Source organism: Propithecus coquereli, unplaced genomic scaffold (assembly GCF_000956105.1).
Source record: "Propithecus coquereli isolate 6110/MARCELLA unplaced genomic scaffold, Pcoq_1.0 Scaffold117, whole genome shotgun sequence".
NCBI lineage: Eukaryota > Metazoa > Chordata > Mammalia > Primates > Indriidae > Propithecus > Propithecus coquereli.
Genome location: NW_012135747.1, coordinates 41,447 through 111,614, shown reverse-complemented (window position 1 = coordinate 111,614; position 70,168 = coordinate 41,447). Strand labels below are relative to the sequence as shown.

Sequence of the window (70,168 nt, the reverse complement as noted above, 5' to 3'; positions counted from 1 at the left end):
CGAGAGGCTGAGCTCCTCGCACTTCCAGAGGGCAGGGCCAGGGCAGAGCTGCGGCTGAGTTTTCCCCACAGCAGGAGGCCCGAGTAAATAAAACGGGATGCCTAGCCCTGCTCCAGGCCCCACAGGCCCCACACCCCTCGCTGGCCAGGCTCTGTCAGAGCCCCCTCTCCACCCGACTCCCAGAGCCTACGGGCCCTCCCTTCCTCTGAGCTCCACAGCCCTGGGTGTCATGTAAGGCACCCAGAGGGTGCGGCGGGGCACAGCTGGGCCTGAGGCGTGGAGCGCAGAGAGCTCCTACGAGCTGGCCTTGAACACCCCGCTGGAGAGCCCAGGAAGGCATGTCAGGCAGGAGAAGCCGGAGGGTGCAAAGCGAGTTTAGGGCAGTTCAGGTGGTTTGATGCCCACCAGTCTTGTCAGTTGTCAGAGATGAGTTTGGGTGGGTAGGTCGGCTCTCCTCCCTTGGCAGTGGGAGGGAAGGCTCCTGTGGTTGGAGCTGTTTAGAGGTGGTTGCTCTGGCTGTTTTAATGAGAAGGGAGGAAGCAGAGCCAGTGGAGGACTCTCACCTGCTCCCCACGTAGCCACCTACCCCCATTCCAGAGGCCAGGGTGACGCCGTCCTCAGTGGTAGGAGGATGGGGGTCCTTGAGCCCATCCCAGGGCCTCTGGAGGGGCAGGGGCAAGATGCAGAGCCATTCCCCAGTATGGCCACCAGGTGGCCTCAGTGAGCTGAGTGGGAAACCTGTGGTCTTGAGGCCTTTATTGAAAGGATTTGTTCCATCCAATTCAGCAAAGTCACAGCAGCTTGCTCTGGGCCGGGCAGCCCCTGGGAGATCTGAGCAGACTCCTCCATGGGCTCCCCTGGCTCCATGCTGGGGATGGAATTGAGGGGACAGACTGGGGAGGCTGGGAGGCCTGTCCTGTGGCTGTGGCATTAGACCTGCTCGGTTGGGGGAAGGGGAGAAGAGTGCTCTCCACCCATCACCCTCTGAGGGTCTCCCATGGCTGGGGCACCAGCCAGCACCCCAGTCCTCCTGCGACCCCCAGCCCTAGGCCTAGAGGACGGGAGGACCCCACTGCCGAGACTTTGTCGGTGCTGGTAAGCTACCACCTCTGCAGCCACCGTCGTCGTCACGGTGACTGTTGTCAACATGTTTGCAGTCACCTCGTCCAGGACACAGGCACAGTTGCAGGTAACTGAGTGTGGGGATTCTACCTGGTCGAAACGCCGTGTGTGTTTTTCGGTTGGGCGCTCGCACTTGGCGCTCAGGTCTTACTCAAGGGGTCCCATGGGGTGGGGGCTTTGGCACCTCCAGCACTGCCCTGCCCCCCTCAGTCGCCTAATAAAGGCTGGGCGGGGGTGGGAGGGTGGTCAGGTCTGATTCTCCTGGGGGGCCCCTGACCGCACACAGCCACGCAGCCGGAGCCCTCCTCCAGCAGCCCCTCCCCCTCCCCCATCCACAGCCCTGCCAGGGCCCCGGACAGACCTGTGGTCAGAGCCTGGCCCCGCAGACAGGGCCCGCCTGCAGGGTGAGCCCCCCTGCCCCACTTCCCCGAGTCCACACATTCCTCTTTCGGGCTTCCCGAGAGTGCCTTTTTAGGGAAGTCGAGTTGTGGTGGGTGCACATGGGAAGGTTTATTCAGCAAGAAAGAAGTGATTCACTTTTGAACCAGGCTGGGAGTTTGTGGTCCACGTAGTCATTGTTTTTTTCTCAGTCCCCTGGGGCTGGGGGTCTTTGGGACCAGAGCCCCCTGAAGGGCCACCATGGGCAAGAGGCTTTAAGATCTAAGCGGGGGTTCGTTTCCGTGGCCCCAGGTTTGGGTCTCAGCCAAGGCTGCCTCAAGGGTGAAGTTCCCCTTGCGGGGCAGGCAGGGCCGGCCACAGGGAAGCCCCGGTTTCCTCCTCCAGCCCAGCCTCAGGTCGGGGAGGAAGTCAGTCTGTCGGCCCTGTCCCTTCTGGCTTTGTCCCTTCTGCTGCCACTGTGGTTTACTCTCGCGCCCTGGGCTGTCTCAGCCTCGGGGCATGAGGGAGACCTGGCCTTGGGGTAGGACAATCGGGGCCCCTTTTTGGAGGCTGTCACATAATGCTTGTGCCATCCCTTGAAAGGAGGGAGCAGAATTCTGTTTCATGGCTCTGGGCGTAAGATTTTTGAGCAGTCTGCGATCTCAGAGGGCATCACGCCATGGCCTCCAGGAAGTGGTGTTAGAGAACAAAGGACGATCTAGAAGGGACCTTAATCCAAGTCGCTGGGATTTCACAGACCAGTTTTAAAAAGGGAAGGACCTTTCTAGGGTTGCCAACGTGTAATTTTGTTAAATGTGTCCATTTTAAAGAAAGGAAGGAAGGAAAGAAACAAAAATCTAAAAATCTAACTACCATCTAATGTGGTTGGCATTTCATAAAAGAAAGGTTATTTTAATACCAGAAAAATAGAAGGGATATCATCTCAGGATAGAGGAGGGTCCTTGGAAAGATTCGTATCTCTACATTCCTGTGGGCCTGCAGACCCACGGGCCTGGGTTTGGGAATCACAGTTTTCACAACCAGGCTACTGTTCCTTTGGCTAGAAAAGCAGAAAGCCTCCTCCAAGGTCACCTTGTGCATCCTGGTCCGCCAGGCCTGGACCAGTGTCCTGCCTGAGGTCAGGGTGGTCTGAGCTGTCCCAGCTGCCCTCAGATTAGATGAGGCCCCTGGCCAGCTCTGCAGGTGCATGTGTGTGCACAGGAGATTCTGTTCAGCATCTCCGAAATGTGCAAAATCGCAGTTTCTCTGCATCGTGCGACACGTGATTGGATGGACGTTGGAATGGGCTCTATTATGTTCCACACGGCCCAGTACCGAACCTGTGCCGATGGGAAGGAGCCTACTGCTCAAGGAACACGGATGTGGGAGCTGGACAGAGCATCTTCTGCCTCTCTGACTGCCTGCGTCCCCTCCTGCCAGCTGGACTCAGGCCCCTGGCAGGGCAGTGTGTGGGAAGCGCACGGGGGAGGTGTGAACAGGGCTCGACTGACACACAGTAAGTGCTTGAGAAATGGGAGGGCTCTGAGGATCCACGGTGGGCCAGCGTGTCCTGTGCCACTCCCGGCTTCAGAACGTCCCTGTAGACCCTCAGATTCCAGTGCTAAAGGGCCTTAGGGAGCATCTGAGCTCCCTGTAGGTGAGCAGTGGGGCCTGCAGTGGGAGAGTGGGCTGCCCAGCGTCCACGTGAGCCGGTGGCAGAGCAGGGATGAGAGGCAGATTCTCACTCCAGCCCCCCTCCCCTCCTGGACCATGTTGCCCTTGACCCGAGGGTCTCCTCTCTGTTGCCCTAGCGGGCTGCAGGGGCTTGCTGAGCCTCTAGAAAGGCAGCTGTTTCCCCCACCCCTTCGCTTCAACAGACTGGCTCCTGGAAATTGGCAGCCATGTCTCACTGTGGTACCATCTGTTTAGTTAAACCTCTGCCCTCTGGTTTCACGCCAGAGTCCCCAGGTGACCTGCAGTGGGGTCTGCAGTTTTCTGCTCCAAGGAGGCCTGGGTGCTGTGTGTGCAGGGGCTGCTCCTCGGTCTGGTCGGACCCCCCAGAGCCTCTGGGTGGACGGGGACTTGAGCCCAGGCTCGGGCAGGGATTTTCCGCCTCCACTGGCTCCATTTGCCCGGGAACATTCTGAGTCTGGTCCCCATTTTGCCCATCTGAAGCTTTCCTCCCAGGAGTCCACAGCCATCCTGAAACTCTAAACAGCACGTGGCTACTCACCTGGCTACTCAGCTTCCTGCCCCTCACCCCCCAGACAATGAATTTCCCCTTCCTGGCTCCTTGCCAGCACCAGCAGTCAACTTATGCTTCGATAATAAGCAATTAAGAGCATGGCTCCTGGAATTTGGCGTTTGTGCTTGGTCCAGCAATAAAGCTATTCCAGGCCCTCAGTGGGGAAGGGTGGAAGAATTTGGAGGTCACTCTGTTATGGATCAGAAAGGGGGGCTCAGCACGAGTGTGCATCTCCATCTGCGTGATGAGGTTGCACAGCGAGGGTGAGGACTGCTGTGGCTTGTTTGTTGTCATAAAGACAATGTTACAGCATTACTGAAGGCTTACATGGTCCAGGGAGAGCAAAGCCTCTCAGAATCCTGCCAATGCAGCAGTGGTTTCATTTTTGCCATTTTCTCTGGTCTTTGTGCACATGCATGCACCTTCTCTCAAAGGTGTGCTTGCGGTGGGCCCCCGGAAGTCTTGCCTGCCCCACTTGGATGATCCTGCATCTAAATGTGCTCAGCCAGCACGTGCTGACGTGGTGGCGTCCTGTGCTAGACCTGTGCTAACACTGAGGATAGACCAGTGATCAAAGCTGCACTGAGCTTATATTCTAGTCGGCCAAAGAAGGCAAAGGAGTATTAGTTTCAGCTCATGGGCATTTTATCACGTTTGCTGAGAAGCTCTCACGTCAGTCATCACATTCAGTGTTCGCCTGACACGCACCCGAGTGCAAGTGCCGGTTTTACGTGCTGTTCTTGCATAGACGTGGACCTGCAGGTTGCTTCGTGCCGCTCTCCGGGACGGGTGGTGATGTGGCTGTCAGAGTGCGTGTTTGCTCTTTCACCCGTGTGGATTATTTCTGTAGACTGAATCTTAGAAGAAGAAGTATTGAATGAGTTGAAAGGTAGGAACTTATTTTTTTTTTTTTAATTATTTTGGAAAGTTTCAAACAGAAAAATTCAAAGTCGAGAGAATAATTTCCTGAGCCTTGTGGGCCCACCTCCCAGCCCACGGAATTTCGTCTCCGGCCTCCAGCCTCTGCGCACAATTGTTCTAGAGCATGTCCCAGGCCTCCTGTTTCCTCTGTGAATATTTCAGCACATACCTTTAAAGAAGGGGGATTTTTTGGAAAAGGTAACCATACCGCCATTATCAGACCTTTAACAGTCATTTCTTATCATGAGATATCTAGTTATTATCCAGATTTTCTCACTGGTCTCATAAAAGTCTTTCTGCAGTTGGCCATTAAGTCTCTCAAACAGTCCTCCTTCCCTCCGAAAGCTATTTGTTTCCGTAACCTGGTTGTCTGCCTAGGCTTCCCGAAGCTACCTCTGCTAGTGGCGTCCCTGGGTTTGGGGTGGCCTGTGCCTCCTGTAAACCGTCAGAGCCAGAGGCGCGATGAGATTCTGGCTCAGTGTGGCTGGAATGGTTACGAGGGGTGCCGTGTGCTACCATCGGGGCCTGGAAGGTCCTCCTGTCCCTTGCTGTGACCGGCACACGCCAGCGCGCGTTACCTGGGCTTCTTATTTCATTCGGAATTTGCAGAATGATGACCTGTTGATTCCCTCATTCCTTCTGCGTTAACTCACTGCAGTACTTCCAGAGAGCCCCCGGGGGCACAGCGGGACAGACCAGCGGGTTCTGTGTGCGCCTTCTCCCCGAGTTCCCGTCTTCAGAAGATGGGTTGGTTTGGAAGGTGCTTGTCTGAAAATAAGGGTGACGATGTTGCATTCAGCGAGGCCTAACATTCCTCTAGACTCGGATGGGCTAGGGGTCTGTGGGGAGGGTGTGGGTGACTGGGCTGGGGGTGGGCGGGGAGGAGAACCAGGAAGGGGCTGATGGGGTTGGGGGGAGGCCGGGAGTCGAGTGCTGGAGCCCAGGGCCCCGCATGCCCTGACAGCTCCTTGGCCCACTCGGACCTAGCCCGCCAGGAGCCCACACCAGGCTGACATACATTTTCACAACCACAGCGGGGCCCGGTCCTCACCCTGTGCCTGTGTATGATGAAGGGCGGGTTTTAATGTTAGTTCCATTTTTACATTTGAGGAAGGAGGCACTGGGCTTGCCCGGGAACATGTAGCTGGCAGATGGCAGGGGGAAGCCAAGACGCCGGACCCCGACTCCCAGATCGGGCCCCTCCGCCATGCCATGCTGCCTCCCAAGAAGGAGGGGGCACAGTGTCACCTCTCCTTGCCCACCTCAGCCCCACTGTGGGGGAAGTAAGACCTGGAGGCCATGGCCCTCGCCCTTGAGGCGATACCACTCTGAGTAGGAGAGAGAAGGCCAGCGGACAGGAGACATCCCAGACACAGGTCGTGGTGGGAGGTGGTGGGACCAGACATTTTCCAGTGGGACAGACCTGCCCTGGTCGAACAGTCTCGGCCCCTGTCGGCCCAGGCCTGTCCCCCGCGCCCAGCCTCGGGGCTGCAGCCCACAGCGCGGCCGCCTCCGTTGTCCAGACCGCCTGTGAGGTTGGGCCGAGACCTGTCGCCCTGTGCGTGTGAGAGGGCCAGGATGCTCAGGGCATTTAGGAACCACCTCAAGAGGAAGGACAGAAAACTGTTTGAACTACGCCACCGCGTGAGACGTGCGAAGGCCGCGGCTGGCTGCCGGCGGTGGCACCGCCTGGTGAGCTAGCTGTTTCCTCTTGGGCTTGGGAAGGGAAAGTATCTGTGACAGAAACCAAGGTCAGGGCTCCTGGAGGAAGCTCTGCTAGAATCATTAATGCCAGCGGCTCTTTTCCTTGGCTTTGGCTGGTGACATTCATTCTTACTGTTCCGTATTTAAAATAGTCTACTGTGTCTCCCAACTTCCCTTCAGAAAAAGTTTGAAGAAAATCTGAGGTGAAGGTACCCACATAAGGGAGAAGTAAAATGTCTTTTGGTCTCAAGTGAAAATTTATGTTATAAAGACTGTAATGCTTTAACTCTGAGCAGTGCTTTTTAAATTTTCTAAGAGCTCACCTAATGGGATTTTATTAGACCCATTTTACCGAGGAAGAAACTGAGGCCTATTGAAGTTTTGTGGCTGACTGGAGGCAGGACCAGGCCTGGTTCCCAGCTCCTCGGTCTGCATTCCTTTCCCTTCTGCTGTGGCAGCCACGACCCAGGGGGCATTTGTGGTGGCCCCGTAAAGGAGCTGCCGAGAGGTCAGGGAGATCGGCTCGGTGCCCCAAGGACTAAGGTCATTTATATTTTAAGAAAAATATAAAGCAAGACAGCTTTGGCTCTGAGTCCCAGGGGGGGTCTCTCTCAGCCTCTCTGAGACCCTGGTGTGGCCAGAGTTGTTCCCAGAAGACGTCATTCCAATAGGTAATGAGTCTCCAGGGCAGGACCTCTGCCGTGACAGCAGCCCTGGAATGCTGTGAGCTGTCACATAAAATACGACCCAAGGAAAGGGCTGCTTCCCACACGTGTGCGCGTGCGCGTGTGTGTGTGTGTGTGTGTGTAGGGCACACGTCCTTGGTAGCCAAGACCTCTCTCGTCTCCCTTCCTTCCCATTGTAAGCTAAGCTGGAACCGTTTCCGCCCTGCAGGGGGACTTTCCTGATTTATTCAACAATAGACATCCCTTGAGCGCCTATGGTGTGCCAGACACGGTCTCTAAGTGTGCACCATTGAGCCTGGACTTTTCAGTGGTTTGGGAGGGGTTTCAGTCTCAACGCCAGCGTCTCCGCACCCTCCACCCCTGCATAATCCCCTGTGCGTGCTCTCTCGGTCCGGGTTGTGGTTGTCAGCAGAGGTACTTCTTTCTGTTGCAAGGGGGCTGCCTCTGACACCCTGACTGACCCCAGAACCCTCCCTGGCACAAGTAGGGGCTCCACAGATGTCTGTCTAGTGAGTGGACGGATAGAAGGTTGAACAAATTGTTGCATAATAAATAGGAAAACCTAATTGCCACCTTCACTATACCTTTTGGTTCTTTGTCCCCGTTCTTGGCCTTCCAGGACAGGGGACCCTTCTGTAGCATGCCATAGAGCCCTGGGTCGGTGGTTGGAAACCCCGGGTTCTAGCCCTGGCTTTGCCAGGAACTCCCTGTGCAACCTTGAGCAAGTCACTTTGGCCTGCCTGGGCCCGTGTTTCTCCATCTGTCACCTGAAGTTGTTGCCTCTGCTCTGCCTGCCTTGGGGGTGGTGGTGCAGACCAGCCTGTGGCCGGTGGAGATGGGAGTGGGGCGTGTGGGGTGTGGTGGGCAGTGGCAGGCCACCAGGCAGACTCCGTGGGTTGTGTGCACGGGCAGTGGTTTTCTTGCAGGAGAGGACCGCGTCTTGTCAGTGCTGATCCCAGTGCCTGGCCTAGCCGTCTTGGGGACAGTGTTGGAGGAATGGCGTGCAGAGCAGCCCACGGTGCCAGGTCCAGTCCCTTTGTACTTTGAAAGTACCGAATGAAATATGACATTTTAGGAAATCAGTTACCTGTATGGGCTGAGGACCATTTTCTCCCTTCCAGGGGTTAGGGGCAGAAAGCTTCCTATGCTGGAGGCCCCACCGCCAGGCAGGCCCAAAGACGCAGTTTGCAGGGATTCCGTGGACACCCACCAGAAGCAGCCAGAGTCTGCCAAGGAGAGGGGTGGTGTGCGGGTGGGGTCTGAGCTCTGCAGCCCCACCCGTCAGTGACTGGCCATCTTTGAGGGCTGCCAGCTGCCTGCCCAGCCAGGGCCCCGCCTTAGCTGGAGGCAGAAGTCACCAGGCCGCGTTTGTTCCCGTTGAGTGGGTCGGGACAGCAGGGAGGCTCCAGTGATGGGGAGGGTGGTCGTCTGGTTCGCATGGACACAGACTCTGAACCTGGTCTCACTGGCCCTTCGTTCTTCTCCTCTGGGGCTCTGGTTTCCCCTGAGTCGGAGCAGCATCCAGGTTTTAAGTACACAGTCCCTACCGTCCCTAGCAAGAGTGGGCCGAAGGCCTGGGTTCCTACCTGGGCTCTGCTGCCAGCTCTCCATGTGACCCCGGGGGTTAGTGCACCTCTTTGACTTCAGCCTCACTGTCTGGAAAGCAAAGGGGTCAATGTAGGCAACCCCAGATATCCTGTGAGGCTGGGATTAATGAACGTGCAAGATGCAAGCACTAGTCATCATTGAGTCAACAGGCATTTATTACACACCTACTGAGTACCAGGCACTGTACTAGGTGCTGGAGATGCTGCACACACAAAAGATAAAAGCCCCTGCCTCCTGGGGTCTGCACTCTGGTGGGCAGACCCACGATGAACCAAGCACAGCGAGGGCTGTGGTCCGTGGGACAGTGGTGCGTCTGGGAGAAGGGGCAGGTGAGGTGGGGGGCATGCGAGGTCCTGCAGTTTTAAATAGGGGGTCAGGCAGGGACTCGGAAAGAAGGTGGCATTGCACACAGACCTGAGGGAGGTGAGGCAGGGAGCCATGCTGGGGGAAGAATGTTCCAGAAGGAAGACATGGCAAGTGCAAAGGCCCTGAGACGGAGCTGTCTGCGAGGGGAGCCAGGGCAGGCTCCTGGCAGGCACCAACGTCAGGAACAGACGACAGCGGGGGTGGGGCATGGCAGGGAGGACAGTCGGGCTGTCCCAGGGTGGCGAGAGGCGGGCAGCTTCTGGAAGTGTTTTGAAGCAGGGCCAACGGGGTTTCCTGATTGGTTGGCTGTGGGGTGGAGAAGGGGGAAGTGAAGGAGAAATCTCAGGTTTGGGCCTGAGCAGCTGGGACGAGGGACTGTCACTAAGGTGGGCAAGCTGTGGGTGCAGCGGGCCTGGGGAGCGCTCAGCAAGTCTGCCGGGCTGTGCTCTGTGGGTTTGGGGTGCCCGACCGACGTCCATGTGGAGCCCTCGAGTGGGCGCGTCTGAGTCTGGAGTCCTGGCAGCTGTCCGGAACCTAGATTCTAGATGATACTGCAGCTGTAAGACCGGGCAAGGTGACCTAGGGAGTGAGTGCTCGTTGGCCACAAGTGCCTCCTACGTACCAATTCTAGAGAAGCCCCAGCTGTGGTCTGGTGCCTGCCCCCGGGCTTATCATCGTTTGCAGAGACAGATCCTGCCTCGGTGCGCAGCTAGAAACCTCGAGATGGAACGAAATGCGATGTTTAGTTAAAAGGTGGAGACTGAGGGCAGAGGGGGCTGGAGTGCTCAGAGTGGGCCTCGCGAGAGTGGGGGCTTGTCTTGGGCCAGGCCAGGCGGAGGGGAAGGGTGTTCCAGGCAGGAGGAACAGAGTGGGAAAGGTACAGAGGCACGAGTGAGGTGGGGAGTGGCTGGGCATGACTGTGGTGAGAGGATAAGGTGGTAGGAAGAGCCTGGGTATTGGGTTCATGCCCCAGCTCAGCACTCGGTGACCTTGGGCAGTTACTTAACCTTGCCGAGCCTCACCTGCAAAATAGCGTGGATGTCCCTCCTCCTTCGTGGGGCTGCCACGGGAGTGTGTTAGAGTCTAATCATCAGATCAGAGTGTGACATGCTCGGGCTGGCACGTGGCACATAGTAGAACCTGGACACACGCCCACTCCCTGTACAGCCTGGGGAGGCTCTCCAGCCACGCCTCAGTGGGCCTCTTCCTGGTGGCCCAGTAAAGAGAACTCTGCGACAGCCACCGCAGGCAACACTGGGCCTGCCTTGATGCCAGGCACACCGGAGGTTACAGAGGCCTCAAGTGCCCAGAGCCCTCGCTGAGCGTCGTGGCCCCTTCTATTTTAGGGCTCGGTCCAGTGGACGAGGCAGCCTCATCCGGCTCCACCGCAGCTAATGACAGCCCTGCCTGCAGGCGGTTTAAAAACAGCTCTGCTATTTTTATCGACAGGAGGCGGCCAAGCCGTCCTCCTGCCCAGGCAGTGCTAACATGGGAGGGTTTTAAGAAAACCAAGGCCTTGATAGGAAGATGGGCCATTGTCTCAAATCACAGATGTGCGATCTGCAGGGTGTGCCCACAGAGCCTTCTGGGGGGGTCAGACATCACCTTCACGCAGTGGTCTGGATTTAGAGATAATTCCACCCCTGCCAGCCGGGCTCGGAAGGAATCACTGCACCTCTCCACCCCGGAGAATGTTCCTCAGACCTAATTCTTGCCTGTGTCTCTCTGTCCCAACGGGAGTGGGTCACAGAGGGGAGGGTGCTGATGTGGCCAAGTCCAGGGCTGAAGCCTGTCCACGCCCACAGGACATTGCCTCGAGCGCTTCAATGGAAAGTAGTTTAAAATGGCCCTTGCCCAGTGGAGCCCTGGGCGATTTCCTTTCCTTCTTTCTAAGGACCAGTTTGTAAATCGGCTGGAGGCTTTGGTTGGAGGCGGGGAAGGATGGCAATGGCTGAGGGATGGGGTGGTGAACGCAGGGCGGCGTGGACTGTCTGTCCTTGGAAATAGGCGGACTCGTGTTGTATTGGCCATGGTTCGTATTTATTAATAGGTAAAACTTGTTCGTTTGGTTTTTTTGCCTTCGCTTTTTAAGCAAAATTGATTTTTTTTCTTGAGCACAAGCTTAGTTAATGCTTAAAACAGCAGGCAGCCCACCTGCACCTGCCCGGGCGTTCTCCTGCCGCAACACGGGGCCGTTCCCAACCTCGCACCCACCAGGAGCCTTCACTGGCCTCCTTGCAGGTCAGGTCTTGGCTTGGCCCCCTCCGGCCCCCCCATCGCCCCTCCCCTGCTGCCACAAGCTCCTCCCCCTCTGTCTGCCAGGGCTGGGGGTGCCCTGGGGACACAGCTCATTCTTTGGCTCCTTCCTGCCTTCCGCTTGCCCTCCCACCCTCAGGCCACCTGCCCGTTCCCAGCCCACCTCACATGGCACCGCCTCTCTCAGGCCTCCCTGGTCCAGTTACTTGCCCTTCCTCCACCCCCAAATGCGGCCACTCTGGTTGCTTCCAGACGATCTTCCGCATCCCACTCCTGACCCCCAGCATCTTGGAGGCAGGGCCTGCACGGGGTTCATCTTTGCATCCCCAGTGCATGGCTTGGTGACAGGCATGGTGTGGCTGTCTCCTCGCCGTTCGATGAGTGAACGGATCGATGTGGCCCTTCACGGTTTGCAGGTGCCTTCTACAGCTTACTTGGCTGAGAAATCCCACCTCCATAGACTTGGGGGCTGACAGTTTTAACAGCAGAACCAGGACCAGAATCCAGCTCGGACTCTGTCTCCAGGGAGTCAGAGCTCTGGCCTTGGCCCCCTCGCCCCTCCCGGCACAGCCTGCTGTCCACCTTCCACCCCTGCCCCCGTCTCCAAGGTCCCCTTGCAAGCTACCCTCCACTCTGAGACCCCGGGGGCAAAGACAGCAGAGGCTCTGAAGGCAGGAGTGGGAGGTCAGGACCACAGGCCCTGTGTAGGCCACTCCAGCTCCGATTCTTGGGGCTGTGGCTGTGCCGTGTCTGGGGCGGGGGGCCCACCCCAGGGCCTCCCCACAGCAGCTGAGGGGGAGACGCACATAGACCAGCATTGTGTGCCTGGAGGGAAGGCTCCCAGCTGTGGTCCAGCTGTTGGGAGACCAGCCCTTCCTGGCTCCCCAAGGCGTGGGGCTTGCTGTGCCCTCCCACGGATGTCCGTCGCGCCTGAGTTGTCCCAGTGGCACATCCTCTTCTGGGAGCAGACAGAGCTGCCATGGGCCTGGGCAGAGGCCTGGGGGGTGGGATGAGAAGGGGGTGGGTGTGAGGTGAGCTGTGGCCTTCACTCTCCCGGGTTCCCCCTCCGCGGGCTGCAGTGGTGGGCGCTGGGTGGACGGCGCATCCATGGTGGGTAGAACAGCAAAGCTGGGCGTGGTGGCAGAGTGCCCTGCAGGAGATCCTGGCTCTGTGCATCCTGGGCCTGTGCCTGGCCTGACCCCCTGGACCCCACACTGAGTAGAGCCTTGAAAGGATCCTCTTTAAGTCTCCTTTCTACAGAGTGTGAATCTCCCATGAGTCTTCTGCTAACAGGTCACTCTCACCCCCAAATCTTCAATAGCTCCCCAGGGCTAAAGCCATGGTGCTCAACCCTGGATGCTGAGGGTCACCCAGAGAGCTTTTAACAACCCCCACGCTCAGCCCCACCCATCCTGGCAAGATTCTCATTTGATTGGTCTGGGCATCTGCATTTTAAAGTTCCTCGTGGTTCTTGTGGACAGCAAGATTGTGAACCACTGACCTGGAGGATAAACTTCCTGGCACAGGCAGGTTCCATAGTTGGGTCCCAGCTTAGTCTCCCTTCCTGTCCCTCGTCCTCCCTCCAGCCAGGCCAGCCCCTCCACAGCCCCCACACACTGGGCACCATCCTCACCCCTGTGTTGCCCCCACCAGGTAAATGGTCTTCACGGCCCAGCTGAACTCCGATGCCCTCGGGGAGATGTATCTTTAGTTGGCTTTGTGGCCATTGTCTCCCCAGCACGTGGCCTGGTGCTGATCCCCACGGCGGGTGCTGCCTGCTAAGACGATGATGCCCCAGACTCCCAGCTGCCCCCTGGCCCGGGGGCCTTTCTCGCCCTGCTGTCTGTCCCCAGCCTTGGAAAGGGCAAGGAATGGGGTCTGAGGCCATAAGCACACCCCTTCCACCTCTGATCCTGAACCTTCTGAGAAACAGGCAAGAAAGTCAGTTGGGGACCAGCTGGGCTCACAGGGCCAAGGTGGGGTTTCTCCCCTCACAGCTAGAGCTGAACTCGCCCACCTGCTGAGCCCAGGCAGAGGGAGGTGGGGAGGAGATCAGGGCTGAGAGCTTGACCGTGCTGCCCTGCTGCTACCAGCCCCTGCCAGGCACTGATCAGAGCACTTGGAGAGAGGGGAGCCAAAGTCTTTTCTCTAGTCCTGGGAGGATGGGGGCTGGGGTAAGAGACATCCCCTCTCGGGGCTGCCAGGAGTTGGCAGGAGGGACCCTCCCTAGTGGCTGGAGCTGGGCATTGGTCCCACCACCCAGGAGGGCCTCTGCACAGCTCGCGCACCATGGAGGGTGTCTGCACGGAGCCTCCCTGTGGACAGCCTGTTCTCGTCTGGCTGCCCATCAGGATGGGACAGCGGTTATGATCTCACAGTGAGGAAACGGAGGCCAGGCAGCCAGCCACGCCTCTCAGGTAGAAAGCAGGCTTCAGACTCTGGGCGCTGATGTCCTCCATTGTCTTCCCTGTGGGCTGGGCAGGGTGATGCCCTTGGCTCCGCTCAGGGCAGCAGGGTGTGTGGTGTGTGTGTTGGGGGGAAAAGAATCCCCTCTTCCCCCCACTGAGTCCACCCTGCCCTTTCCTCCAGGCAAAGGCCGCCAAAGAGGAGCAGGAAACGCGGAGGCTGCAGCTGCGGAGCCTGCAGTACCTGGAGCGCTACGTCTACCTGATTCTCTTCAACGCTTACCTCCACCTGGAGAAGGGCGACTCCTGGCAGAGGCCCTTCAGCACCTGGATGCGGGAGGTGAGAGGTGGGAGGCTCAGGCTGAGGGGGCCCACAGGGCGATGGGTCACACAGGTGGGGCTGGGTCATCCCCACCTGGTCCCTGTGCATCACCTGTGGGGACCCCGGTCACAGGCTCCCTGTTGAGTAGGAAGAGCTCTCATCTCCCTTTCTGCAGGAAGCTTCCACTGGGCCAAGATTTTGTCTCCTTCGACTCTGGGTCCCTAGCATGGTGTCTGTGCTTTGTCGGCAGTGGATAAGTTTGATGAGTGGACGAATGAATGAGGAGGGAGGGGACAGGTATGTGGGGGACAGAGTGGGGCAGTCTGCTGGGCTGGGACCCTGCTGCACAGACCACCACGGCCAACACTGTCTGGGTGCTGGCTCTGGGCCAGCCTGGGCACTTCATGCCCATTGCTATGTGCGGCCCTCGCCTACTTATGCCACGAGGGCCACAGGCAAGGCTGTGGTGGCCCTGCCCCTGCCTTCTTCCAGCTGTGACCTCGGACCAGTTAGCCACCCCCTCTAAACCTGCTGTCCTCGATACTAAAGTGCAAGTAATGTTAACACCGAGGGTACCAGCTCGGAAGGCTGTGGCGGGGATTTGATGTGATATGTGCAGTGCCATCTGCTGGGCCCCGTGCCAGGCAGGTCTGCGTTAAATAGTGTGACTGTTGCTGTCCCGTCTTGCAGAGGAGGTGACCGAGCTCAGAGAAGCTGGGTAACTTGCTCAAGGCTGGTGTTAGAGCTGTTGTTGAGGGTGGCCCAACATGGCCCTGGTGTTGGGGCCTTCCTGCTGGGGCCCATTGTCCCCGCTTATTCTGCACAGGGAGCCCTTTTGGTCTGAGTCTATGTCCCCCTGGGGCTCAGCATAGGGTGAATAACAGAGTAGAAGCTTCTAGAATGATTGCTGCGGATGTGGAGATGGAGTGCGGAATAGATAGATAAGGGATCGATCCCCCCAGAAAGGAAGCACACTCAGCTCAGGGGCATCAGCCCACCTTATTCTGACCACTGTCACCATCCACTTCCTAGATCCCTTTCTGCTTGGCCTCCCGGCTCTTCCTCCACTCGGCTGTTTTTAGAGGCAAAGCCTCAGCACCTCGAGGTCAGGGGAGAGGCCCCTTCCCTTCTCTCGAGGGGGCCCATCATTACCCCTCTGCCAGGAAGTGGGCCCCTCCTGACCTCACCAGTGGGTCTTAGCGGTTCCAACCTGGAGTGGAGTCTGGTGGCCCAGCCAGGTGGGCCTGGGAGGAGCACGGGGCTGGACAGGTGTGTAGGTGGACTCAGAGCTGCAAGGGGCAGGGTGCCCACTGCAGCGCCCCGTGGCGGGAAGGGAACTGCAGAGGACAAGCCTTGCGGGCAGGCCTCAGGACGTGAGGGTGGGCAAGTGTTTGGAATGCCCCCTGGTGCAGGCGGATGGGTGTTGAGTCAGGAGACCTGGGGGGGGCACACCAGGGCCATGTTGGGCCACCCTCTTGAGCAGGCCTAGGCTCAGCTTCCTCTTTGAGCCCCTGAGGAGGGGTGGAGGTGGGGGCTCAAGGATACCTCCTGCTTGGGTTCTCCTTGGAGAGTGGAAATGGGGGTGGGGTCGGGGGGGGCAGGGGCGGGAGGAAGCTTGATCCCCTCCCCAGCTGAATCTGGGGTGGGGGATGTCCTGGAAGGAGTGTGAGCTCCAGCCTGGGGGCCCTTAGCCCCTCCTGCGGATGAGTGGAGGGTGAGGGTTTCCCTGGGAACCAGAAGGGATGAACCCATCCCCTCAGTCTAGGTAGAGGCTGCATCCTCCCCATCCCCCAGGGTGGTGGGGGAGAGAAAGGGGCGGGTGGTCTGAGTCTGGTGCCAGGGCCTGGACCGCTGGGCAACAGGACCGAGTGTATGGGGAGGCCCCAGCTAAGCTGACTCACCTGGGGCGGAGGACTATAGCCCAGACGCACAGCTGGGGCCTCTTGTTTGCGCCTGTGTCCGTGCTGCCTTCTCCAGCCCTCCTTGCAGGCCCGGCTGTGACGCCCAGAGCCACTGGGCCTGCGTTCCTGAGTGTCCACACGGGAGCATGGGGTGCCTGACCTCCCACACCGACTCTGTGTGGAGTGCTCACTGCCTGCTGAGCGCTTTCTGTGCTGTGTAGCCCTCCTTGAGATGGGCCCGTGAGGGAGAGACGGTTTTCCCTGTTAGGAGGAAATGAAGCCCAGATAAATTACCAGAAGTCGAAGTGCAAACTTGTTCAGGTCGCCGAGCTGGCCGGAGGCAGCCCCGGGACCCACTTGCGCACGTGCTTGGAGCACAGGAGGGGAGGACAGCAGGACGAACGGCATGCTCCTTCCTCTGAAACTCTGCCCCCCACCTCTGCTGTCCTCCCCAGGTGGCGTCGAAGGCCGGTGTCTATGAGCTCCTCAACCAGCTTGGCTTCCCTGAGCTGGAAAGCGTGGAAGACCAGCCCTTCTCGAGGCTGCGCTGCAGGTGGCAAGAGCAGAGCCGCAACCCTGAGCCCTCCACCACTGGGGACTTGCTGTAGGGGCTTCCTCTCTGCCCCCTCCCACAGGGCCCTGCGCAGGCTGGGGGTGTCTGAGGTGCTCTTCACTGGGAGGCGCCCTGGGCCTTGCTGGCCTTGAGGAAACAGTTCCCCCACTTCCTGGAGAGACTGGGGTGGGGTTGGGAGCCTTTTTGGAAAGAGCTTTTTATAGGACATCGAGACAGCACAGTCATGCCTTGCAAACCGCAGAGGCGTGTGGACGGCCTCCAGGGAGGCCCGTGTGTGCACCCTGCAGACGGGCGGCATTCGGCCTCCAAGGAGCTCACGCCCCAGTTGCCAAACAGAGCTCATCGCCTCTTCTGTCCTCTTCGCCCCCTCCCAGATTGGCTGGGCAGCCCCTGGCGTGGAGCTGGCCCCCTGCCTTTCTTGCGCTGTTCCCCATGGCCTCTCCCCTTCCTGCTGCTGGAGCACTGCCTTCGCGCCCTGCCTGCCCGGAGTGGGTGGGGGCGGCGCTCTGGGTGGATTTATTACTTTAAAGGACAAACCTGCATGGCCCGGTATGGTCTGGCCGAGGCCTTTGCCTCGTCTTCCTCTCCGCTGTCCCCTTGTCCTGGGGCTGGCAGGATGGCGGCAGTTTCCCAAGGAGCTGGAACCATCAGGGAGTCCCTCTCAGCAGGAGGAGAGTTTCTAGAAGGTGGATGCAGCACAGTGGAAGAGGGCTGCTCTCTTTGCCTGGGAACCTGGGTGGGAGGTACTACAGGGGCCCAAGCCTGGGTCTGCAGGTCCCTCTGTCTGCCCGCCCAGCCCCAGCAGCCCCGGATGGCCCGGTGCCTGCCACCCTGCTGTGGCAGGAGCCCCAAGGAGTGTTGGATCAAGGATAGTTGCTGGGTGGCCTTGTGGATAGCGGAGTGTGCAAGAGTGGGCCAAGGATGAAGTGAGGGGCTCACCTGGATTCAGGCCATCCTCGGTGAGGCCCTTTGAGCTGCCTCTCGGTGGGAGCAGAAGAGGCCAGACCCTGCTGGGCTAGAGACCGCCGGCATCCACTCTGTCCACGCAGAGGAGGCTGCTTGGAAGAGGCGGCAAAGAAGTGCCAAGTTTGAGCTGAGCTTTGCAGCTCTTCCGGTCAGGGACTGGTGTTTGCTGAAACCTGGGAGCTGAACAGTGAGGAGGCTGTCTCCCTGGCCTGGCTCACGGGGGCCGGGGAAGCCTCTCCTTGGTTGGACTCGTGCACTTCCGCAGAAAAACGATGGACGTGTCACTGGTCACGATATCCGAAAAGGGGAGAAGACGATGAAGTTATTTGCATCTGCCCAGTATTGGCTGAATCCTTTTGCAGAACTACTGTATGTCTGTTCACTACATTTTCAGGTTTGTCGTCGTTTTTACTTTTATTTTTGCATGTATTAAAAGTTTTAATGTCTTTGCAGACAAGGTCTAGATGAGGAGTCAGAGGTCAGGGCTGAGCTGGGAGGGACGCTCTGTGTTCTCACGGTTAGCCCTGACTTTCAGCTGTGCTGGGACCACTGGCCGATCACCTCACCTCGCTGCCTCAGTTTCCCCATCTGTAAAATGGGAGAATAATAATTGCCTACCTACCTACCTCACAGGGGTGTTGTGAGGATTCATTCGTGATTTTTTTTTTTTTGTACAGAGCTATTATGCATTAAAACAGCTAAATGTGAGGTGCACCTGGTTGCCGATTTGTCTTCGGTGGGAGGCAGACCTTCTAGAACTGACACAACGTGCTGGGGTCCCTGCTCCTTCAGAGTAAGGGCGGGTGGGCAAAGTGAGTCGAGAGCACCTGCCCTAGCACTTCTGCTGCCTAGAGAGGGGTTTTTGCAGACATCGTGGCCTCCTTCACATCCCCAGCTGTGCCTTACCGGGTCACACTGGCTGCCGGGGCTGCCATGCTGAGCCCCTCCTGGAAGAAAGCAGCATCATCAGCTAATTCTCACTAAAATACAAAGGGCTGCTGTATCTAGGGAAAGTATGCAGCAAAGTGGAATTTGGGGCCTCTGAAGGAGGGTGGACCTCAGCCTCCACTCTCTCCTCCAGCCCCTGTGATTGATGGAACACAGTGTGTTGGGATATTGGCAAGTAAAGAGGCAGTGGGAAGGGGGAGGTTCAGAGAGCACTGACTCCAGGCCTCTCCCCAAACTCTTGCAGGATTAGGGAACCCTCTGGGTTGTAGTTCTCAGGTCAGCTGAGGGTGGTCAGAATGGAACCCAGAGCCCCCACTGCCCAGGGCAGGGGTTCTGAGCCTGGGAGAGAAGGCCTCCTGGGTCAGTTCCCAGTCCAGCAGGTGTGGAAGTTGTCTGCCCTGGTCCAAGGATGCTCCATGTGGCTCTGAACACAAGTCTAGAGCTGCGTGCACTGGGGTGTGAGTGTGTGTGTGGTGTGGGCAGCTCTGCAGTTCTATGCCTGGGATGGTCGCGCCTGGGCAGGGATGCATGGGCGAGGGGCTGTGCCCATGTGTGTGTTCCCCAGTTCCCCCAAGCCTGCTCTAGCCTGTGGGGGCATCTAGCACTTACACGAACAGTACTGACTCACATTTCGGTAGCTCCTGCCGGTCAACGGTATCTCTACCCTTCAATTGACAAGTTAATCCAGCACAGCAAAGGAAACAATCCACAGAGTGAAGAGACAGCTGACGGAATGCGGGGAGAGATTTACAAACCATGTATCTGATAAGGGGTTAACGTCCAACATATAAAAGAATCTTTAACCACTCAACAGTAAGAGAACAAATAACTCACGTTAAAAAATAGGCAAAGGACCTGAATAGACATTTCTCAAAAGAAGACATACAAATAGTCAACAGGTATATGAAAAAATGCTCAGTATTGCTAATTATCAGGGAAATGCAAATTAAAACCACAATGAGATACCACCTTACACCTCTTAGGATGGCTGTTATCAGAAAGACAAAAGGTAAGTGGTAGGGAGTGCAGAAAAGAGAACACTTGCGCGCTGTCAGTGGTATTGTAAACTAGTGCAGCCATTTTGAAAAACAGTATGGAGGTTCCTCAAAACACCAAAAATAGGGCTACCGTATGACTCAGAGATCCCACTGCTGGGTATATAGCCAGAGGATATGGAGTCAGTGTGTTGAAAAGATATCTGCACTCCGATGTTTATTGCAGCACTGTCCACAATAGCCAAGATATGGATCAACCTACGTGTACCTTAATGCACCAGTCCCCAACCTTTCTGGCACCAGGGAGCGGTTTCATGGAAGACAGTTTTTCCACGGACTGTGGGTGATATCTGAGGGGGTGGAAGGCGGAGCTCAGGCCGTGATGCCAGCAGTGGGCAGCGGCTATAAATACAGACGAAGCTTCGCTCGCTCCCCCACTGTTCACCCTCTGCTGTGTGGTCCCCGGTTCCTAACTTGCACGAAAGATGATGTTTCCACAGACTTGGAGGAGAGAGGGGTGGTGGAGCTCTGCAGCCTGGTCCCTAACAGGCCATGGACTGGTACCAGTCCTCAGCCCAGGGGTTGGGGACCACAGCATTAGTGGGTGAATGGATAAGAAAATGTGGTGTACATACAGAATGGAATACTATTCAGCCTTAAAAGGAAGGAAATCCTATCATTTGCAACATGGATGAACCTGGAGGACGTTGTTAAGTGAAATAAGCCAGGCGCAGAAAGACAAATACAACATAATCTCACTTCAATGTGGATTGGTAAAAAAAAGTTAAACTCATAGAGTAAAATGGTGGTTACGAGAGGCTGGCGGGAGTGGGGGGTGGGGATTGGGGGGGGACTGGGGAGATGTTGGTCAAGGGTCACAGAATTTCAGTTAGGAGGAAGAAATTCAAGACATCTATTGTATTAATATGTCATGTTGAGTACAATATAGTAACAATATAGTGTATGTTTGAAAATTGCTAAGAGAGTAGATTTTAAGTGTTCTCATCACAAGAAAATGGTAAGTATGCGAGGTAATGCACATATTAAGCAGTTTGATTTAGACTGGGCACAGTGGCTCACACCTGTAATCCCAGCACTTTGGGGGGACAAGGCAAGAGGATTGCTTGAGGCCAGGAGTTTGAGACAAACCTGGACAATATAGCGAGACCCTGTCTCTACAAAAAATTAAAAAGTTAGCCGGGTGTGGTGGCATGTGCCTGGAGTCTCAGCTACTCACGAGGCTGAGGCAGGAGCATCACTTGAGCCCAGGAGTTTGCGGTTGCTGTGAGCTATGATGATGCCACTGCACTCCAGCTTAGGTGACAGAGTGAGACCCTGCATCGAAAAAAAAAACAAAAACGTGATTTAGCCATTCCACAATGTATACATACATCAAGACATCATTTTGTATACCGCAAATATATACGATTTTTACTTGCCAATTAATTTTTTAAAAAGATACTTTATAATTTAGTCTGATATTTCCTCTTTGTTAATCTATATTAATGATGTTTTGATGTGTTCTTTGTTATGTCTGTTTCTTAAATACCAGTGTTTATTGCTGAATTATAGTCATAAAAAATGAATCAATATACGTCAAGACTTTAGCAGAGCGCCTAACACATAGTGCGCACACAGTTTAAGCCGGGCTTGCCTAGTCTCTCTCCCCAAGCCCTCCCCTCTGGGTGTGCAGGAGGAGTCCCCCACTGGCCTACACGTGTGGCCACTGTCATGTGGGCATTCTTGCTGCTTCCACACTTCAGACATCGCTGAGGCCTCCCCCACTTCAAGTGCCTGGGCTGTGAGGTGTCAGGTGGGACGAGCCCCTGGGTCTGTGCCCACTTGCAGCCAAGGGTCTGACTAGGTCCCCAGTTGAGCGTCTCCCTGTCTTGCTGCCCTGGTGAGCAGCATTAATGTGCCTGGTTCCCACTCCCTCAGGATGCATTCTCTCCTGGAGGCCCCCGGGTCTTCTGAGGGTCCCGCCACACCACTTTGCCCAGACCAGGCAGGTGTCAGCTGGGTCCCTGTGCAGGTAATGAGTGCCTGCAGTGTTCTGCACGTGTGCGAAGGGGAGCTATGCGCACATGGGCTGTGGGCAGTGATTCAGCAGGTCACTGCACAATGGGGCATCTAAACAGACCATGCACCGTGCTAGATGGCAGGGAGCTGTGGACAGGGATAGTGCTTCCTGGAGCCTGCGGTGTTGCTGGAACAACAGTGAACGAGTCATTCTCGTGAGATGTGGTTAGAGCTGGGATGGGGCAGGGTGGGGAGGACAGTGCCTTGAGGTAGATCAGCGATCAGAGTCTGCTGGGCCCCGCTCTCATTGCTCTCACGGAGCTCCCAGAGCAAGGAAACAGCGATGTCATGGACCTGGGAGGAAGTGGGGGGCCTGCTGTGTCTTGGGTAGGGCTACTGCACCCCAGGAAAACATACAGCGCTGATGGCCTGAGATCTTCTTGACCCTCCACCCTTTGGCCAGACATCAGAACTGGCCATACCCTGTGAAAGGGTCCTCAAAGGGCCTTTGGTTTCTCTGCTCGTTGCAAGAACTGGGTTAGGATGAGCAGGAAGAATGAAGCCACCAATCCAGGTAGTTATTGCCTGCTTGACCCTTTCCTGCAGTGTCTGGTACAGAGACCCCCCAGCTCTGTCTGCTGGATTGGCATACTCATATATTTTAATTGGTTTCATCTTACAGGAGGTTGTTCATTTTTTATTCGCACAAGTAAGGCATGATCATACGCTAGTGGAAATTCAAGCAATATCTTTATCCTCCCCCATTCCCACTCCCACTGCCCACACTCTGGTTATAAAAGCTACCGTTGTGACCTGAGCAGCCCCATGTGATGGTCGGGGTTTTCTCCTGGCCGCGCTGTCCCTGGCTGTGTGGCATCCCCTGCCTGCTTCTCTGTCCCCCTAATGCTGGTGCGATGCGCCAGTGCTGTGTGACACCCGCACTGCTCAGCCGGCCAGCGTGGTTGAGCATCCATCCATCCTTCCATCCCCTGGCATACAGTGCAGCAGCTCAAGAGAGCTTGAGGAAGGCACATCGCCTCTCTGAGTTTCCATGTCCTTCACTGTAAATGGGCCTACAATTCCTATTTGTAGGTGAGTGTCAGGATCACTGTTATGTATGTAAAGTGCCCAGTGCCAGGCCTTACACACAGAGGCTCTCGTGCAGGAATTGCCTTTGTTCTGTAGCATATGTGACTAGGAACCCTGGAGTAGATGAGTCTATCTGAGGAGTCACTGAATTAGTGATACGGAAGTCAGGTAACTCACGAGTAACGGCAGGGGCTCAGGGGCAGAAGGCACCACTGGCTCTCAGGGCTGCAAGCTCAGCCCAGGTCTCTGCTGGCCCTAGAGGAGCCAGTAAGAGGGGGACAAAGACACTCGTTAGCATCTCTTGGTGAAGCCAGGCTGCTTCTCATGGTCTGTAACCATGAGAGCGGGAGTGGGCAAGTTAGGGTTGGGGGTGACAGGCCAGGAGGAGTCGTGGGGAAGGACTAGGTGGCTTCCCACAGGGAGCCAGCAGCAGGAGTTCACCTGGGAGAGTGCAGTGGGGATTTCCATAAATGTGTTGCGATTGGATGAGGACAGACAACCTGTCTTCCAGAAAACCTGCCTGCCCTCGCATTGCCCGGGATGGAGCAGGTCAGAAAACTCCAGGGTGACTTGAGTTCTAGAGTGTGCCGGGGTCCCTGGTCTGCCACTGCCTTCCCTGGGTGGCTTCACTTCTTGTGCAATAGCAGACTGATCCTTGCTCCTCTCGCCTCTGGGTAGTCTAAGGGAGAATGAGGAAAAGCCCTCCTCCCTCTCCTCCGTGGCCTACAGGAAGGCAGGACGGGGCAGAGGCCGAGGTGTGTTGGGCACTTACTATGTGCCAGGCCCTGCACTAAATTCTTTACATGGACCATCTTACTTGTGATTGGGAGTGACTCAGGGATTGTGATATTTACAGATGAGGAAGCAAAGGCCCAAATAGAAGACGGGAGATTTGCTCAAACCAGAGGGAAGTTAGAAAACAAAGAGTTAAAGACAAAGATGAAATCATACGCAGTCACATGGCCAGGCAAAACCGTGCTTCACATCTCAGTCCATTTTCTCCTAGTTTTTCTTTGTGAATATGCATACAATATCCATGCCAGATCTTACACATGAAAATGCAATGCGTTCATGTATGCTTTGTAAAGTTAGGAGCAGAAAGTGTCATCCTCTCTTGATTTGTTAATACGTAGAATAAAGGCATTCCTTTATGCCTTTAGTCTTTGAAACATTTTAAAGGCTGTATAACATTTTATTGTGTGGATACTTAATAACTTTTAAAAATTCAATTCCTGTATTCTAGGGCATTTAGTTTGCTTTGTTTTTGCTGTTTACAATTTTTTTCTTTTGAAGTAAAATCTAGTTACCAAAAAATGCACAAATCTTCAGTGTCCCATTTGGTGAGATTTTACAAATGCATACACCTGTGTAACTCAAACTTCTATCAAGATATATAGCCTTACATTGGGGTTACGTTTTAATGTTAAAACTTACAAACAATACTTCAAAGGACGTCTTCACACACAAATCTTTGTGCAAGTAGTAATTAGCACCCTTGGTGTTGCACGTGTCAGAAAGCAGCCCCAGCCGGCTCAAGCGAAGAGGGGGGATTGTGACAAATATGGCCAGCAGAGGGACCCTTGGTGGGAAAGCAGTGGGGACTGTGCCTAGACGGCCACCCAGGGAGCCCTGGAAGCTCTCGGTGTGTCCTGCACTGGGGCGCGCTGCCCAGATCGCCCCTCAGGAGAAGCTGCTGCAGAGAGCACAGTTGACGCAGCCTCCAGCGACTGCACAGTGTTCGTGCCGAGGCCCTGCTCCCCCACCCAGCACACTCGGCCCACGGGCTTCCACGGGCTGGGTGGCACTGAGCCAGGCGGGGGTAGAGAGCCGGGCTGTTTCTGCCCCTCCATCCTGCAGGCTGGCTGCGAGCCTCCCCATCCATCTGGCCAAGAGTTGCCCAGAGCCGCCCTGCAGTGCGGGGTTCTCTCTTCCTTCCCACTCTCTTTTCACAGGTGTCAGACCCACATCTGACAAAAGCCCCTCCCACCGCCTTCTGCTTCCTCCTTTATCCTTCACGGGTGTCTCCCCAAATAATCCTCTTGCACACCTAATCCCACTGGCCCTGTGGCTCTGAGGACCTGAATGCCATCCCTCCCTTGGTCTCAGCCTCTCTGGGCACCTGCTTTGTTCTTTCTGGTGAAGGTCAGCCCTACCCTGGCACTGCTTGGTGAGAAGGACCACCCCAGTTTCCAACGTCACGTGTACGATTCCAGCAGATGCAGGTGTGTTTCTCCCTCTTGCTCTGCTGTCTCAAGGGAGGGTCCTGTCGGTGACGGTGGCCAGAGGGGCAGGGAATTATTGCTCAGCCTTCCCTTGGATGGGCAGAGGAGCGAGGAGGATGGAGAGGCTGTAGCCATCCATCTGGGTTGGTGGCTCCAGTCTGGGGATGGCACTGTAAACCTCTGGCCGTCTCCTAAATGAAGGGAATGCCCATTCTGAAGGTTTTCCACGTGCACCTTCCACTTGTCCTCCTTCAGAAATGTCCTATTTTACCATCTCGAGTAGCAGCCAGTGAGCACACTGTCCCCAGCCTTGGCCAGCACTGCCTGCAGTTTTATGACTCAAAACGGGATCTCATCCTTGTTTAATTTTATATTTCTTTTTAACTAACGGACTTTTTTTCATGTTTATTGGCCATTTATTTTTTTCTCTTTTGTTTACATCTTTTGCTGCCTTTTTTCTTTTTGGTGTTTGTCTTTTTCTTATTGATTTATTAAGATGGTAACACTTTATTATATATGTTGTATTTATTTTTGGTTTTAAAATATCATCAGATACGTGTGCTCTACCTCCGTTCCCGTGTGCCTTGGTCTACACTGGAGCTCGCCTATTCCCAGATCAGCCACCTTTGCTGACGACACCAGGCTCCGTAGTGGAGTGCGAGTGGGGTCAGGCAGTACGTCTGGCTCGTTACAGTCCCCGTGTCGTGCAGCCCTCCCACAATACCGCAACGTAAGGATTGCAATCCTGAAGGAGTGAAGGACGTGCCATCCCCAAATACGCCAGATTGGAACGTTAAATATTTCGAGTTGAGAACACTGGGGAAATTGTACTTTCAGGAAGGGCGAGCTGACCTAGCTGGCCTTCTCTTCCTGCATGCAACACCCCGTGAAGATTCCCCGGGGAGGGGGACCCTCCCCGCACCAGGGCGAGCAAATAGCCCTTATTACCAGAGACTGGGAGTTGGGGGCTGCCATGGACCTGAATAAATGCACTTAACCGACTGACCCTTACCTTCCACTAGCTTTACCCCATGTATCTCCTAGTGATCCCCCTTGAAATTTACCCCCCCTGGCCAGATCCCCTGGTCCTGTCATTTCTTCCCAAATTTACTGTTCTTTGTCTAAAAAGTATAAAACATTGTGCTTTGGCCACCTCTTTGGACTTTGTTGTTTTGTGAAGATTCATATACATGTGAAACTAATGCAATTCATATGCTTTTCTCCTGTCAATCTGCCTGGCTGCTAAGCAGGTGTCGGAGGTGATCTCCGGGTCCCCTGCAATCCCGTTTTACAGACAGAGATACGGAGGCCTGGCCAGTGCCTGATTCCAAGCCCCTTCTCTCTTCACACGTGGATGTCGGGGCCGGCTCCGGGTGTCGGAATCCTCCCTGCCATTTTCAGAGATGGGGAAGAAAGGCCCGTCCTTCTGGAAGAGTGGCTGAGCTGGGGTGCTGGAGGGGGACCGAGGGGAAAGCGGGTGCCTTTGAAAACCCTCCCTCAAGTCCTTGTGGTTGTGTGACTCGATGCTACCTAACCCCCTGTGTCCTTTCAAGAGGGTCCCCGCAACAGCCACAAGAACTGCTCGTTTCCTGTGAGTCACACGGTTGGGTTATCTGCGACGTGGGCCTTCTGAGTTTCGCTTTGCGCCCTTCTCGCTGGTTCTTTTCTCTTTCCACCTCCGCGGCCTCGCCCACCACGGAGCCTGTGTGACGATGGGCCTGTGCCACCCAATGGTGATTGTCATTGCCCCAGCTCTGTGAGAGCGCCCATCGCCCTGTGCCCACTTCAACACTGGAGGTCACTGATCTTTCCAATTTTTGCCAATTTGACAAGGAAGAAATAGTCTTTTATTTTTATCTTAATGTGATCTTCCCAGATTACTAATGAGGTTGGAAGACTCCCCCCAGTATGTTTATTGGCCATTTGGATTTACTCTCTTATGTATTTGCCCTTTTTTCCTCCATATTGGGTTGTCTTTTTTAAGTTATAGGCATACATTTTTAATATAAACTGTCTCATAGATAGATATACAGCCAGTTCTTTCTCCCAGTCTATCTCTTGTCCTGTGACCTTCAAGTGTTTTGGTCATAGAGAAGTTGTAAGTTACGATGTAGTCAGGTTTCTGCACTTTGTAGTATTGCAGAAACAGGCCTTCCCTACCCAAGGTTACACATCTCTTTCCTATGTTTCCTTTGAATACTTCTACAGTGTTGTGTTCTATGTTTAGTTCTTTAATTCATCTGGAATAAATTTTGGTGAATGATGTGAAATAGAGAATAAAGTATAGGTTTTTTTTCCAAATGGATAGCCAGTTGGCCCACATTATTTATCAAGTAGCTGCATTTCCAACTACTGGAAGTACAGCCTTCACCGTAAGTGAGGTCTGCACGTGCACGGGAGCCAGAGAGTGGACATGTGGTTGTCATTGCCCCGGCAGCCATTCGTCCTTCCGGTAGCCACCTCCGACTTCCCCATCCTCAGGAGGAACAGGGTCCAAAGCTTGAGCCCACCTGTCCATCTCATTGTCCTGGCACTGCGATTGGTTCAGGGTTGGCCATGTGACTCAGGCGGCCAATTGGGCCCAATCAGAACTTACCCTGGGCATTTGTCCGAGTGACCAGCCGAGTCCTAACTATTCCCGTGGAGCTTAAAGGGAGAGGCTAGAAGTGGCTGCAGTTGTCACACAGCCAGGAGGTGAAAAGAAATCTGAAAATGAAACTGACACACTGAGGCCAATGGACTTGAGCTGAGAGATGGTGACTTTAAGCTTCCTCATCCCATCACGCCTACAGCCGGCTACTCCCGTGTCCCTAAAACTTTTAATTAACAAACCAGTTCCCTTTGTGCTTATGTGGGTGGGATTGTGTTTTCTGTCGTTGCAAGGGAGCCATCTCCTGTATCTGGACTCTTTACTCTCGTCCACTGATGTTGTTCTTGTCTTCTCAAGTTTTCATTCTTTCTCTCTGCCTTCCTCCTCTCCCCCTCTTTCTTTTCTTCCTTTTTCTTTCTTTTATACTTCTGGAGTGTTCTAGTGTACTTTCATTTCCAAAAGGATTTTAGAATCAACATGTCAACTTTTATTTCAAAATCCCATTGGTGTTTGGATTGGGATGACATTTAATTTATTGGCTGACTGAGGGAGAATGGACACTTTTACAAGATTGAGTCTTCCCATTAAGAAATATGTTTTTCTCTATATTTATTAAGGTTTCTTTTGTATCTTGTAATAAAAGTTATTAATACTCTTCTTATAAGTCATACTTCTCATGAAGTTTATTAATGGTTTTAAAATTATTTTTTATAATTATGAATTTTTTTCTATTACAATTTCTAAATGAGTAATGCTGATATAGGGAAAATTTTTTTTTTGCTTGAATTTGACCATATTCCTGAACTCACTTAATGATTCTAATAGTCTTTTAAAAATTCTCTTGGATTTTAGAGATAGATGATCATATTATCTGAAAATAATAACTTTAGTTTCTTTCTGAAATTTATAATTAATATTTCTTTTTCTTGTCTTATTATATAGGCTAGACCTTCCTGTACAATGTTTGGAATAGTGACCACCCTTACTCCTTTCTAAATCTAATGGGAATATTTTTAATATTTCACCACTAACTGTAATTCCTGATCTAGGTTTCAAATAGACACCTTTATCATGTTAAAGACATTCTTTTTATTCCTGGTTTGCTAATTTAAAAACATCTCGAATGGATTTTTAATTTCAAAAATTGTTTTGGCATCTATTGAGATGGTTTTTTAATATGTTATTATCGAAAAGTACATTAACAGATTTTTTTCAATGTTGACTATCTTTGCATTCCTCAACAAATATTACTTGGTCATGATGCTTTATTCTTTTAATATATTGCTGAATCAAACTTCTAATGTTTTGTTTAGGATTTTTGCATCCATGTTTTTAAGTGTTTTTTTCCCTTGTGTTATCCTTAGTTTTGTTGTCAAGGTTATGGTAGCCTTGTAAATGTGTTAGGTAGCTTTCTCTCTTTTCCAACATTTTGGAACAGTTTATATAACTTGTGGATCATCTGTTGTTTGAAGGTTTCATAGAACTCTTAAAATTGGGCTGGTATTTTTTAGGTATGAATCTTTTATAAATGCTTGCGTTTCTTCTATGGTTATTAGTCTTTTTAATATTCCTTGAGTCAATTTTGGTAAAATACCAATATTTTCCCAGAATAACACACAGAAATCTGCTATCAAGATTTTCAAATGTATTAATGTAAATCTTACACAATAGCCTGTTAAATATTCAAAAGCCTCCTCTGCATCTGTAATCTTGTCCCCTTTTTCAGCTTTAATGTTTGTGACTATTTTACATATTTTCTCTTGATCACCTTTGCCTATGTTATCGTCTATTTTACTATTTTTAGTTTTAGATGAAGTGGCTTTAACACGCTGCGCTGTCCCTATTTTGCTCACTCTGCCGTGGCTGGTGGTGCATCGCTGTGCCCACCCTTTGGAAGCCTCGCCCCATATAGAGCGCTAGCCGCTTAGACTCGTGTCCCAGAAGCCGTGGCAAGTTCTCCCCGAAAAGGCGCCTCATGCAGCTGGCTGGGCGGGTGCTGTTGGCTCCCTGGGAGGTGTTTCCAGTGGGGTGGCTGCCTGTGGCCCTTTACTGGGTTTGCAAGATGGGAGTGAGCTCGGGTGTGCTTGGTTTCACATGGGGAGGTTATGTCATTGTTTTTTGGGCGAAGTTTCCTCACAAGGGTTTTGAGAGAGAATCTGAGAACGTAGGCTGAGAGTAGCCAAAGCATCTGCCTGCCTCAAGGCCCTTGGAAGGGAAGCCCTGGGTGCTGGGGGCTGTGGCCCTGTGAGATGACCGCACTGCCTTGGGGGCTGCCTGGACCCTCCCTCCCTGCCGTGCCCACTGTTGTGCTGGGACAGGCCCTCGGACTCCCCCTCAGCACACTGGCGGACGTCCTCCCTGGCTGGGCCCACTGTCTCCTAGGCTGAGGACAGGCGAGATCACAGCTTCAAAAAGAGATTTTCCAGGGAAGACTTTCTGAGGAGGAAAGTTGGCCCCAACAGGAGCAGGTTTCTTGGCGGGAAGGTGAGAACGGCAGCAGCCAGAGCATCAGTTTGCAGACGGACGTGAGTGTCCCCACGGCACCTCGCATGCTAAAGAGTATGAGTGATTCCTGAGTCCTGCACCTCTCCCAGCCGTCGTCTCTAAACGGAGTTGATGGAGCTTTCCCCAGACACCCCCTGAGCGTGGGCAGGACGTCCCCGCCATCGGTGGAGCAGAGGCCACTGCCGTGGCTCCGACAGGCATGCGTGGCTGCTGCCACATTGGGGGCTCCCACACGTGAGCACGTGTGTGCTCTCACACCTGCTGGTGGTGTGTCAGGCTGCGCGGAGGACCCGGGACTCAGAGGGAAGCCGCTTGTGCAGGTCACTCAGCGAGTAAGGGGCACGGCCCTCCACACACTTCCGGTCTGGGAAGGCTTTGGGAGTGCCGTCCCCTCCAGGTGGTGCCAATAGGGACCCTTTTGCCCAGTTTTGTTGATACAACAAAGACAACCAATAAATGCTTTTAGGAAATAGTTGGGAGACATAACTGGGGAGAAATGAACAACGTCCAAATCATTAAGCCTTTTTAAGAAAAGCCCTAACAGATACACTACAGATGGTAACAAGGAGTGACCTTTGGTATGACCCAGCCGGGGTCCTGGCAGCACCTGCTGAAAGGAAGGGACCAGGGTCACCAGGGGTTGATTACTCATGGTTTGTAAACTAATCGGTGCTTAATAAGCAAGTTTGCATGGTCTAAATGGCTTCCAAAAAGCTTGAAAGCAGTTTGGGTTCTTAAGAAAGTTATGTAAGTCCCTGCCATCTCATTTGCCCTGTCACTGGGTCGCAAAGCTTGTTTTTGTTTTGCTTGTTAAATCATAAACAGATGTTTATGTTTAGACTGTGGGCTCCAGCTTAGACACGGGCTTTGCTATTTCTCCTCTGCCCAGCCTGCTCTTCCTAAAGGTAGAGAGGGGATTCTAGAAGCTTAGAGACCTGGTCCGGGGAAAGGGGGATGTGCATCCTGCCTGTTGGGTCCTCCCTGCCAGCTGAGGGGTGGAGTGACAAGGAGGGAGGTGCCCAGCCCGGTGCCTGACACAGGGCATGCCCAGGGCATGCTCCCTGCTGTTCCCTCAAGCTCTTTGGAATTCCCAAATCCAGCCTTGCCCGCCTTCTTCTGGTCCAGGGTGTGGACTCGGCAGCCCACACTCTGCGAGGCCCCTCGCTCTGGCCCCTGAAGAGCCAAGTGCAACCTGTGGGAGTCACTTCCCAATGCCGAGGACAGTGGGGTGGATGGGGGCCAGGGTAGCTGGGAACCTCCCAGTGCAAGATAGCCCAGCATTGAGGGAGGGGCCAGAGAGAAGGGAGGGCCCTGAGCCGGGAGGAGAGGAGTGATTTAGGGCCCCTGGGCACCCCCACAGGCCCTGCAGCAGCTGAGGGGCAACGTCAAGGGAAGAACAGATGGGGGAGTGTGTGGACTGAGGGCAGGAGGGACACACACACAATGCCACTGGCTGCAGACACCCCAGGTTCAAATCCCACCCTTCCCAGCATTTAGTTACTTGGGGGCTTTTGGGCAGGTTTTCGGCTTTTTTTGGGCTTCTTTTTCTTCTTTTTTAATTTGGGGCCTTTGGGAGGTTAGATGAAATCATGAATATTTACACAGGGCCTGTCCAGCAGCAAGTACGTTAACAGTGGCAGGTAAAGGTAAACACACCCACTTCTTCCCCTTGGCGTTTGTTATAAGTTAGTGCCTCCTATGCATGTGTGCCTGGGGGCAGGGGGACCTGGCTGGCTCTGGTGGAAGTCCCTTCCTCCAAAGACGGTGGCTCCCTAAGCTGTGGGTTTTTGCGCAAGGGGGAAGAGCCGGCCTTTCTTGGCCTGGGGAAGGGCAGTGAGGAGGAGGCTGCTCCTCTTTGCTAGGGGAGCCCTGGAGGGGAGGGGGGAGGGGAGGAGCAGAGGGAGTGGGCAGGGGTGGGGCAGGGGCCAGCCCAGCTCTTCTTAGTTCTCTTCTCAGGAGCCATCTCTGAGCTCCCCTCTCTCCCCTCCCAACCCCCAGTCTCATTTCCCACAGCATCTGCCCCTCCCCCGAACAATCCGTTATCACTGATTTTAATTCACTTTGGTCCAACAAACGTTTTCTTGTCTGTGAATTCCTTTTTCAGCCCCGGTTTTGTGGGAACACTGAGATGAACGAGCCTGGGCCCTACCTTCATTGAGCTTCTGGTCCTGTGAGGCGTGGGAGGACATGGTGACATTCAACCATGCGTTCAGCACGTTTCTCCTACTGTGTGCCAGGCCTGTGCTGGGGGCTGCGGAGCCAGTGGAGAGTGAGACAAAATGAGACAGTGCAGAGGCCAGAGCAGCCTCCCCTCCCGGCCGGCCTCTGCTCTGGGGAGGGTTTAAGGGACGGCAGAGTGGGCGAGGGCTGGGCAGGCCTGGAGTGGCCACAGCCTGCCTGGGCGTGAGGGTGGAGCCCCTGGTGTGGGCAGCTGAGCTGGACCCACGTAAGAGTCCTGGTGTGACAGGTGGACGGGGGGCGCAGGAAGGCCAGGGCAGAGGCTGGCTGAGAAGCTAGGGGCAATTGTGGAAACTGTCTGGTGGTTTCGCAAAAGGTTAAACACAGAACTACTATATGGCCCAGTAATTCCACGCCTAGGCATAGATTTAAAAGAATAGAAAGCAGGGACTCAGACAGATACTTGTACGTCAGTGCTCATCGTGGTGTTACTCAGAATCACGGAACGTGGAGACAGCCCGAGTGTCCATCGATGGATGAAGGGATCCACAACGTGCGATGTGGACACACGACGGAATACTACTGAGCCACAAAAGGAATGAAATTTCAATACGTGTCACAGCACGATGGACCTTGAAAACATTACGCTACGTGAAATAAACCAGAAACTGAAGACAAATATTGCACAATTCCACTGATACGAAGTACCTAGATTAGGCAAATTCATGAGACAGAAAATAGAACAGAGGTTTCCAGAGGCTGGGGGGAGTTACTGCTCAGTGAGGGCAGAGTTTTTGTTGAGAATGATGAAAACATTTTCAGTTCAGTTAATAGGGACGTTTACAAATGCTGTGAATGCATTTAATGCCACTGAATTGCACACTTACAAATGGTTAAAATGATAAATACATTTATTTTGCCACATTAAAAATATCTCATGGCAGGGTGGTGTGGGGAGGTTGCCCCCTGAGAACACCCCCTGGGTGGGTCTTGTGTGGAAGACGTTTGTGGAGACCAGGAAGGAGAGAGGTCGAGGGGCCGTGGGTGGGGTGGCTCCGGAAGGCTGGGGACAAACATGCAGGGAGAAGCCTCAGCTTTCTGGGCTGGTTTGTTTCTAGAATGGAGCTGAGTGTATCTGCCTCCTACGGTAGTTGGGAACATTAAAGCGGCTGATATATGCACAGTCCTAAAAACAGTACAGTAAACGCTCGAGAAATGTTATTTATTTGTGTTTACTTCTGGTGTCTGTGAGAGAAAAGTACGAAAGTGAGGGGGCAGGGAGGGGGTGTGGGGTGGTCTCTCTCGATGGCTCCAGCTTGGGAAGATGCTTAATCACAGGACAGCACGGTAAGCCCCAGAGCCCACGTTACCGTGGCAGGGGGAGAGGCGTGGGCCTCGTGTGGTGGCAGGACCTTGGGCAAAGGTCCCTGTGCCTGACTGTGCTTGTCCCTGTGAATGAAGGAGCGAGACAAAGGCTTTCCTCAGGGTCAGCTCGTTTCACGACAGCTGAGTCTCACAAGGAGGTTGGGTTCCCAGGGAAAAATCCCCCATCCTGCCAGCAAGCTGACGTCACTGCTCTTTTAAGAGGAAACCGGGAACCAGCTGTTGTGGAGATTTGCCGTGAGTCCAGATGTGCAGTGGGGGCCCACGGTAAACAACAGATTTGGTTATACCCCACAAGCAACAGCAGCTGCTGGGGTTCTGGTTGGTTGGGGTTGAGTGTCTGGGCCTTTGGGAAGAGAAACGCAATAAACAGGGTCAGGGCTGCTTCCACGCGTGGGAAACGTGGTGTTCGGGGACATGCCACTGTGCAGACCGGGGAGGGTGGGGCTGTGGGGTCTACCCGGCCATGCCGCTGAGTGTCAGGGACTAGGCAGCTTGTGGGATCAGGGCCAAGACCCTCTGAGCGGGAAACCTGCGAAGAAATCACTGCTCCAGCCCCCTTGTCTATAGCTGGGGCCCTGGGGTCCGGAGGGGAGTTTTCTGTGACTGTGGTGTTCTGTGACTCGAGAGAACCGACAGAGGTTGGGAGTCTGGCCTGGCCCAAAGTCAGGACTCGCAGGACTGGTCTCTATGTCTGGGTCTGGGGTGAATGTGTGGCTGGGGTCTTCGTCATTTGTGGCTTAGGTTGGATGGCAGCCTTTGGCTGCTCCCCAGGGCACTGTGTGTGACAGGGTTATCTCTTTCTGTGCAACACTAACTCTAACCACCCCATGAGGATCTCACCTGGGATCCTGGCCTCAGCTGCACCAGCCACGCCCTCCCATCCTGAACAGTGCAGACCCAGGCACGTGCTCCCTCTGCCCCGGCCCCGGGAGTGCTGTGGCCAGCCGGCTGTGCAAGTCATGCTGGAATGGACCTCGTCAGGCCGTGGAGGGCAGGGGAAGGGATCCCAGGAGCAGGCTAAGGTGGTGACCTCACCCCTCTGGGACCAGAGCTTGCCCAGGCCAAGTGGGCACCTGCTTTGCCCAGAGAAAGAGCTGCCCCAGCTGTAAATGACTCGAGTTGGTGACGGGTCCACTGAGGAGCAAACAGTCAAGTGCCAGCCATCACCTTCCGGGAGAGGTTCTCATTTCTGTTGTCAGTAGCAGGGAAGAGGGGTGGCCCCTGGGTAGTGTGTGGCCCTTCTGTGACTCTGTCATGGAAGGAGAGAAGGGAGGCTGCTACACGGGCTGCAACCAGCCCAGGGGTCCTTCTGCCTAACCAAACTGGAGACAGAGCCGGAGATTTAAATGTGTGGACTCCCTTTGTAACATGACCGGGGCTGCGTGATATAAGGAGGTAGGTTTCCATGTAATATGAGGGCTCCTGGTTGGAACCTTCCAAATGCAGACCAGCTACTTTAGGAGGTAATGAGCTCTCTGTCTCTGGGAGAGTTCAAGCAGAGGCTAGATTCCTTGGTGAGGTTCATTCAGTCACCCATTCATCCATCTAATCATCTATCCAATATTTTTTATTCATCAAACTTATGCCGGGTGCTGGGTTAGTCGATTCAACCATAAATGAGACAGAAAAAGCCTCACAGCACTGTGACGGGGAAATACCGGGGACCGGAGCGGGGTGGGGTGAGGGGGTGGGGACATGACCTTCCCTGGCAGTCAGGGAAGGCTTCCTGGAGGACGTCACCTTTGAAGCTGAAGCCTGATTGAGGAGGTCTTAGGGTGGAGGACAAAAGTTCCAGAAAGAGGAGGCAGCCTGTGTGAAGGGCCAGAAAGAGTGTGGAGCGGAGGTCCCGGAAGTCCAGCGAGGCAGGGTGTAGAGTGGGGGCAGAGTCGGGGGAGGGCGGCAGGGGCGCCTGGGTGCCACGCGAGGGGCTTCGCACCTTACCCCAAAAGCTGCGGGGAACGGACGACGCGTAAGAGGCAGTGGCCTGGTGAGCTGTGTGTCAGCTGGCTTCCTCAGAGGCAGACCCTGAGATAGGGATCTGAGGGTAGGTGGTGTCTGGGACATGGTTCCAGAAAATACCAGCAGGGAGTGGGGAAGTGAGACAGGAAAGGGAGGCAGCCAAGAAAGTGTGTGGTCGCGCAGGTCGCCACGTGGGCAAGTGGAGCTAGCTCTTGCTGGAGCACTCTGGGCAGGCCGGGATATGTCCCTGCGTTACTCCCGGATGGGGCGGGAGCTGGGGTATTCGCACACCAACCCTCGTCAGTCATTGGTTGCAGGTTTTTCTGGGCCGTGCGGTGCATGGACACTATTTCTCCGCACTCTGGTGCCCCCATGGGGCAGGTGGAGTGGGCCTCGCAGGGGCTGGGGCGCAGGCTGTAGTAGGCAGAGTGGGAGCCGGGCCTCGGGGGCTACGGGCAGGGTGCTGTGGGGTGGAGGGCGCTAGGGGGCGTGCAGGAGCCTGCAGACCGGCAAGGAGGCCACAGGCAGAGTGATCCAAGCAGGCAGCCGGGCTGCAGAGGCTGTGGTTAGGAGAAGGGGTGGACGTCAGTGTGTGGAATGGCTTGGCGACAGCTGAGGGGGGACTGGAGTGATTGGGGAGCAAGAGGAACCTCAGCCTCTCTAAGCCGCAGCAGCTCCACCTCTCCGGGGCGGGCTCTCCCCACCCCACCCTGCCCCCTCCAGCAGGTCCTCCTCTGTTCAAACACGCCAGGGACAGCGACGCTGGGCTCACTGTCCCAGCTTGTCGATGCTCACAGAGACTCCGATGCAGCCTGAGACATGAAGGTGTGTGCACAGGGAGATGAAGGTGCCGAGGCAACCGCTTAAAAATCAAAAGCCAGGCTGCTGTCAATGCCTGCCCCTAGTCTTGGAAGAGCCTCGTAGGACTGAGCATGTGTGTGTGCGCGCATGCGCGTGTGTGTGAGAAAATGAGAGAACAGCAATTCAGCGGAGCCCCTGACAGGACGTGGCCCACAGAAGGTGCTCAGTACCAATGCGGGGAACCTGTGCGTGGTCCCTCCCTTCTATGCTTCATGCCCTCGGGGACGGGGAGCAGGCAGGTGCCGGGACATGGTGTGGAGGTTCTAAGGACCTGAGCCCAGTGGGGTGGGGCGGTAGGGTGGGGGGATGGGGTGGGGGTGTTGATGCAGGAGGGAGAGGATGGGAAGGCGTCCTGGACCAGGGATTTTAGCTGCAGGCAACAGAAGCCCAGTCTGGATGAAGAAAAAGGAGAAAAAGAATTTATTGACCAGGTATCTCACAGCGTCACCAGGATGGCAGGGCAGGCTAAGCATCCAGGAACAGTGCCCCCAAATCCTGCCAGGAACGGGCCGGTGGTGGCACTGCTGCGGAGCCTGGGGGCCCCTCCTCGCTCCTCTGACCCGGGGAGTCGTGGACACTCCCACCGGCAGCCCTGCGGCCACTGCCGCCAGAACTCCCTCCTCCTGCAATGACAGCTTGGGTTTCCCAGAGCTGGTGCTCACATCCCACTGGGGATACCATCTCGGCACACCTCCCAGCACCTGGACTCAGCCTCTGCCCCTCTTCCTGGGAGGGTTTTCTCTGGTCGCTGGACTCTGCTCTGCCTGCCCCTTTGGTGGATGGGGAGTGTGGGGAGATTAGTGTCCCCTCCAGGAGCCGTAACCAATAGCCAGTGGGAGGTGGAGTGTCAACACCCCGGTATGCCTCTGCTGGGCTGGCTCCGAGGTGTGTGTTCTCCATGGGCTCCTGGCACTCGCAGTGGGTCCAGCTCCTGTGGCCCACAGTGATGACTTCTGCAATAATACACCTTTTACTGGCCACCCTCCCTTCCTGGCTCACATCCCCACGCCCCTACTGGTGCTTGCTGGGTCACCTCCTATGTAAATTACCTGCACTTGCACCCTGGCCTCAGTGCTGGCTTCTGAAGGAGCCCCGTCCCTGGGCAGGTGCATCTGCCTGGCAGCCCCAGGCCCAAGTCTTCTCCTAGGTGCAGGGGAGGTTGGGGAAGCAAGAATCGGAGCATTCTCAGCTTCTGTGGGGGGATGGGCTCTGCTCCCCCCAGCACTCCTAAGGTGGCGCGTCACTCGGGGCCCCCTAGGAATACCCAAAGTACAATGACTTTGGGTTATTCACAAAGACCGAAGGGCTGTAGGGAGCATAAGGGACAGCAGACTCAGGATGAGCAGGGCAGGGCTTTTGCCATCCCTAGTCTGGCAGAGTGAGGGGAGGGGGCAGTTACAGGGGCCGGGCAAGAGGGAGACAAGCAGAGGCTTCCTGGAGGGGTGCAGTGACACCAGGGACACGGAGGGGAGCAGATGCCCTGATCTCCGCACTCTGCCTCTCTGGTCTCCTGCCCACCAACGGTGCTCGGACAGCTGAGCACCCCCTTCCTCCCACTGGGCCAGCTTAGGCGGGGCTGGGGGGGGAGCCAGGTGGGGACAAGACCTGGAAGGCAAAGGGCACAGTGCATCTGGCATAGTGGGGAACGTCCCAAACAAGCGTCCCAATGTCCAGGTGGCGTGGAAATACAAATGTCATGTTGGGTCTTGGGTTAGGGCTGAGGGCTCCATAGTAGCTGCCCGTTGACAACAGTGGTCAGATTCTTTCTGCTCAGTCTTTTCTCTTAGAAGCCCTCCTTTCCCAGCCCCGTCGGCCTCTCCAAAGCTGCACTCAGAGTGGAGTGCCCAGGACGCAGAGACCTGGCTCTTTCTGCCATTGACTTTTTCTCTGACCACATTAAATCCCTTCCTCTTTCCCTGTATGTAGAACCAGATGACCTTTTAGGGTTAACCAGATGACCTTTCAGGATCCCTTTGGGAGTACCAGAAAGGCTCACAGCCCCCTTCAAAACAGTCCTGAGAAGGGAGTAAAACAAAGATTGTCCTTTTGGAGAAACTGAGGCACGGGAGCAGAGGGACTTGCTGGAGGTCACTGACTGCATGGGCACTTGACCAAGACTCCCACTCTTTGCCAGGGCTGTCCCTGAGCCTGCGTGCCCTGCCTCGGGGACCCGCCTTCCTGGGAGGGCACTTCCCACACCCACGTTTGTTCCCAATCAGTGCAGCAGCCAGCAGGTGTCAATATGTCTCTTGTGCTGTCATTTGAGTATGTGACTGAGAACAGACACGTGGAAGAACAGTGATTTCAGCCAGGCTTCTAGACCGTGCTAATCCCTCCTGCCCTACCTGGGGATTTGGGGTCAGTGTAATGTCATTGCTTGGCTTTTGGGCCTATGGGTCCTGCACAAACCTCAAGGAGCTTAACTGATAGGGAGTTTCAAAGGGAGTTAGGAGGGCCGTGCCAGCTGCTCTGAGCCCTCTGGCACTGGCCCTGCACAGCCAAGGCCGGCCATGTCTGGGAAGCTGCCCCGAATCTTGTCGTCCACTCTGTGGGTCTGCGTGCTGAGGCCTGTCCCAGGCACATGAAACAAAGACCACTTCATTGTATGTTGGAACCCACGACTCTGGGGTGTACCGCATCCAAGGCCAGGGAGGCCCACAAAGACCACGTTGTTGGAACCAATGCCCTTTTCCTTGAATTGTGAGACACGGGAGAGGTTTTTAGCCCGTGCAAACGGGTTTTGTTGAAAGTATAGTTTTCGAAACTGATAGCCTAGATCAGTTACGGCCCACATACATGTTCTCTTTTACTGAGTTTGCCCACAAAGGTTTATTTTCACAAAGTGAAATATTAACTGCCACTGCTAGAAGTCAAAGTGGGGTTTCTGGTTACTTTAAAAAACGGGAAGACCCGGCAGCACTGGGCTCCCGTGCCTGCAGGGAATGCTGGTCTGGACGGAGCTGCAGCCTCCCGTGTAGGAGAGACGGGTGCCCGGCGGTTCCCTCTCGCCTTTCAGCTGGGAGCTGAACGTGCCTCACCGTTTATCACCAAGTCTGTGCTGCTGTTTCTTGAGTCAGAGAGTCGTGAGGAAAGTAAAATACTTTCGGTCCCCCATTTCTAACACAAGTGGAAAAACAGTTTCTTTACGTTGCCTGCCTGCCCGCCTGTTTTCTGTGGGTTGCTAATGTGGAAGTTTATTTTTAGGGTGTGTGTGGTCCCCGTCCTCTCCTCTGCCACGCCACCACCGTCATGGACACCATCGCATCACATTTATTGGCCCTCTGTCAACCTGGGACGCAGTGAGACAGGACAGGACAGCCTTGGATTTGTCTGAGGGGCAAAGCATGGCGGGCAGAGAAGACAGAGCAACTGGGGCCGCAGGGGCTCCCCAGAAAGGGCTCAAGGCGGGTTCTGAAGAGAGGGGCACTGGGCAGCCTGGTGGGGATGGCCGAGGGCCTCTGCCCAGCTCCTGGCCGAAGCCGTGGCTGTGAGGCAGAGACTGAGGACTCGGGAACATTGGAGGGCTAAGGCAGGCTGGTCAGGGAGACTCAGGGTTTGTTGCTAAATTCAGCCACCGCAGTGAAAAACAGTCTGAGCCTCAGTTTTCCATCTGTTTAATGGGAATAGGAAGACACACCTGGCTCCCACTGGGAGAACCTGTTCAGTCCAAGCATACAGGGCTCCTCAAAGCTCACCGTTCTCACCACACGGCCCCACTCCGGTTTCCCGGAGGCTCTCCCAGAAGCCCTTGTGGGGCGTACTCCAGGCAGGTTCCCCCTGCCAGATGGGGCAAGCACTTGGCTTGGTAGTGGAATTGCAGCTGACCGTGGTTCAGGTTGCATTTCACCGTGTGTGAACCCGATTTTGGGGTTTCGTCACAGGTACCAAGGAGGTCATCGTTCCAGCCATTGTCCGCATCCCAGACCTGCACCCTCAGGGGTCCCCCTGTGGCCAGAAGCACGTCCCCAAAGTCCAGCCTTGTTGTCCAACTGGGGTTGTTATTGTTCCACACGGTGCCCGTCCTCTGCTCCCGGCCGCCAAAGAAGACCTTTACATAGGCGTCGGTAGCAGTGAACCAGTCTCCCCACAGATTCCATGCTCGGATGACAGTCACCTCCAGCCGGGCCAGGCCCCTCTGCCGTGAACAGCAGTCCCGGGTGGTGGCCACCGAGCTGTGGCACACGCACTGGCACGGGTTGTGGGGGTTCTTCTGCTGCCCTGGGGGGCACGGCCGGCTGCAGTCCCTCCAGCGTGCCCTGTCCGTCAGGTACTTGCTCACGGCCTGCCTCAGCGCCTCCCGCCGCGGGTCGCGGCTCTCCAGGAGCAAATGCAGAGGCTCCAGGCTGTAGTCCACCAGGCCGGGGCTGCCGGCCAGCGAGGCCACCCAGGCTGAGAACTGCTGGGGCCCAGCCTGGTTCCCGAACAGCAGGTCGTGCAGGGAGGCGTGGTGGCCGCCGACCACTTCGGAGTGGCGTTCCCGGTAGGCCTGGTGGAAGGAGGCCGTCATCTTGTGCTTCTTCTTCTTCTCCTCACAGGCTTTGGATTCAGCCGAGGAGCTGGCGTGGCTGCCTATGCTGACCTGGGCCTCGACGTTCAGGCAGTCCTCCACCTCGTTGGCCGTGAGCCCTTCCAGGGCCAGCTCGCAGGTGCGCAGGGCGGTGATGGCTGAGATGCGGCCGCCCAGCTCCACGGCCCGGATGAAGTGGGTGCCGTAGTTGGAGATGAGCCTGAGGTAGCTGGGCTCGGTGGAGGCGTTGAAGTGGGGGGGCAGGTCCCTGAGGGCCCTCTTGAAATCGGGGTGGAGTGGGGGCGTGTGCACCAGGTGGAAACTGTGAGGCGAGAGGAAAACATCAGGTGGGCCCAGTGGAGGGCAGTATTTTCCCCATTCAATAACTTCAAGATCACATGTAAGTGGGCAAAACTGTTAATAAAACTTGAACCCAGAGGCCTCGCTCCAAAGCTTGGTCTGGGACATGGAGCTGTCAGGGAAGCCTACTCTGTCCTTCCTCAGTGACCTAGATATTGTATGGGTATTTTCTCTTTCCTTTACAAAATAAAGTTTTTTCTTTTCTTTTTATTTTCTTGTTATGAAAGCAATGATATTGCACTGATGGTAGTGATTTAACTTTGGAACCTAGTCACGTGGCCTTCCTCTGTCTGTCCCCCTGCATGGAGCCCTGTGTGCCTGGGCTGCTGACAATTTAGGCCACACAGGCAGGAGGTGCCCTGCCTTGTTGTGGGCAAAATGTGGCTTCCAGGTCTGAGAAATCAGAGCAGGTGACTTGGGGTTGGGCATGCAGGCCATGTACTTCTTAGGTGTGGACCCGGGTCCCAGACTGCCCGCTCTCTGGCAGCCGGGGTGGTGACTGCCTAGCTCAGCAGTGTAAGCCCTGACACAAGGCAGATGTGAGCATTGGTTGAATGGATGAATGGGGCCCAGAGAGGAAATGTGAGGTGCTCAAGGTAGCACAGCAATGAGAAGGCAGGACCCAGCCAGGTCTCCTTCCCCTGTTCCCATCCAGGAAGGACCCCATGGAAGGCTGGCAGTGCCCAGGAAAGAGGCGGCTGGGTGCTCACTAGGCCTAAATGGCACCATGCTGGGGTGCTCAGGCACGGCCTTGCTTCCCCTCCACCTGGTCTCTCACTGGACACTTCGAGATTTGAGACCACCTGGATGGGAAGAGGACACAGGGCTGAGTCACCTGAAGTCTGAAAACCAGGACTGCGGTTTCCTCCTGGTAGAAGCAGCCTCCAAGTCCCACCCTGGCATTCCAGGCCTCCTAGACCACCTGGAGTTTCCCACGCTGTTTTCAAGCCCTCTGCCACCTACCCTCGGCTCTCACCTGTAGAAACGACACTCCACCGAGTCAGTGCTGAAGCTGTACTGGTCCTGGTGGGTCTTCTGCGCCGCGAAGTTGGCTGCCTGGGAGTGTGAGCCGGCCACAGACACGTGCACGCTGCTGCTGGGGTGCGGAGTCACGTCCAGCCCGATCTTCCAGTCGTTGCGGATGCTGCTGGCTGCCTCCCGAGCCACGGCTTCAGTGGAGGTGGCTTTGGCTTTGGCCACGCGGCGCTGGCAGCCAGAGCCCTGGGCATGCCAGTTGGTGACTGCCAGGGGCAGGCGCTGGAGTGCGCCTGGCTCTCGGGCGTTTTCACAGAGGGTGCAGGTGCCATCGGGCCGCAGGAACCTACGTGTGTCCACTGGGAAGGAGCCAGAGCGGCGGAGGCTGGTCACATCCACACCCTCCCCGGCCAGCCACGAACCGGGCACGAACTTGCGGTTGCGCTTGCACTCCGAGCGTGCGGCCGTGTGGCAGGGGGCGGGGGCTGGCGGGGGCAGCAGCAGGAGGAGGATGCCCAGGAGGAGGACGCGGGCGGCCATGGAGCTGCAGAGACAGGGGGCGTTTGGGCTCTGGGAAGCTGGGGGCAGAGGGATGGAGGGTGGCTGTCCTCTGCCCGACAACTGTGGATCATCAGGACCCATGGAGGGGAGGGGTTGAGGTTTCTCCTAAGTCACTGAATTTCAGAGCTGGAATGTCCCTGCCAGGCCTGGTCCACCCCTCCCCATTGTACAAATGGACCCAGAGAGGGGAAGTGCCTTTCCCAGGCTCACACGGCTGAGAGGAGCCCCTTGCTAGAAGTTTACTCTCTAAGGCTGAATGGGGATCTAGATTGATGGTTCCGTCCCCAGGAGACAACTGCAGCTGGTGGGAGGGGGCTCTGGCCACAGAGGGGACAGAGTAGCTGCAGCAGGTTTGGGGGGGGCCTGGGGGCCTAGGGAAGCCTGGATTCTGAAAAGTGTCATGTTTGGCCCCAGACAGGCCACCCTTCTCCCACCCTGTCTTTTACGCTGTCTCTGTCTCTATCTTGATCTCTAAAGCCCTTAACAGACTTGGAAAAGAAATGAGGTCGTGCATCTCCCCTGTTCTCCCCATTTTCCCTTAGGGAAGAACATTGGCCTGAATTCTGGAATAAAAGCTGCTGATACGGCCACACCCCCAGTTCTGTGTGTATGGGGGCCGTGCGGTTTGCTGTTCAGATCCCCTTCCCACGCCCCTCTCCTCTCTGACACTCCCTTCAGAGCTCGGTGTCCTGCCAGCAGTGACAGGGACCTTCCTACCTCGTGCCTGCTGTTGAGCAACGATTGACTAGTAGGTTCCTCCTCATGTCCAGGTGGCCCTGGGGCCTCACCTGGGCCTGCTATGATCCGGCATCTCCTCTCTGTCCCCACCTGAACAGGCCTTTCCCCTCGGGCACCTGCCGGGGACAGCAGGTCCTGAGACAAGGGGGTGTGCAGAGCAGGAGCCCCTCCGGGGGACCTCCGGGCCCTACCAGAGGAGACTGGAAGGGTGGGATTCCAGGCAGCAGGGCTGGCCCCAGGGAGGTAAACAGGCGAAGGGGGATCTTCAGACGCCCTTGCTCTTCCCTCCTGGGAGGCCAATCTTGATCCGGGGGACTCTGTGTCTGTCCTACCCTCATCGTGTTCTCTCCCAGAAAGCCTGTTTCCAGCGTCCTTAGACGCTTTAGCTGTCAGCACTTGCAGGGGCCTTAGACGCTGTGCACCAACCTCTTCTGTTTGTATGTGACGAAACTGAGGCCCAGAGCGGCCACAGGCTGCCCAGTGAGTTAGTGACTGGGCACAGTCTGTGCCCCGGGTGTCTTCCTGCCCCTTCTGGCTCTCCCTGTGAGGGGCAGTCCACCCCTCCCCCCCTGGGGCCCCCGCTCCCTCCTTACCAGGAGTCCGTGTGGGGAAGCTGCTGCTCAGATGTCCTCTCCCTACCACCGAGGCTCCTGGAATGGTGGCGTCAGCCCCTCAGGCAGGCCCACCTCACAGATCATCACCCGGCCACTGCTCACGTCATTTCTGCTTCCTGCCCTGCCCCCAGCTGTGGTCACAGGTCCCCTGAACTCTCCCCCTCCCACCTGCACCCACCCTGTCATCACCTCTCATCCGGGGGCCTGCCGACAGCCCACAGGAAGCAAGTAGCGGGCAGGAGGCTCATCTGCCAGGTGGTGCTGCCGGGCGGGGCCGGGGCCAACAGACAGAGGAGTGCAGGGCCCGAGGGCCTGGAGGTTCAGCTCCGTGGGGACGGACGGACAGGCCAGCAGGGGCACCCCCCTGCTTCCGACATGCAGCACTGTGCGTGTGAGATGTAAGAGGTGGGCCAGAGGAAGAGCTGGGAGGGTGGGCCTGGGCTTGGGCCAGGTTATGCATGAGCTGTGTGGCCTGGCCAGGTCCTTTAGCCTCTCTGTGCCTCAGTTTCCTCATCAAAAAATGGGAGTAATAATCATATAGACCTCAGAAGTGGTTGTGGAGAGGAGTGAGTCAACACGTGTAGAGTGCTCGAACTGTGCCTGGCCCTCTGTGAGTGTCAATGCCTGTGACCAGTCCCTCCTCCCTGAGCAGGCTCCAATTACACTGCCCACCTCCCGCCCAGCCCACTGCCAGCCCAGCCCAGGCTCTGGACCCCAAACATGTGCCCCGGACAGGGTTTCCTGCTCCCCACTTTTCGAGGAGAGCCAGTGGCCCCCACGCTGGCCCCCAGACCTGGCCTGGGGTTGCAGGTGCTGGTGGGAGAGGTCAGGTGGGAACACAGGCTTGGGTCTTCTTCACCCTTTGCCTTGCCTGAGGTCAGGGTGGGAGGGAAGTTTCCATGGGGGGAGTGACTCACAGGGCTACTTTCTGGGGGGAAATCACACTGGTTCTGAGGTGGGGTCAGCGGGGTCACTGGGGGGCCTGTTCTCAGGACTTCCAACTGTGTGTTGACAGGAACCACACCCACGTGTGACACCATGTGTCAGGGTTGCATCTCAAGCCTCATCCCTTGGGCTGTGCCCCTCCTGTGTCTCTGCTGTTACGGGAACGGGCTTGCGCTTCCTTCTTGGAAGCTGGCCCCTCTTCTCTCCTCCGTTGTCCCCTCCCTCCCCCAGATGGAGCAGCCTCCAGACCCCTCTGGCTCCTGCCTGGCTCTGGTGCTGAGGCTGTGAGGAGCTCAGTGTCTGGCCATGCTGGAAAGGCTGGTGTGAGGGACACGGAAGGCCCATGAGAAATCTGTAGGAGAAGGGAGGCGAGGCTCTAATCCCAGCTTCACCATAAATGTGCTGCTATGTGGCTCTTGAAGTAGATACTTAACCCCTTTCCGAGCCTCAGTTTCCTCATTTATAACATCAAAGGGAGGACTTGGGGATTCTGAAACTCCAGCTAATGATGAAATGTGCATTCAGTGGGTTTTGAGTGGCTTACGAAGTGGCTGATGTCCAAGAGATGCTGGTGGCTCTTGTGGGGGCTGGGGTGGGGGTTCATCAAAGAGCTGTGATGACGTCAAGGCGTAAACTGGTTCTGACTCGTGTACTGACGACAGTCGTCCTGGCTGGTGGAAACTTGGCACTCGAAATGTGCATTCAACATAGTTTGTCCTCAGAGACACAAGTTTCAACAAATGCACAATTTGTTCGGTTGCCGGACACCATCTATATGGTTTTTTTATTAACAGCTTTATTGAGATGTAATTAACATACCTTATAATTCACCCATTGAAAGCTTATGATTCAATGGTTTTTAGTATGTTCACAAGAGTTGTATACCCATCACCACAATTTTAAAACATTGTCATTGCCCCCAAAAAAGAAACCATGTACGCGCTGGCAGTCACTTCTCATTTCCCCACAACACTAATGGACTTTATGTCTCTGTAGGTTTTCCTGCTTTGGACGCTTCATATAAACGGGGTCTTACAATATGTGGCCTTTTGTGTCTGGCTTCTTTCATTTAACACAATATTTGCAAGGGTTATCATTTTGTAGCAGGTATCAGTACTTTACTGAATAATATTTGATTGTATGGACATTGTTTCCACTCTTTGGCTATTACGAATAACACTATTATGAACATTTGTGTACATGTTTTTGTGTGGACATATGTTTCTGTTTCTCTTGGGTCCATACCTAGGAGTGAAATTGCTGGGCCCTGGGGTAACTCTAGGTTTAACTTTTTGAGGAACAGCCTGTTTTCCAAAGTGGCTGCACCATTTTACATTCCCACCAGCGATGTGTGAGGGTTCTGATTTCTCCACGTCATTGCCAAAGCTTTTTATTATCTGTCTTTTTGGTTATAGCCATCCGAGTGGGTATGAAGTGGTAGCTCATTGTGGTTTTGATTTGGATTTCCCCAATAGCTAATGAAGTTGAGCATCTTTTCATGTGCTTATTGGCCATTTGTGTATCTTCTTAGGAGAAATGTCTATTCAAATCCTTTTCCCCTTTTTTGAACTGGGTTATTTGTCTTTATTGTTGAATTGTATCAATAATAGTTCTTTCTATATTTTGGATTCTAGATCCTTATCATATGTAGGGTTTGCAAATATTTTCTCCTATTCCTTGAGTTGTCTTTTTATTTTCTTGATGGTACACTTTAAAGCATAAAAATTTTTACTTTCGATGAAGTTCAATTCAAATCCTTTTCCCCTTTTTTGAACTGGGTTTGTAGCTTATACTTTTTTTTTTTTTTTTTTTGAGACAGTCTGGCTCTGTTGCCCGGGCTAGAGTGCCATGGCATCAGACTAGCTCACAGCACTTCAAATTCCTGGATTCAAACAATCCTTCTGCCTCAGAAGGTAGCTCCAGAGTAGCTGGGGCTACAGGCATGCGGCACCATGCCCAGCTAATTTATTTTTTCTATATATTTTTAGTTGTCTGGCTAATTTCTTTCTATTTTTAGTAGAGACCAGGGTCTTGCTTTTGCTCAGACTGGTCTTGAACTCCTGACCTCAAGTGATCCTCTAGCCTCGGCCTCCCAGAGTGCTAGGATTATGGGCGTGAGCCACCGCGCCTGGCCTGTAGCTCATACTTTTAATGTCATATCTAAGAAGTCTCTGCCTAACCCAATGTTGTGAAGATTTACTCCTATGTTTTCTTCTAAGAGTTTTATAATTTTAGCTCTTCCATTTAGGTCTATGATACACTTAGAGTTAATTTTTGTGTATAGAAAGAGGTCCAACTTCATTCTTTTCCATGTGGATATCCTATATAGTTTTCATAATTATTTTTAGGTTTCAAAATATCTACTCTTGAAAGAAAAGCTCTGTAGATACCTGCTATCTTTGGATGTTTATGTCCCCCCAAAATTCATGTTGAAACTGAATCCTCAATGCAATAGTATTAAGAAGGGGGGCCTTTAGGAGGCGATCAGGTCATGAGGACTCCACCCTCATGAGTGGCATCAGTGCCCTTACAAAAGGGCTTCAGGGAGTCTGTTAGTTCCTTTGTGCCCTTCCCTACTTCTATCGTGTGAGGATGAAGCACCAGGCACCAGCCACGGAGCAGAGAGCAGTCCTCGCCAGACACCAAATCTGATGGTGCCTTGATCTTGGACTTCCCAGCCTCCAGAACTGTGAGAAATAAATTCCTACTGTTTATAAATTACCCAGTCTAAGGCATTTTGTTATAGCAGTAGGGATAGACTAAGACAGAATTGGTACCCATAAGTGGGGTGCTGCTGTCATAAATACCTAAAAATGTAGAACCAGTTTCGGAACTGGGTAATGGGTAGACGCTGAAAGAGTTTGGAAGCAGGTGCTGAAAAAAGCTTGTATTGCTGTGTGTGGTCTATAAAGGGTTTTCTAGTGAGAGTGCAGAAAAGGAGAGCTGTAGAGAGAGCTTCAATCATTTTAGAGGTTATTTAAGTGGCTGTGAGCAGAATGTTGGTAGAAATATTGAGACCAGAAATATGGAGGCAGAAAAATAAAGGCCATTCTGAGGACTTAGAAATGAGAAACATCTTTTTGGAAAGTGGAGGAAAGGTGATCCTTGTTATAAAGTGCCAAGAACTTGGCCGAATTGTGTTTGTGTACTAGCGTTTGTGAAAGCGAGAACTTAAAAGCAATGAAATAACATATTTGGTGGAAAAAATCTCTAAGCAAAGTGTAGAGGATGCAGCATGGCTTTTCTTGACTGCTTATAGTAAAATGTGAAAAAAGAGAAACAAATTAAGGATGGAATTTATAATTAAAAGGGAAGCAGAATTGAAAGAGTTGGAAAATTCTCAGCCTGACCAGGTTGTAAAGAATGAGAAAGTGTTCAGGAGAGAACACCCAGGGCGTGGCCAAGGTAATGTTTGGTAAGGAGATTTACTATGGGGAGAAGAAAGCCAGAAGCCATTGTCTTCATCAAGACAATGGAAAAAGGACCCCCAGAGCATTTTAGAGATCTTCAAGGTTGCCATTCCCATCACAGGCCCAGAGTACCAGGGCCTGGAGGGCACAGTGATTTCAAGGGAGGGGCCCAAGGTGCCTGTGGGACCTCAGGGTTTGCCGTCTAGGGCTGCTTCAAGTTTCTGTTCCCTGCATTCTGGCACAGTGGGGGTTGGGCCTAGAAGAAAGGATGGACGAATGGAAAGAATGTGAGCAGAGTGAATGAAGGGACAGGCCAAAACGCCTGCCTGAAGCAGCTTGTTTGATGTGTGCAAAGGTCAGCTGAAAACAGCTGATGTGTATGGATGTCGTTAAAGAAGTTAGCAAACGGCCCAGACATTTGTCCTTCAGCTAAGTTCTTGGTTCCAAGAATTATTAGCTGATATCTGCACATCTTGCTCCTTATCTGCACGGAGTTACCCTTGCTTAAGTTTCCATATCCTTGTTTACTCCGTGACTCCTTACACATATCCTTGGTAGTAAATACAAGAAAGACCTTAGCTGAGGAGGCCATTTTCTCCTTCAGACTCTGGTCTCTCCCCTTCTCTCTAAATACTATATGTTTCGAGTAATTATTCCTTCACAACCGAGCGCTGGAGCGAAAAGCTGCCGCCACAGCACAGAGCTCCTTACCGACCCCAGGTGTGGCTCAGCAGGCCCAGGTGCTGTGTGGTCTGCAGTCGCCACCCCTCTGGAGGGCACAGGCTGTAAACCTTAGGGGAAGCCACATGGTACTAACTCTCCAGGTGTGCAGCATGCACAAGCTAGGGGCGCATGGCAACCTCCACCTAGATTTCAAAGGATGTCCTGGAGAGGCTCGGGGCCTGGGCAGAGAATTACCACAGTGGTGGGACCACTGCAGAGAGCAATGCCCAGTGGAGTCATGGGGTCAGGGCCACCCTGGAGACTCCAGACTGATAGAGCTACCAGCATGTAATTCCAGCTGGGAGAGATGCAGGGACTGGACTCCAATGCATGAGAGCTGCTGCATGCGCTGTGTCTAGCAAAGCCATGGGGATGGGGCTGCCTGGAGCCTTGGGAACCCAACCCCACTGCAGTGTGTTCAGAAGGCAGGACATAGAGTCAAAGAAGATTATTCTTAAGTCTCAAGACTTAATGTTGTTTGCCCTGTTGGGTTTTGTACATGGTCAGGACCTGTTGCTCCTTTCTTCTTTCCTGTCGCTCCCTTTTGGAATGGGACTGTCTATCCCATGCCAGTTCCCCATTGTATTTGGGAAGCACATAAGTGTTTTAATTTCACACTTTCACAGCTATAGAGTAATTTGCCTCAGGACACCTTGAGTCTCACCTATATCTGACTTAGATGATATTTAGATGAGACTTAGACTGGACTTAGGCTTTAAAGTTGATGCTGGAATGAGTTAAGACTTTTGGGGTTATTGGGATGGAATGAATGTATTTTGTGAGAAGGATATGAATTTGGGGGAGCAGGGGTAGAATGCTATGGTTTATATATTTGTGTCTCTTCAAAATTCATGTTGAAACGTTATCCCTAATGCAATAGCATTAAGAGGTGGGGGCCTATAGGGGGTGAATGGGATTAGTGCCCCTATAAAAGGGCTTGAGGGACTCTGTTAGCACCTCCCTTGCCCTTCCACCCTTCTGCCATATGAGGACACAGCAACAAGGTGCCATTTATGGAGCAGAGAGCGAGCCTTCACCAGGCACCGAATCTGCTGGCGCCTTGATCTTGGACTTCCCAGCCTCCAGAACTGTGAGAAATAAATTCCTGTTCTTTATAGACCACCCAGTCTCAGTTATTTTGTTATAGCAGCAGGAACAGACTAAGACATAGAGTCTGCATAAGGGAGATAGATCCCGACTGCATCACTTATATAACTGTACCTACTACATAAACTACAGCCATGAACTGTAATCAAAGAGGGCCTTTAACAAAACAAGTGTCTAGATGGTAATTATTGTGCATATGTTAAAGATCCAAAATACCATCACAGCTGCTGTTTTCTTCATCCTGTGATAATTCTTTGGTCCCTTTTCTTTACAGGGTTGTGAAACTTTGAGGTTCTTCTCCCTCACCCCTCATATGTGTTACCCACGGTTCTGTTGTTCTACCATTATTCTCATAAAGTGAGTTGAGTTTTTTCTCTTTTTCCATTCTGTGGAAGAGTTTGTGGAAGACTGGCACTCTTTTTGTAGTTGGGTAGATTTTTAACTACTGAGTCTGTGTCTTCAATAGTTATAGCTCTATTCGGCTTTTCTGTCTTGTTTATTTTGTGTCACCAGTTTTGGCAAGTTACATTCTAGGAAATCTCACTCTGTCTAAAATTTTGCACTTGTGGGCATGAAGTTGTTTACAATGCTCTTTCTCTCTTTAAAATGTCTTCCTGAATTGGTGGCGATGCCCATTTTTGATCACTTTTTTTTATGGCTTTTCTTTTTTTTCTAGATCAGTTCTTGATAAAGAATTTTACATAGTATATTAATTTTTTCAAAGAGCCTGCTCTTGGCTTTATTGATTCTCTCTATTGTACCATTACTTTCAATTTTATTGATTTCATTTTAATCTTTTTATTTCCTTCTTTTTCCCTCTATTCGTTGGGCTTCTTCTGTTGTTCTTTTCCTAACTTCTTTTTTTTTTCTTTAAAAAACAACTTTATTGAGATATAATTCATATACCATTCGATTTATCCATTTAAATTGTACATTTAAATGGCTTTTAGTGTATTCACAGGGCTGTGCGACCATCATCACAATCAAATTTAGAACGTTTTCATCACCCCCAAAAAAACCTCACGCTCCTCAGCCATCTCCTCTAACCTTTTTCTGAGTTGAAACTCTTAGCTGGTTAATTTTAGTCTTCCTTCTTTAAGTAAGTATTTAAGCCTCTACATTTCTCTCTAGCAATCTTTTAAACTGCATCTCTAAAGTTTTGGTATTATTTTTTATTATTGCCTTGTTTTAAAATATTTTCTAAATTTCCTTGTGATTTCTTCTTTGGCCTGTGAGTTATTTAAAAATGTGTTTTTAAAATTTTGAAGCATGTGGGGTTTTAAACAGTGTCCGTGGTTATGGATTTCTGACAGAGCTGCATTGTATTCAGGGCTTGTTTTCTATATGACACCCATTCTTTGATGTTTGTTGAAATTTTCTCTACAGTCTACTAAATGTTCAGTTTTTGTAAATACTCCTGTGCACTTGAGAAGAATATGTATTTGCTAACTTTTGGATGCGGAGTTCTGTGTTCAAATCTGTGGTCTTTTGATATAGTAATTACTGAGAGAATCATGTTAGAATCTCCCATAATGAAGGTAGATTGATTAATTTCTTCCTAAAACTATAATTCTGTTAATTTTTGCTTTATATATTTTGAGGTTGCTCTATTAAACACGGTTGGTATTGTTTTGTCTTCCTGGTGAATTGAACTCTTTCTCATTATAGAGTGACCTTTTTTATCTCAATAATGCCTTTTGATAAAGTGTCTATTTTGTCTAATATTAATAGAGCTATTCCAACTTTCCTTTTTTTACTATTATTTTAAACTGTGGTAAAACATACATAATATAAAATTTACTATTTTAACCATTTTTAAGTGTACCAGCTTTCTTTTGATTAGTATCCACCATGGAAATCTTTCTTACTTTCAAATCCCTGTGTTCTTAGGTTCTAGTACTTGTTTGTGCATTAAGTCCATTTATATATTTAGTGTGATTGCTGTTCTAATAGTTTCTACCATCATATTTTATGTTTTTTCATTGTTTTGCTTTTTCTATGTATCCTCCCTCCCTCCTTTCCCGCTTTCTTTTTAGACTGAGCTTAAAAAGTTACATTCTTTTCTCTCTGCTCATTTAGGTCTTATATCCTCTACTTCTGACTTTTTAGCAGTTACCATAAAAATGCTAACATGCATTCTGAAGAAAGTCTGAAGCAGTTTACTACTTCTCTCCTTCCCAGGGATGCAAAGTTCTTGGAATTCTGTTAATTGAAATCATATTTTCTCATTCTGAAAGTTTTGCCCAGTATTTTAGTTCTATATTATTTTTTTCTCTGCTAAATTTGTTATTAGTACTATTATGTAATACAATGTTTGTCTATATTTACCCATGTTTACCAATTTCTTTGCTCATAGTTTTTTTATATCCTAATTTTCTCTGGGAATAATTTTCCTTTTTCCTAATGTATACCCTTTAGAAGTGCTTTTGGGGAGTGTCTCTGGTAGCACATGCTCTCGGCTTCTGTTTGTCTAAAATATCTTTATTTTACCCTTGTTGTTGAATCATAATTTTAGTTGGTTGACACCTCTCAGCACTTCTGTTATGATGCCCTGTTTCTGGCTTCCCCTGTTGCTGTTGCTTAATTATCGGTCCTTTATAGAGAATTCGTCCTTTTTTTTTTTGTGGAGAAAGCGAGAGGGCTGCTTTTAAAGTCTTTTCAGTTCTGGTCTTCTGAAATTTTACTACACAGTATATATCTAGAGATGAATTTCTTTAAATTTATTCTGTTTGGGATTTGTGGTGCTTCCCAAATCTGAGGATTCACATCATTCAATGATCTGGAAAAAATCTTGGCTGTTATTGCTTCATGTATTCCACCTCCTTCATTCTATTTTTTGCCTTTTTGAATGCCAATTAGAAATATGATAGGCCTTTTCACTCTCTCTTCCATGTCTGTTATACTTATTTTCTTATTTTTTTACTTCTGTCTCTTTATACTGAATTGTCATTATTTTTCTCCAGTTATTTTCAATTCACTAATTCTTGCCTCAGATGTCTCTAATCTACTGTTAATTCATCTTTGAGTTTTAAAATTAGGTAATACATTTACTGAGATGCAAAAATCAAAACAATATAAAAAGATATGCAGTGAATAATTTCTCTCTGCCGCTTCCTCCATCTGTTATCCCCACAGGCGCTACTGTATCTTTTTCTTTTTTAGTTTCTTTGATGTTCTCTCCGAACTTGTTTTTTTCATACAAATACAAGCAAATCCTATTATTGTTTTTCATTTTCTCCCCCTCTCACACAAGAGGTAGTACATTAAACATTTTGCTCTGTACTTTGATTTATTTGATTAATACAGTTTGGAGATCGTACCTTCTCAGCACAGAGAGAGTTTCCTCATTATTTTATTTTTTTCTAATTGTACAGTATTTTATTGTATGGATGAACCATAATTTATTGGACCAGCCTCCTATTGATGGACATTTGGATTGTTTATAGTCTTTTGTTCTTACAAATAATGTTGCAATGAGTAACTTTATATATATCTCATTTTGTACACGTACAGACATATCAGTAGAATAAATTCTCAGGAGTTGAATTGAGAGGTCATGACCTTATGCATCTTCAATTTTGTATCTAAATTTATTATTAATAGCCTCCACAGGTCAGGCACCAGCTTTCACCCTTACCAACAACGTATGAATGGTCTATTTTCCTTCAGTCTTACCTATGGAGTATATAGTCAAACTTCCAGATTTTTGTTTAGTTAATATTTACTTTCAGTGATATTTTTAAATTTATAAGCTATTTCATTCTGTTTTCAAATTTTACAATTGTGTTTTCTATTCATTCTTTTAAACTTTTAAAAAAAGCATTCAAACATACTTATTTTGGATTTTACATCTAGTTATGCCAACATATAAAGCTTTTGGTATAGCTCATTATTTTGTTATATTGGCTGAATCTTCCCTTTCAGTAGCTTTTTTCCTTGAGTGTTTTGCTTTTAAATTGTAATTTTAGATTGTGAGCTCATTCTTAGCTGCCCTTTATCTGTGGGAATCCCGTCAAGCCTAGGTTGAGAACATTCCTCCAAAGTAGGTTTGCATTTGCTTCTGTGAAGCACCTCCCGGTTTTATTAACTCAGACCTACTTATTTTTTGGCTTGGCAGGTTATGACTCAAACAGATCGTATAAATTTGAACCTCAAATGTACGGGAAGGCAGACCTGTGGTCATGATGTTTAACAAGAGACTGTCCTTCCATTCAGATTTGAGACTGAAACAAACAGGTTTCTTTCTTGATGCGCTTTTCCAGTAAATAGATCCTTTTTATAGTCTGTCCTTTCATCAACATTACTAGCCCTTTAAATATTTATTGAGGTTTTATGTGGTGTGGTCTCAGCTTTAATTCCCCTACTTTCCAACCTTACAAGACCTTATTGCCTGTGATTCACGTGGTCATTATTACCTGAAGCTCTGGTTTTCCTGGCCGGGCACGTGTCCTCAGGGCATCCATGGCTTTTGGCCTGCTTTACCCTCTAGTTCTTACGTCTTCAGGTTTTTTTTTTTTTTTTAGCTCATTAGGATTTCTCTTACTTTCTTTCAATTTCATTTATGCATTTTGATACATGTTATTATGTACATGCAATCCAGCCTTTCTAGGTATTTTGTGACAGGGAGCTTTTAAAGACAGCTATTCTATAATATTTGATCTTCATTCTTTCATTAAGCATTTATTGATTGCCTATTCTATTCTTTCTATTTTATTTCAAAAGCCTCGAAGGACTGTGGTAAGTATAGCAACCACCAGTTAATTCACACTATTAGATGAAGAGGAAGTTTTTTTCCTGTTTATCTGAGAGATCTAAGCCCATGGTGGATGATAGCTCTGAATAGGTTTATGGTGGTTACAAATTCGTACCAACAGCATTTTCATATGAGATTGACCCAATTTAGGCAACATGAAGAGGGTGTTTGTAACACCTTTGATTCGAGGCTCATTTTACCACATTAATCTCTACTGGTTAATAAAACAAGAATCTAGAATACCAACGTGCGTATTTTGGAAACGAGTAGTAGAAGGAGAATCTCCTGCTGCAGTGACCAAATGTTTGTGTCCCCTCCCAAATTCGTATGCTGAAATCCTACCTCCAGTGTTATGGCACTAGGAGGTGGAGCCTTTGGAAGGTAATCAGGTCATGGGGGTGGTAATTAGCCCATAATCCCTTATGAATGGGATTAGTGCCTTCATAAGAGAGGCCCCCTGAGGGTTCCCTCACCCTCTTTCCACCACGCAAGGATACAATGAGGAGAGACTCACTAGGACCCAACCTGCTGGCACCCTGACCTCAGTCTTCCGGCCTCCAGAACTGTGAGATAGAAGTGTTTGTCCTTTCAAGTGGCCCGGTCTATGGTAATTTTATTATAGCAGCCTGAACAGACTAAGAGACCTGCATTTGTTTTGGTTTTCATGGATGAAAAGAATGGGAATTGCTATAAGGATATCTGACTGTAGCAATGTCCCAGGATTCAGCTGGAACTAAAAGGAACCGAAAAGACATCAGGCTGCTCATTCCCTGCTGTCCTTTCTCTATTTCCCCTTCGGACTTCATGGCCTTCCATCTCCTCTTCTTTCTATACCTCGCTCTTCACTTTCACCAGGTTGCCTTCTCGGCCCCTCGTTTGTTTCAGGGATCCCATCACAGCGTCTAAAGTGGCAGCCCCAGCCTTCCATCGGCTCCCGCGACTCTCCTGATTTCGCGTAGTGCAGACTTTACCGTTTACGAAGAGTTTTGTTTCTTTTTTGAGACAGGGTCTTTACGTTATTTCGTCTACGCCTAACAATGTTGTGACATAGGCAGAATGTTATCTCTAATTTTTTTAAAATAAAAAAATACTGAGACCCAGCAACAAGAAGTACTTGCCCAACATCGCACAGCCAACAAGTGGCAGAGGAGGGACCAAACCCTGGTTTTCTGGCTTGAGGCCGGTGCTCTCGGAGGAGCCCAGCTGTCTAGTAAACCCAAATTCAAGAGAAATTCCAATGTCTGGAAAAACTGGATTTCTAACTCATCACCAAGCTCCCAATTTTCTGAGATTTCTTTTAAAGAACAGTAGGTCTGAAATTTCTTGTGAGAGTGGTGCTCTCAGATTATATGGTTTAAGAATTTAGTGTGGGTTTTGTGAATGTTCTGAAGGTCTGCCTACCATTTGGCCTGGCCAGCCAGCCACGCTGGGCCATGGCTGGGAGTTTTCTGATGGATTACTGGTGGCCAAGGGCTTGTGAAAACAAAAATGTCTCACTGAGCTCAAACCTGAATGGAAAAAAAAAAGAAGAAGAAGCAGTTCTGAGTAAGAGTCTGACTAATGACTCCTTGGAAGAAATTGAGCAGTGTCTGAGACTTTTCCATCTGTCTTTCAGCTAAAAAAGTTTCCTCCTAAAAACCCCATAGCCCCATGCATCTGACCAGCACAAGGTACTGTGCACATTCATATATCATGTCTCTGGTTGATGGAATCTTTATTTTTATTTATTTGTTTATTTATAGACAGAGTCTTGCTCTGTTGCCCCGGGTAGAGTAGGATGGTGTGATCATAGCTCACTGCAACCTTAAATTCCTGGGTGCCACCTCACTCTAGCCCAGGCAACAGAGCGAGACCCTGTCTCAAAAAAAAATTAAAAATTAAAAAAAAAAAAGAAAGAAAGAAATGAGGAGCCATAGTGGTCCAGAGAGGAGAGTGGTGGTATTGGGTCGCTGATGTCACCAGAATAAGATGCTCGGAAAGGACTGGCAGGTGGCACAGACTGTGCAGAGGTTTTCAGGGAGGAGCAAAGGCACAGAGGCGAGAAAGAGTGACTCACATTAGGGAAATGACATGTGTTTGTGCGTAGAACTAGTATGTAGGGATAAATGGGTGGGTATTAGCAATTCTCGTTACTTCAAGTATCCCATATTTAACACTCATTGTCTTCCAGGCACCTTGTGAATTTATATTATCATCTAAATTAATCCTCCCAACAACCCATGATATCTCCCCATAAAATCTTGAAATTCACCAATTAAATGTCCTTTCTAGGACAAAGCCCCACCTCGAGGCAAAATTGCTGGAGAAGACTCTAAGCAGGATGGTATTTTTTTTTATTTTTTATTTCAGGGTATTATGAGGATACAAACATTATGGTTACATTTTATGTCTTTGCCTCACCCAAGCGAGGGTTAGAGGCATGCCCTTCCCCTCTACAATGCTCCCCATGTCCTTTAGTTGTGAGTTTACCCCCCATGCCCCTAATCCCTGGAGAATATTACTGCCATGTGAGTACCCTAGTGTTCATCAGTTAGTACCAATTTGATGGCGAGTACAAGTGGAGCCCATTTTTCTGATCTTGTGATACCTCACTTTGGATAATGGACTCAAGAGTAGGTCCAGACAAAAGTGGAGGAGGGTAACAGGAAGCAGCTCTCAGACCCGTCTGAAGCCACATCCTAGACATTTTTCAGAACAACAGAAGAGGGAGCCCTAGAGTCATGAATCTTGGCTAAGAAATCCTTACCCATCCTCCCCACAGAGGGCTATAGGAAAACCTATCTCACTTAAACTTAAGCAACAGAAAAGGGTTGAAGAAAAGAAACCCAGCCCATTCAGAGTTCTAAGATAAAAAGACTGATTAGCATAATAACAGGTCATCAGGCAATAGTCTCTAGAAAGATATGCCTACAAAACAAATGAACTTTTTAATTTAATATTTCAAAATGAAGATTTTTTTTTTTTTTGAGACAGTCTCACTCTGTTGCACCAGCTAGAGTGCAGTGGTGTCATCACAGCTAACTACAACCTCGAACTCCTGGGCTCAAGTGATCCTCCTGCCTCAGCCTCCACAGTAGCTGGGACTATAGGTGTGCCACCATGCCTGGCTAATTTTTCTGTTTTTTGTAGTGATGGGGTCTCACTCTTGCTCAGGCTAATCTCAAACTCCTGGCCTTAAGTGATCCTCCTGCCTCAGCCTCCCAGAGTGCTAGGATTATAGGCATGAGCTACTGTGGCTGGCCTGAAGAATTTTTTTTTAAATGCCAGAATCTGTGAAACTAACACATAAGTCAGCATCATAAACATTAAGAGATTATATAATTGGACAAAAGGAAGATTTCAAAGAGCTCACACAGAATTCAGTAAAGAAAAACCATCTATGTTTTCTAAAAAAAAAAAAACATTTCAGAAATGAAAACAAACTGGAAGATTAAATAATGTAAATAAGGTCATAAGAGAAATAGAGATAAAAGGAGAAAAAATTTTAAAAATCAAAAAATAAAACTTTAAAAAATCAATGGTAAAAAAGGTATAAAAGTGATAGATGCGGAAGACAGAGAAGATCCAACCTGTGTATAATAGAGATCCTACAGAGGAAAACTAAATCAGTGGAACAGAATAAATGCATAATCATCACAAAAGATGTTAACTTACCTATCTCTATCTGTAACTGATAAAATAAGCAAATAACAATAAAATTATTAAAGATACAAAAGGTTTGAACACATTTATAAGCTTGACCCAATTGACATATATAGGACATTGCACCCCTGTACCAAAACAAACAAACAGACAAACAAACAAAAAACCCCCTTCTTTCAAGAACATTGAACATTTATCTAAGCTGGCCTTATACTGGGTCATAAAATAAGTCTCAAAAATTTTCAGTGGATTGAAAATTTATAGAGATTGTCCTATTACTCATTAGATTAAGCCAAAAATCAATAACAAAAGCAAAAACCAAAGAATCCCAAAATGGCTGGAAATTAACCAAAATCCTCCAAATAACCTCTGAGTCAACGAATAAGTCAGAAACTACTTTTAACTGTATGATAGTAAAAATACAACATTCCAAAATATGTGGGATGCAACTAACATCATCTGGACTTAATTACTTCTCAAAGGCCCCAACTTTTAATTCCACATAGGGGATTAAGTTTCAATGGATGAATTTGGAAGAGGGCACACTGACATTCAGACCATAGCACCAATATTCATTGTCATCTGTCTTTTTTATTTTAGCCATCTTAATGAGTGGCATTCATTGTGGTTTTGATTTGCATTTCCCTAGGGACTAATGTTGAACACCTTTTAATGTGCTTATTGCTCCTTTTGTATGTCTTCTTTGGAGAAATGTCTATTTAAATACTTTGCCCATATTTTAATTATTTTTTTTTATTGTTGAGTTGTAAAAGTTCTTAATGTATTCTGCTTACTAGATCCTTATCAGATATATGATTTGCAAAAACTTTTTCCCACTCTGTGAATCATCTTTTCACTTTCTTGATAATGTCTTTAGAAGCACAAAAGTTCTTAATTTTGGTAAATTTAAATATATTTATTTTCTTTTCTTGCTTATGCTTTTGGTATCATATCTAAGAAAAAATTGCCTAATCCATGGTTGTGAAGATTTGTGCCTATGTTTTCTTCTAAAAGTTTTATAGTACAGTTGGCCCTTGAACAACATAGGTTTGAACTGTGTAGGTCCACTTATAGGTAGATTTTTTTCAATAAATATACTGGAAAATGTTTTGGAGGTTTATGGCAGTTTGAAAAAACTAGAAGTAGCTTCAGAATATTGAAAAAAATTAAGAAAAAGTTAGGTATGTCATGAATGCATAAAATACACATAAATACTAGTCTATTATGTCATTTACTATCATAAAATATACACAAATCTATTATAAAAAGTTAAAATTTATCAAAACATATACACACAAACACAGACCATTCATGGCACCATTCACAGTTGAGAGAAATGTAAATAAATGTACATATACAATATTAAATTATAACTGCACAAATAAACTGTAGTACATACTCTACCGCTGTAATAATTTCATAGATACCTCTTGTTGCTATTGTGGTGAGCTCAAGTGTTGCAAGTATCCACTTAAAATGCTGTGTGACACTAATCATCTCCATTTGAGCAGTTTGTCTCTCCAGCAAAATTGTGCATTACAGCAAAAAGTGCTCACTCCAGTTCTCATGTATTTTTCATCTTGTTTAGTGTAATACCAGAAATCTTGAATAACACCGTGGGACGCATACCTTTGTACCACTATTGATGCTGGAAATTCTCCCAAGAAGCAGAAAAAAGTCATGATATTGTGAGAAAAGATTGAATTGCTTGATATGTATCATAGATTGAAGTCTGCTGCTGCATTTGCCCATCATTTCAAGATAAATGAATCTAGCATAAGGACTATTGTAAAAAAAAAAAAAGAAAAGAAAATTCATGAAGCCATCACTGTAGCTACATCAGCAGGCATAAAAACCTTGCACTTTTTGTGAAATACCATTTTACTTCATATTGAAAATGCAGCTTTTTTGTGGGTGCAGGATTGCTATAAGAATGGCACGCCTATAGATTCTAATGATTCGAGAAAAAGCAAAGTTATTACATGACAACTTAAAGCAAAAGGAAGGTGTAGGATCTAAAGCTGGTGGATTTAATGCCAGCAAAGGATGGTTTGATAATTTTAGAAAGAGGTTTGGCTTAAAAAATGTCAAGGTAACAGGAGAAGCAGCTTCTGCCGACCAAGAGGCAGCAGACAGGTTCCTGGAAGCCATTAAGAAAATCATTGAGGAGAAATGATGTCTGTCCAAACAGGTTTTTAACGAAGATGAAAGTGCCCAATTCTGGAAAAATAAAATGCCACAAAGGACATTTATTAGTAAGGAAGAGATGTGAGCATCAGGATTTAAGGCAGGAAGTGATAGGCTAACTCCACCATTTTGTGCAAATGCAGTTGGGTTTGTGATCGGGACTGCCCTTATCTATAAGGCTGCTGACGCTGTGCCTTGAAGGGAAATGGTAAACACCAGCTGCCAGTCTTTTGGTTGTACAAGAAGGCAGCTTGGACAATGAGAACACTTCTTCTGGATTGGTCCCATGTATGCATTGTCCCTTAAGTTAGGAAATACCTTGTCAGTAAGGGAGGGCTTTTTAAAGTTTTTTGGTATTAGACAATGCCCCTGGCCACCCGGACCCCATGAGTTCAATACTAAAGGCATTGAAGTAGTCTATTTGCCCCCAACACAACCTCTCTTATTCAGCCTCTAGATCAGGGGGACATAAGAACATTTGAGGCTCTTTACACACAGTACTCCGTGAAAAGGATTATCAACGCTGTAGAAGAGAACCCCAGTTGAGAGAACATCCTGAAGGTCTGGAAGGATTACACCACTGAAGATGCCATCATTATTATAGAAAAAGCCAAGAAAGCCATCAAGCCTGAAACAATAAATTCCTGCTGCAGAAAACCATGTCCAGATGTTGTGCATGACTTCATAGGATTTACAACAGAGACAGTCAAGGAAATCATGAAAGACATTGTGGGTATGGCAAAGACGGTGGCGGGGGTGTGTGAAGGTTTTCAAGATATGGGTCTTGGAGAAAATCAAGAGCTGATAGACACCACACCAGAGGAATTAACAAAACATGAGTTGATGGAGACGAGTGCTTCTGAACCAGTGCCAGACGATGAGGAAAAACACGTGCCGAAAAGAAATTGACACTAGATAATCTGGCAGAAGGGTTCCAGGTATTTAAGACAGCCTTTGACTTCTTTACGACATGGACCCGTCTATGATACAGGCACTGAAACTAAAGCAAGCAGTGGGAGAAGGATTGGTACCACATAGAAATATTTTCAGAGAAATGAAAAAGCAAAAACGCGAGACAGAAATTATGATGTATTTCCACAAAGTTACACTGAGTGTGCCTGCCTCTCCCGCCTCCCCTTCCACCTCTGCCACCCCTGAGACTGCAAGACCAACCCCTCCTCTTCCTCCTCAGCCTACTCAACCTGAAGACAACGAGGATAAAGACCTTTATGATCCATTTCCACTTAATGAATAGTAAATATATTTTCTGTTTCTTATGATTTTCTTAATAACATTTTTCTTTCTCTAGCTTACTTTATTGTAAGAATATAGCATATAATACAAATAACATACAAAATATGTTAATCGACTATTATGTTAACAGTAAGATTTCCAGTCAACAGTAGGTTATTAGTGGTTAAGTTTTGGGGGAGTCAAAAGTTATATGCAGATTTTTTACTGCGCAGGGGTTCAGTGCCCCTAAGCCCTGCATTGTTCAAGGGTCAACTGTATTGGCTCTTACCTTTAGGTCTTTGCTTTATTTTGAGTTAATTTTTGTATATAATGAGCTATAAGGGTCCAACTTCATTGTTTTGCATGTGTATATCCAGTTGTACCAGCACCATTTGTTGAAAAGACTAAATTTTCCCCATGAAATGGTTTTTGTACCTTGTTGAAAATCAATTGACCATAAAAATATAGGCTGTGTTTGGTATTCTTGTATGAGGTGGTCAGCCAGGTGCAGCCACAGAGGAGATACAGAAGAGGCTCAGGAAAAAAACAAGTTCTATCATACTCACAGGTCTTTGCTTAGTCCATGTTGCACTGCTATACATGAATACCACGGACCAGGTAATTTATAAAGAAAATAAATTTATTTCTGAATGGTCTGGAAGCTGGGAAGTCTGAGATTGGGTGGCTGCAACAGGTCAGCTTCTGACGAAAGCCTCGTGCTGGGTCATAACATGGCGGAGAAGTGGAAGGGAGAAGAGGAAGGGGAAGCATGCAAAAGGTGCAAAACATGATGGGGGGCCTCACTTTATAACAACCGGCTCTCACAGCAATCAAGCCAACAACGAACTAATCACCTCTTAAAGGCCCCACCTGGTCCCACCTCTTAATACCATCACAATGACAAATTAAATTCCAACATGAGTTTTGGAGGGGACACTCAAATTATCACAGTCCTCGAGACAGGAGGCATGGCCCACCATGCAGGGCCCCATGAGGGAGACACCAGGGTGCTCAGGAGGCAGAAGACAGGGGCAAGGAGAGAGCATCTGGCCAGAGTCTTGGCTGGGGTTTCCTTGGGAAAGGCAAGGCAAGGCAGGGTGAACAGTGTAGCATTGGCTCCTTTGAAAAATTCCCGTGGGCTCTGGGATCTAGGGGGTGGTTCTAGTGGTCTGGCCCCTGGCCCTGGGATGATTAAGGCAGGAGAATATTGCCTCCTGGGGTGTGTGGGCCTGGTAGAGGAGGTCTGGCTCTGGATTAGTTAGTTTGCACATGAAAGGCCAGCTCCTGGCCGGGCCCTTTGCTACCTTTAAGAATTGGCTAGCCATTTGGAGGGGCGGTCCCTTCCCAGTCAGAAAGGTTTTGTTTTTATTTATTTTTTTTTAGCATGTCAAAACATCATAATATACAGAGAATTAAAACTATTTATAATACAGTTTATTTCAGGATTTTCAATTCTATTCCATTGATCTATACATTTATCCTTTTGCCAGTACCATAAAGTCTTAGTTGCTATAGTTGAAAATAAATTTGACTCTAGCCCAGGCGACAGAGCAAGACTCTGTCTCAAAAAAGAAAAGAAAAGAAAAGAAAAGAAATTTGATCTGTTGAAAAAACAAACAAACAAACATCTTCCCACAAAGATAATTTGAGGGCTTAACCGTGCATTCTATCCAAATATTTAGGGACAATAAAACACCAATTTTACCCAAAATTTTCTAGTGAATAGAAGAGGAAACATTTCCCAATTCATTTTGTGAGGTGAGAATCACCTTGATAACAAAACCTCACAAGAATATTACAAAAAATAAAAATTACAGGTCAATCTCTCTCATAATCACAGATGAAAAAATTCTAAAAATATTTTAGCAAAATGAGTCTAGCAATATATAAAAATAATAATAAAACATGACAAACCTTGGATTATTCCAGGAATAGATGCAAGGATGATTTACTATTTAAAAATCAATCAATATAATATATTACATAACAGAAAATCATAAAAATCATGGATAAAAATCAAGGATAAAAATCATATGATAATTTCAGTTGATATAGACAAAGCATTTGATAAAATTCAACACCCATTCATGATAAAGAAAAAACCTCTTAACAATTTAAGAATATATGAGAACTACAGATGTTACTGAAAGTTTGGCACTTGTCCCCAAGACTGAATCAATGAGAACAAAGAATGAGGACAAGTGGTTTGAGGAAAAGGAAAGAGAAGGTTATTAATTTGTTGGCAAATGAGGAGAGTAGTAGACTAGCATCTCAAAGACTGCCGTCCTTGCTTTAAGCAGAAATACTGGACTTTTTAAAAGGGGGCGAGGTGGTTGGGCAGTTGGGCTGGGGTCTATGTGACCAGCATCACATGTCGTGACCTCGGGCTATTGTTGTTTAACTATAAGTGGTGGTTTCGGTGGACCTTATTTCTGGTGACGATGATCTCAGGATCCTTGTCCGGACAATTCTGTGGAGCCATCTCCCGTGGTTTAAGATAACAGCAAGGAACATTTTTCTGCCCCTTTGATTACTACTGGCCTCTGGCAGGAATGCAGGTTTTAATTTCCAAAAAGGGTGGCGGGTTGTAAAGAGACAACTCATAAAACATTTCCTTGCCCCTTTTCAGACCTTTACCTCTGTTACAAAACAGTAGTATATTCATGCAGTGGGATACCACATGGCAGCAAAAAATGGTGAATGACAGATACAAGAAACAATTATGGATGAATCTCACATAAGGTGTTGACTGAACGAAGCCAGACACAACAGAATACAAACTGTATTACTCCATGTAAATGAAGTTCCAAATAGGGAACATGATCTATGGTGACAGAGGTCAGAACAGTGGTCATTTTGGGAAGAAGGGTTAGGGATGGGGAGGGTATATGGAGAGGCTTCTGGGGGGCTTGTGATGCTCTATTTCTTGATAAGGGAAGAGGTTATATGGGTTTCATGCATATATTCCTTACTCTTTAAGCACGTACTTACTGTCTTAGTGTGTACGTTATTCTTCAGTAGGAAGTTTACTTTGTATAACAAGATCTTATCATTTAGAGATAGATGCTGAATTACTTATGATTTGCCTCAAAATAATCCGGTGAGGGGTGGAGTGTGTGAGTGTGTGGGGACATGAGGAGTGTATAAATGAAGACCGGCCACAAGTTAATTATTAAAGCTGGATTATGGCTTACACAGGAAGATTTATTATACTCTTTGCTTTTGTACATATCTGGAAATTTTCATCATTAAAAGTTAGAAGATAAAAGCAAAGAGCCCCAAGCACCAGGGCTTAGGAAGGAACATGGTGGAGATGTAATTTGCATACCTCTCCATCTTGGAGAGCAGGGCGGGCTGTTACACGTGTCATTTGCTGAAGGATCCCTAATTCTGCTGGAGAATGTGTTCAAGGATGGGTATTAGCCCCTGGGACCAGGGGATGGAGAGGTATGTGCACAGAGGTTGAAGATAGGGTCCTGCTCTGGGAAGGCAGTGGGCAAGTAGCCCAGGTGAGTAGCCCAGGAGTCAGATAACTCTCTCTCAAAGGGCAAGACCTCAAGCTATTAGGAGTCAGTCTCATTTCAATTCCATGGTCAAGCTTCTCTTCTCACTGCAGGCACTCACTGTGGAGTCAGTGCACCCACTCCTGTGGCTTCTAGTACCTTCCAGAGGCTGATGATTCTCTGATCTCTCTCTAGCCCAGGGAGCACCCAGACTTGGGTGCTCAATGTGTGCTGGGTGTGGGTTCCTTTGGGTGAGTCCCAGACACCTCAAACTCTCCTTATCCCAAGTGAACACTTTCCTTTCACTTCTGCACACCTCTTCCTCATTCCAGGGGCTGACTCCCACCCACTCCCCATCGCCAAGGCGCCAAGGTGAGAACCAGTGGGATCCTCTCTGTTTGCTCGTCCTTCCTGCTGCCCTCCCCCCGTCAGCTGCTATGTGCTGTCTGGTACATTCACCAGCTTCCGAGTTTGTGAGCTCTTTCCTAGACCTGCAGTCTGTGTCGTGGGTCAGGGCCTCCCATCTTCCCCATGCCCCATCCCACAGCCCCTGGTGTGGTCAGTCTCCTCCCCTGGCCAACCACCTCCTGTGCTCCTGTTACCGAAGGTATAAATGCCCAAGCTGGGAAGGGCACCACGCAGGAGTCAGGCAGCTAAAGGACAGAGAATCCGGGACCAGAGAATCTAGAATAGGTGCATATTGCAGGGATTGGAGGATTAAAAGATCAAATTTTAAGTTATTATTTTGAGCATCTACTGGGGGCAGGCACTGTGTTAAACACTTCATGCGCATTATCTCATTTAATCCTTACAAGGACACTACATAAGGTCACATAGTAAGTGGCAAAGCTGAGATTTGAACCCAGGTTGGCTGAGTCCAGTATCCTGGCTCTTAACCCCTAGGTGGCTCCTTTCGACACTTAGAGGTAGAGCAGTTGGGGTGAAGTGCCAAGAAGAGCAATTCTTACCTGAATAGTCTCTGGCCCCCCATTTTCTGGGTCTGCTTCCCATTTTGTATATGAGGAAAATGAAGCTGAGAGGTCCCATAGCTGGCAGGAGGCAGAGCTGGGACTGGCACAGACTGAGCCTAGAGCTTCCTGAGAGCAGCGATTCTATAGGACGAATGTGGCGCTGGCCAAGGAGTTGGGAGATCTGGCTTCTAGGCTGAGTGCACTCATTTATGCACGAACCAGAGGTGTTGGGAAGTCTCCTGAGTGTCCACTTCTCCCTCTGTGCCCAAATTGGCCCTGTCTACTGCCAGAGCTGTCAAAGTGCTCTAGGATCTTGGAACCACATTGGACGTGGTACCGACTCCTGAGCAAATGTTAGGGAGCCCTTACCGCTGTCCGGCACAGCCACCCCGAAGAGGGAGGAGGGAGGAGGTTGCTCTGGGCGACCAGACTAGGCCATTAGGTGCAAGAGGCAGACTTGAGCTTAGGGCAAGAAGCAGCAGCCTTAGCAAGCCAGATTGTCCTGAGGGGTGTACATCGGGTGCAAATATGAAGTTTTATAAAAATTCAGATGTCTAGACTGTACTCCACGCTCGCTAAACCTCTTTACTTGATAACCTTGGGATATTCTTAACATACGCCTTCTATTGTAGTTGCTATGTTTTATGTATTATGTCTTAGAATTATGTTGTATGTTATATATCAAGATTATTTCCTCTGTAAAAAGCATGTTCATCTAACTTTATGAATCTGATGCAACATTCACTGACTTCTTAGGAAATAGGCTGAACTGTGGTCTTTAAAGACATTTTACTTAAGTTTTTTTGGAATGGCTTTATTATCTCGTTTTTCATGCCATATATACAAACCAAATTTGCTTCTTGGTTGAGCCATTCTTGTTATGAACGCTTATCATACCTTTCAGATTGGAAAATTATCAGGAATAAATGAATCACAACTATTTATAAAGTGGTCCCATCATAAAATAAGTACCCTTTGGAGTCAATGACCTCCCCACCACTGGGGAGGGTCAGCCAGCTCCTGGAGCATGCGCACTGTCCCCCTCCCGCCTCCCCCGCCTCCCCCCCGCCGCTGCTTCTGGAGCATGCGCACTGGGGGGAGGGAGGGTTGGTCAGCCAGCTGCTGGAGCATGCGCAGGGGGTGGGGGCGGGACGAAGGGAGGGGGAAGGAACTTGGGTAGGTCATCTCAGGTACCAGACGGGCTCATGTTGAGAGATTCTCTTTTCGGAGACTCTGCTTCTCAGTATGAAGGGCAGTTCTGAGATTAGGACCTTTTATGTTTGAATGCTTGCTGTCAAGAAGTGGGAGGAAATGCCATTCTAAGTTTACAAGCAGCTCTCTTTTTCTTCTGGTTTGGGATAGAGTTAGAAGACAGAATCTTTGGGGTAAAGAGAGCTTTTGTTCAAAAAAACAAAAGCAAAAGCATAATTTAAAATGGGCTTCTGGAGGAGCAGAGGCGCTGGCCCGATCCCCAAAGGGCCTTGGCGACATGTGTGCCGGGAGTGGAGGCCAGTGTGAGCTGGGCAGTGAGGAGGAAGGTGTTTTCCCGGTGACGGGGCCTGTCTTCCGGGATGGGAGGGGCTCGGGGCGCGGAGCAACATGGCAGCACGTGGGGGGAAGCCGGGATGGCACTTGGGCGCTTTCTTAGAGGAGCATCTTAAATCTTGTCTCTTGAGAGAGAGAAGAGGGACATCTGTCCATTTACACAATTTATCAATTCTGTGCAATTTGACAAAAAGGTAGATGGAAGATATTCAACCTACTTTCCAATAGGCTATAAAGGGAGGATATAAGTACCTGTGTCACCTGAAGTGTGACAAATGCTACAAAAGAGAGTGCAGCACATGGACCAGGCCTGGATGTCTGTAACAGGAGGAAACAGGAGAGGCATCATGGAAGAGACAACATTTAAGATGGACGTTGACAAACCTGTAGCTTTGATTTTGTTTATTTCTTCCCGCAATTATCAAACCCATGTTGAAAGTTTGAAAAGTACAGAAAAACCCTCTGGCAGTGTATTAAGTGCACCTCAATATTATTCCCCATCTGTGCCACCAACCACGCCACTGACCTTGCCCTTAGTAACTAAAACTGCTCAATCAGTCCTACCCCAGGCAAAGCTTCTGGGTGGTATTGTGAGTGGCTTTTATTCCAGTGACTTTTTGTCCCATGTTTCTATCTCTATTGCTTCTCATTGCAAATAGAGAATTGCTACTCCTTCCTCCTTTCCGATGCTGCGCTCACCTTGACCTGTCCCTGAGCCTGGCAGGCCTCATCCCTGTGCCTGCTCACCTGTACAAGCAACACTCCACCAAACTTGTGCTGAAGATATACTGATCTTGGAATATCTTGTGGGCTGCAAAGTTGGCTGCCTTGGAGTGTGAGCTGGCCACGGCCACGGTCATGTTGGCCCCCGACACAGGGGCCATCCCCAGCCTGCCCTGCCAATCATTGTGGATGCTATCAGCCATATCCTGGGCCACTCTTCAGGAGAGCAGATTTGTCCTGGTCGGGAATGCTGCAAGCCAGAGCCCTGGGTATGCCAGTTGGTGAGTGCCAGGGGCAGGTGCTAGAGGGTGCCCCACTGCAGGGCGTTTTTACAGAGGGTGCAGGTGCCATCGGGCCACAGGAAGGAGCCCACGTGTCAGAGGCTGGTCACATCCACACCTTCCCCAGCCAGCCACATGCTGGGCACAGACCTGCGAACGTGCTGGCATTTGGAGATTGGCTGTGTGGCAGGGGCTGTGTGGTAACTAGGGGCGGGAGAAGGATGCCTGGGAGGAACAAGGGGGCGGCCATGGAGCTGCAGAGACAGGGGGCGCTAGGGAGTGGCAGAGACAGTGTCTTGGGCTTCAGCCTCCCTCCCTCTCTGTCTGCACACACTGGCCACCCCTGACGCGGCCACACCCAGCCCGGTTTCTCACACCTCCACCTCCTGTGGGCTATTTGAGGGACAGATCTCTTTGGCGACGGTGGGGCTAGTGTGGGGTGCAGTGCAACAGAGAATGGCTCTGCTGAGGGTACTCAGGAGCCCCCTAGAAGGAACAGGCTCCATTCCAGAGCCAGTGGGGCTCAGTCACAGATCATGAAAGTCAGTGCTAAAGCTGGAAACATCCTGGGCAAACCAGGACAAGTTGGTCACCCTAGTCATGCACACAGCCAGCACTCACTCTGACCTGTGACCTCTAGGAGAGAGGCTGTTAAAATCTTCTGAACGTGCCTAGGTCTGGCCCCACTGTGGCCCCTGCATGTCCGAGACCCTGGGTGCCCTGCTGGATGGGCCCCAGTTCTGGCTTTGTCCCTCACTGGCTCTTGTGACCTTGGCCCAGAGACTCCTTTTCCACATCTGAGAACAGGGGTATTAATATCCTGCCCAGCAAATCCACATCCACTGTGAATGTGAAGGGACCTAGTGGGGACACTGGCACCATGGCCATCTTCACCGCCTGCTCTTGCCCTGGTGGTGGGAGCCCAGCTTGTGGTCTCACGGTCCCCACCCTGCTGCGGCTCTGCTTACTGGCTCTGCTGTCCCTGTGAGCAGGGTCAGCCTCTCTCACCTGCACAGCTCCGTACAGTTTACAAAGGGCTTTCATACCCACCAGCATCTCATTTAGGACTTTCTCAATTTCTCATGGATTGAGCACAGATTCTACCAAAGCCCCAGACCTGGATGTCTGAGTATTTTGTAATCTGCTCATTGAACGCAATAATACTCCATGCAGTCGGAATAACA

The 70,168-nt window shown here is 50.5% G+C and overlaps 2 protein-coding genes and 1 pseudogene across 2 annotated transcripts in view; 2 read left to right on the top strand and 1 right to left on the bottom strand.

Annotated features, from left to right (window-relative positions):
• The window catches only part of PALD1 (phosphatase domain containing, paladin 1), a 71,372-nt gene extending 54,617 nt beyond the window's left edge, over window positions 1-16,755 (top strand). The window contains exons 19-20 of the mRNA XM_012658697.1: window positions 13,876-14,031; window positions 16,370-16,755. Coding sequence (XP_012514151.1) covers window positions 13,876-14,031; window positions 16,370-16,522 — 309 coding nt within the window. The 3' untranslated portion in view covers window positions 16,523-16,755. The remainder of the gene's footprint in view (window positions 1-13,875; window positions 14,032-16,369) is intronic.
• On the top strand, window positions 16,695-17,978 carry LOC105821651 (annotated as a pseudogene).
• A 21,837-nt stretch (window positions 17,979-39,815) lies between these two features.
• PRF1 (perforin 1 (pore forming protein)) lies at window positions 39,816-44,034 on the bottom strand. Its single transcript, XM_012658607.1, has 3 exons — window positions 43,941-44,034; window positions 42,050-42,592; window positions 39,816-41,035 (listed from the first exon to the last, which is right to left on the bottom strand). Exons 2-3 carry the CDS (start codon window positions 42,586-42,588, stop codon window positions 39,907-39,909), a joined length of 1,668 nt encoding a protein of 555 aa, XP_012514061.1. The 5' UTR covers window positions 42,589-42,592; window positions 43,941-44,034; the 3' UTR covers window positions 39,816-39,906.
• Between the last annotated feature and the right edge of the window lie 26,134 nt (window positions 44,035-70,168).

What these genes read in the sequence shown, in the direction of transcription:
- PRF1 (XM_012658607.1), bottom strand. Translation starts at nt 42,588, where the DNA reads ATGGCCGCCCGCGTCCTCCTCCTGGGCATCCTCCTCCTGCTGCTGCCC. An exon ending in GTGGAGTGTCGTTTCTACAG is followed by an intron (nt 41,036 to 42,049) that starts GTGAGAGCCGAG and finishes CTCGCCTCACAG; the next exon opens with TTTCCACCTGGTGCACACGC.